This window comes from Triticum aestivum, chromosome 2D (assembly GCF_018294505.1).
Source record: "Triticum aestivum cultivar Chinese Spring chromosome 2D, IWGSC CS RefSeq v2.1, whole genome shotgun sequence".
NCBI classification, from domain to species: domain Eukaryota; kingdom Viridiplantae; phylum Streptophyta; class Magnoliopsida; order Poales; family Poaceae; genus Triticum; species Triticum aestivum.
Window position 1 is genome coordinate 126,102,088 of NC_057799.1, and position 71,839 is coordinate 126,173,926.

General features: G+C 44.7%; 3 protein-coding genes across 7 annotated transcripts; 1 reads left to right on the top strand and 2 right to left on the bottom strand.

The window, feature by feature from the left end:
• Positions 1-39,166: 39,166 nt before the first annotated feature.
• Positions 39,167-43,496, top strand: LOC123052125 (nuclear transcription factor Y subunit A-7). 5 transcript variants are annotated; one of them, XM_044475223.1, is made up of 7 exons: positions 39,167-39,363; positions 40,714-40,807; positions 40,899-41,061; positions 41,478-41,590; positions 41,669-41,734; positions 42,247-42,414; positions 42,766-43,496. In XM_044475223.1, the coding sequence occupies exons 2-7, from the start codon at positions 40,772-40,774 to the stop codon at positions 43,114-43,116; spliced, it is 897 nt and encodes a 298-aa protein (XP_044331158.1). In that variant the 5' UTR covers positions 39,167-39,363; positions 40,714-40,771; the 3' UTR covers positions 43,117-43,496. The 5 variants fall into 5 exon arrangements, with proteins under 5 accessions (XP_044331158.1, XP_044331163.1, XP_044331162.1 ...); XM_044475228.1 differs by having other exon boundaries at positions 42,519-43,049; XM_044475227.1 differs by having other exon boundaries at positions 39,200-39,560.
• A 265-nt stretch (positions 43,497-43,761) lies between these two features.
• Positions 43,762-46,192, bottom strand: LOC123052126 (uncharacterized). Its single transcript, XM_044475229.1, has 4 exons — positions 45,789-46,192; positions 45,605-45,685; positions 44,344-44,519; positions 43,762-44,198 (listed from the first exon to the last, which is right to left on the bottom strand). Exons 1-4 carry the CDS (start codon positions 46,072-46,074, stop codon positions 44,004-44,006), a joined length of 738 nt encoding a protein of 245 aa, XP_044331164.1. The 5' UTR covers positions 46,075-46,192; the 3' UTR covers positions 43,762-44,003.
• Positions 46,193-46,950: 758 nt separating this feature from the next.
• LOC123052127 (uncharacterized) lies at positions 46,951-48,645 on the bottom strand. The gene is made up of 4 exons (XM_044475230.1): positions 48,267-48,645; positions 47,892-48,103; positions 47,537-47,609; positions 46,951-47,261 (listed from the first exon to the last, which is right to left on the bottom strand). Exons 1-4 carry the CDS (start codon positions 48,607-48,609, stop codon positions 47,080-47,082), a joined length of 810 nt encoding a protein of 269 aa, XP_044331165.1. The 5' UTR covers positions 48,610-48,645; the 3' UTR covers positions 46,951-47,079.
• Positions 48,646-71,839: the final 23,194 nt, after the last annotated feature.

Sequence of the window (71,839 nt, forward strand, 5' to 3'; positions counted from 1 at the left end):
TTTTGACGATTTTTCTTGGAACAAAAGACACCTAGGAAGCTTCAGGAGGAGGCTAGAAGAGCCACGGATGGCCACAAGCTCACTAGGCGCGCCCTAGGGGGGCGCGCCCCCCGAGCTTGTGGGCCTACCGTGGCACCTCTAACCCTAATCTCAGCTCTATAAATACCCAAATATTCCCCGTAGACCAGGGGGCACACCAAAAAAATACCTTTTTTGCCGCTGCAAGCTTCTATCCTCGTGAGATCCATCTTGGGGCCTTTTCCGGTACTCCGCCGGAGGGGGATTTGATCATGGAGGGCTTCTACATCAACCTTGTTGCCCTTTTGATGATCTGTGAGTAGTTTACCACAGACCTACGGGTCCATGGTAGTAGCTATATGTCTTCTTCTCTCTCTTTGATCTTCAATACAATGTTCTCCTCGATGTTCTTGGAGATCTATTCAATGTAATCTCCTTTTGCGGTGCGTTTGTTGAGATACGATGAATTGTGGATTTATGATCAGATTATCTACGAATATTTAGTCTTCTCTGAACTCTTGTATGCATGATTAAGATAGCTTTGTATTTCTCTTTGATCTATTGATTTGGTTTGGCCAACTAGATTGATTTTTCTTGCAATGGGAGAGGTGCTTTGTAATGGGTTCAATCTTGCGGTGTCCTCAACCAGTGACAGAAAGGGTAGCGAGGCATGTATTTGTATTGTTGCCATTAAGGATAAAAAGGTGGGGTTTATTCATATTGATTGGATCTATCCCTCTACATCATGTCATCTTTGCTTAAGGCGTTACTTTATTCTTGTTAACTTAATACACTATGCATGCTGGATAGCGGTCGATGTGTGGAGTAATAGTAGTAGATGCATGCAGGAGTCGGTCTACTTGTCATGGACATGATGCCTATATTCATGATCATTGCCTTAGATATCGTCATAACTTTGCGCTTTTCTATCAATTGCTCAACAGTAATTTGTTTACCCGTCGTATGTGTTCTTTCAAGCGAGAAGCCTCTATTGAAAACTATGGCCCCGGGGTCTATTCTTATCATATTATTTTCAGATCTATAAAATAAAAAACCCAAAAATACCTTGCTGCAATTTATTTACCTTTACTTTATTTTGCACCTTTATTTATCTTTTATACCTATCTCTATCAGATCTCATCCTTGCAAGTAACAGTGAACGGATTGACAACCCCTTTATCGCATTGGGTGTAAGTATTTGTTTGTTTGTGTAGGTGCTATAATTGGAGATTTGTGTGTTCCTCCTATTGGATTGATACCTTAGTTCTCAAACGGAGGGAAATACTTATCTCTACTTTGCTGCATCACCCTTTCCTCTTCAAGGGAAAAACCAATGCAAGCTCAAGAAGTAGCAGATGCGGAGAAGCACTAGAGTGCTCGACTGGAGAAGGAGAACAAGACCTTGGGAGGTAAGTTGTTTCTTTCGGCTGGTTGTTGCACACTGTTTTTCTCATTTGATCCGAGTCATTCCTCTCCGACAGATGTTCGTAGCAAGAACACCCAACTCGTAAAGAGGCTCTGGACTTTTATTTCTTTAAAACCATGAAGCAGGCCCTGGAGAACAAGGACAAGGAGCTGGCGCTAGCCCAGAAGGATCTTTTGCTAGAGGTTATATTGTTATGGATCTTTCAACATGTGGTGCTTTCTTAGGATCTTTTGCTAGCCTTCACCTGTACTAAGCGGGAATACGGCTTGTGCATCCACTTCCTTAAACCTAAAGTTATTCCATATGAGTCCACCATACCTACCGATATGCGGTATTTACCTACCGTTCCAAGTAAATTTGCATGTGCCAAACTCTAAATCTTCAAATAATAATCTATTTTGTATGCCCAAATCGCTCATGAAGCGACAGGGGGCGGTCAGTATCTTCCATGCTAGGTGGGTTATTCTCACGATGAGTGTTTATTCGCTTGCCATTCACGAGAAAGTGGCTGGTAATTGGGATGCCTAGTCCTATGACCAAAATCAAAATCAAAATATAATAATGAAACAAAACTCCCCTGGATTGTTGTTGGCATGGAGGGCACCCAAGGATTCGACTAGCCATGGCTTGTGTTTGTTGGTGGAGGGAGAGTAAAAACTTTACCTTTCTGTTTGGGAACCGCCTATAATGTGTCTAGCATGGAAGATATTGTGAACTCACGGTCGTTACGTTGACAATGAAAGCATACCTCTCAAAATTATATTCATCTCTATTTTAAAAGCTTCGAGCTCTAACACCTATGCAAATCCCTGCTTCCCTCTATGAAGGGCCTATCTTTTACTTTTATGCAAGAGTCGGTAGTATTCCTTCTCATTTCAACCTTAATTATTCTCTAGTTGGCAAGTATCATGTGGTGGGGAAATATCCAAACATATATGGCCATTCAAATATATTTGATCATGAAATATTATTGTTGACAATTATCTATATGATAAATAAGTTGGGAGGCGAAACATTAAGCCCATATCTTTCTCTGTGTTCGATGGATGCTATTTGTTCTAAAAATATGCTTTGAGTGTCAGCAATCATGGAAGACTATAGGATAGCTGAGTATGTGAACGTTGCTAAATCAAAGCTCTTACATAGACCCTTCCCAAAATAAGATGAATTGCAATTGTTTGACGATTGAGAACATAGTTTGTTAGTTTTCAAGAAAGTTTATGGTCTATACTTTAACATGTGAATAGCTTGTTACTTGATCATGAAAAGTTTTATGAGATGAGCTACTATTTTATGATTTATATTGATGCTAGAAAAAGTGATTGAAATTATCATTGATCAAACTTGTGCACTTTCTAGCATTCACACTTCATAAATTATTTCTTTTATCATTTACCAACTCGAGGACGAGCAGGAATTAAGCTTGGGGATGCTGATACATATCCAACGTATCTATAATTTATGAAGCATTCATGCCATGTTCACAACAATTTTATATGGTTTTGGTATGATTTGATTAGAACTAACCTGGACTGACGTTGTTTTCAGCAAAACTACCGTGGTGTCGTTTTTTGTGCAGAAATAAAAGTTCTCGGAATGGGCTGAAAATTTATGGTGATTTTTTATGGACCAAAAGAGACCCCCGAAGCACCGGAGCTGGGCCAGGAAGTGGACGAGGAGGCCACTAGCTCGCTAGGCGCGCCCTACCCCCAGGGTGCTAGCTCCGAGCTTGTGGGCCCCTCGGGCACCCCCTTGACGTGAGACCGATGGCAAAAATTCCTATAAATACCCAAACCCCCAGAAAGAACCCTAGATTGGAAGTTCAGCCGCCGCAAGCCTCTGTAGCCACGAAACACCAACCGGCACCCTGCCAGAGGGAGAAATCATCACCGGAGGCCATCTTCATCATCCCGGCGGTCTCCATGATGAGGAGGGAGTAGTTCACCTTCGGGGCTGAGGGTATGTACCAGTAGCTATCTGTTTGATCTCTCTCTCAAGTTCATGATTTGGCATGATCTTGATGTACCGCGAGCTTTGTTACTATAGTTGGATCATATGGTGTTTCTCCCTCTCTATCTTCTTGTGACAAATTGAGTTTTACCTTTGAGGTTTCACTATTGTCAGATTGAATACTTTTATAGATTTGAGAACACTTGATGTATGTCTTGCGTGGGATACCTGTGGTGACAATGGGGTGTTCTATTGATTCACTTGATGTATGTTTTGGTACTCAACTCGCGAATTCCTGAGGTAACATTGCGGTAATCTATGCATAGGGGTTGATGCACGTTTTCATCCTTGTTTCTCCGGTAGAAATCTTGGGGCACTCTTTCAGGTTCTTTGCGTTGGCTTGGATATTATGAATCTAAAGTTGTTTGATGCATATTGTATAATTGACCCATGAATACTGAATATCTAGGTGACATTAGGGTTGATTGATGTGTATCATATGGTGTTATTTTAGTACGAACTCTAGGGCTATTTGTTACACGTATAGGAATAGCTCAAAAGATTGCTCAGAAAGAATAACTTTGGGGTGGTTTCGTACCCTACAAGCAATTTCATCTTATGTTCTCCGCGATAGGAACTTTGGAGTGACTCTTTGTCGCACGTTGAGGGATTGCCATATGATTTAATTATGTTATCATTGTTGAGTGACTTTGCACTAGTGAAAGTATGAACCCTAGGCCTTGTTTCGAGCGTTGCAATACCGTTTTTGCTCAATTTCGTTACTAGTTACCTTGCTGTTTTTATATTTTCATATTACAAAAACCTATATCTACTATCCATATTACACTTGTATCACCATCTCTTCGCCGAACTAGTGCACCTATACAATTTACCATTGTATTAGGTGTGTTCGGGACACATATACTCTTTGTTATTTGGTTGCAGGGTTGTTTGAGAGAGACCATCTTCATCCTATGCCTCCCACGGATTGATAGACCTTAGGTCATCCACTTGAGGGAAAATTGCTAGTGTCCTACAAAACTCTGCGCTTGGAGGCCCAACACGAGTCTACAAGAATAAGTTGCGTAGTAGACACCAGCTCCTTGAGAAGAAGAATGCTATGGAGTAGTACATCGATGACTTCTGCACTGAGATGAACGGGAAGCTTGTCCGTAAGTTTGTCATCCGGATGTGGTCTATTTGCTTTCGGTTCTACTCAATCACTGATTTTTGATGTTGTTTCCTTGCGATAGAATATTACCTTGACGAGGAGCTAGGGATGGAGAGGATCGAGCGGGAGCTAAACCCTACCAGGTAGATCATCAACGATAAGGATGCCCTTGCCATCCTTTGACTCGACGAGCGCCTTGATGATGCCTTGGGCTACATCACACACCTGCGTGGCACCATGGGGTGGATCGATAAGGAACTGCGGCCCGGCGAGTCCATTCAGATGGATCTGGAGTCCATGATGACTTGACTAAACGAAATCCCGTCTGAGTGCAGGCGTGGAAGAAGTCGGCGGCCCGGAGCGGTGCAGACGTGGCCTTGTCACTCATCTGTGTCCATTGCAAGGACGTGGACGAGGAGAAGCTGAAGAACCTCCGAGTGGCCAACAAGAAGAAACTCAAGTTCGAGGACTTCATGGAGACATTTGCCGAGGCCGGCACGCACATCACAGACGGGATCAATCTGGAGACCTTCGTCAATCCAACGAGCCCCCAGCCTGATACCTGAAAAACTTGATTAAATTTGCCCCGGAATGCCAGGTGGTTGATGTAGCCATATACTTTGATGAGCCTTGGGCCCGTTTTACTTTTGCTCTCACCTTTGAACACTCGAGCCGGTTGGAGCTTTTGATCGGGAACTTTGAGCTTTCATTCGTTTTCTTGCTTTTTCAACTTAGGCGAAGGTTGGCTCGCAGCTAAGCCTCCGACTGTGGATCTTGTTCTCACTCGGATCGGTTCAAGACTTAGGCGAAAACTGGTTCACAGCTAAGCCCCCGAGTGTGGAGCTTGTTCTCACTCGGATTAGCTTAGAACTTAGGCGAAAACTGCTTCATGGCTAAGCCCCCGAGTGTGGAGATTCTCCTCACTCGGTTTGGTTTAGAACTTAGGCGAAAACTGGTTCACAGCTAAGCCCCGAAGTGTGGAGCTTGTCCTCACTCGGTTTGGTTTAGAGCTTAAGTGAAAACTGGTTCGTAGCTAAGCCCCCGAGTGTGGGGCTTGTCCTCACTCAGATTAGTTTAGAAATTAGGAGAAAATTGGTCCGCAACTAAGCCCCCCGAGAGTGGAGCTTATCCTCACTCAGATTGGTTTATAAATTAGGCAAAAACTGGTTCGCACCTAAGCCCCCGAGTGTGGAGCTTGTCCTCACTCGGATTGGTTTAGAACTTAGGCGAAAATTGCTTCGCAGCTAGGCCCATTCACCCACTAATAGTGTGTTAGTTTCCGAATGCAGTTAGTCACCTGAGTGAAAAATGCGGCTCTAGGCCGAACTAGACGATATACAGGAAAATCAAGACTTTTATTCATCTAAGTTCATTTTGGAAACCATTACAACGGAGAACTTTTGTTCTAAGTGTAAAACTTGCGAAGCAGGTCCGCGTTCCAAGCTCTAGGATCTTTTATTTCTTTGCTAAAGTTGTAGAGTTTGTAAGCTCCATTATGTAGGACCTTCGATATGGCGAAAGGCCCCTCCCACGGGGGCGCCAGTTTGTGAGGCTTCTGCTGATCCACTCGGAGGACCAGATACCCTTCCTGAAAGGCTCGACCTCTGACGTGTCTATCGTAGTAATGCGCGGCCCGGGTCTTGTTGGTACAACGTTGACCTTATGAGTGCCAACTCACGCTTGATGTCGCTTGAAACTGCATCGATATTTCCCCAAAGAGGAAGGATGATACAGTACAACTACGGTAGGCATTTCCCTCAGTTGTGAAACCAAGGTATCAATCTAGTAGGAGAACCAAGAAACACTATGTAAACGGTACCTGCACACAAAGAACAAATACTTGCAACCCGACACGTATGAGAGGTTGGCAATCCCTCTTTGGGTAACGGCGCCAGAAATTGTCAAGTTGACGGGATAAAATTTGGGTAGATTGGATAAATAGATCTCGATAAAATGCAAAATAAAATAAGTAATAAAAAAGTGCAGCAAGGTATTTTTGGGTTTTTGGAATAATAGATCTGAAAACAAAAGCGAATAAAAATAGATCTCAAAGCAAATATGATAAAGAAAAGACCCGGGGGCCATAGATTTCACTAATGGCTTCTCTCGAGAAATAGCACACGGTGGGTAAACAAATTACTGTTGGGAAATTGATAGAAGATCAAATAATTATGACGATATCCAAGGCAATGATCAATATATATGCATCACGTCCAAGATTAGTAGACCGACTCCTGCCTGCATCTACTACTATTACTCCACACATCGACCGCTATCCAGCATGCATCTAGTGTATTAAGTTCATGGAGAAAAGAAGTAATGCAATAAGAACAATGACATGATGTAGACAAGATCTATTCATGTAGGAATAGACACCATCTTGTTATCCTTAATGGCAACGATCAATACGTGTCTTGTTGCCCCTTCTGTCACTCTGAAAGAACAACGCACGACCGAACCTATCACAAAGCACCTCTTCCCATGGCAAGAAAATTCGATCTTGTTGGCCTAACTAAACCAAAGATTCGAAGAAGAAATATGAGGCTATAAGTAATCATGCATATAAGAAATCAAAAGAAGACTCAAATAACTTTCATGGATAAAATAGATCTGATCATAAACTCAAATTTCATCGGATCCCAACAAACACACCTCAAAAAAGAGTTACATCAAATAGATCTCCAAGAGACCATTGTATTGAGAATCAAAAGAGAGAAAGGAAGCCATCTAGCTACTAACTATGGGCTTGTAGGTCTACAATGAACTACTCACGCATCATCAGAGGGGCACCAATGAGGATGATGAACCCCTCCGTGATGGTGTCTAGATTGGATCTGGTTGTTCTGGAACTTGCGGTGGCTGGAATTGTGTTTCATTGACTCCCCTAGGGTTTTTGTATTTTCGAGGTATTTATAGAGCAAAAAGGCGGTGCGGGAGGCCACCGTGGTGGGCACAACCCACCAGGGCGCGCCGGGGGGTTGTGCCCCCCTCAGGGCACCCTCTGGTACTTCTTTCGCCCATCTTGTGTCCTCTGGTCCAGAAAAAATCTCCAAAAAGTTTTGTTGTGTTTGGACTCCGTCTGGTATTGATTTTCTACGAAGTAAAAAACAAGCAAAAAACAGCAACTGGCACTAGGCACTATGTCAATAGGCTAGTCCCAAAAAATGATATAAAGTTGCTATAAAATGATTGTAAAACATCCAAGAATGATAATATAACAACATGGAACAAGCAAAAATTATAGATACGTTGGAGACATTTCAGTGCCCACCTCGGGCCTCCCCTCTGGTACTTCTTTGGCCCACTGGGTGTCTTCTGGTCCAAAAATATCTCCAAAAAGTTTCGCTGCGTTTGGACTCCGTTTGGTACTGATATTCTGCAAAGTAAAAAACAAGCAAAAATAGCAACTGGCACTGGGCACTATGTCAATAGGTTTGTCCCAAAAAATATATAAAGTTGCTATAAAATGATTGTAAAACATCCAAGAATGGTAATATAACAGCATCGAACAATCAAAAATTATAGATACGTTAGAGATGTATCAACGCTCCTCCTCCAAGAGGTCGAGGTTGTCCTATCTTGCTTCTTTAGCTTCGGCTTTCGATTACAGGTCTACTCGGGGGGAGTTGTGAAGTAGATCACTCGATAGGACTGCTTCCGACCTATACACCACAAAGAATGGAGTGTGATTGGTGGACAGGTTCGGGGTCGTTCGCAGGCCCTAGAGGACCGATGGTAGTTCGGTGACCCAAGCCCCCACTACGTGCTTTAGGTCGCGCATGAGGCGGGGCTTTAGTCCTTGGAGTATTATTCCATTCGCCCGTTCCGCCTGCCCGTTCGACTGCGGGTGTTCCACAGAGGCATAATCAACCCGAGTGCCCTGGGAATAATAGAACTCACGGGACACATCTGAGTCGAAGTTAGACCCATTGTCGGTGATGATGCTGTGAGGGACTCCGAATCTAAAGATTATTTCCTTGATGAATTGAATGGCAGTTGTCGAGTCTAGCTTCTTTATTGGATTCGCTTCATTCCACTTGGTGAACTTGTCGACTGCCACCAACAGGTGTGTAAAACCACTCGCCCCAGTTTGGAGAGGGCCAACCATGTCGATCCCCCAGACGGTGAACGACCAAGTGAGGGGGATTGTCTTCAGAGCGTACGTCGGCTTGTGTGACTGATTCGCGTAGAATTGACATCCAATGCATTGATCCACTATGTCTTAGGCGGCCTCATTAGCACGGGGCCAATAGAACCCAGCCCTGAACACCTTGGCAACCAACGTTCGAGAGGACGCATGGTGCCCACAAATGAATCTCCTATAGAATCTGTTGTCCTTCTTCTAGTCATATGCAGCGCTAAGTGACTCGAGTAGTGCTTTTCTTATAGAGATGATCTCCCATGACGGTGAAGGCTTTAGATCGAAGAACGACCTGACAAGCATCAGCTTCACCCTCTGGAAGTTCTTGCCTTAGCAAATAAGCCAGATATGGTTCGGTCCACTCAGGAGTGATTACAAGGATTTCTTGGACTAGATCGATCACTGCGGGAATGTCCAACTTGGTCGGATTCGCCGGACCGACTGGTTGTGGGGGCTCCTCCACGAAAGGGTTTTCCTTTGTCATGGGTGAGTGTAAGTGCTCTAGGAACACATTTTTAGGGACTGTCTTCCGAGTGGAACCTATCTTGGCCAAATTGTTAGGTGTTTGATTCTTGAGTCGTGGTATATGATGGAGTTTCAGTCCTTCAAAGTGCTTTTTCTAGCTTTCTGATGGCGTTGCAGTAGCATCTCACTGCCGGACTACGGATATCCCATTATTTCATGACTTGGTTGACCACAAGGTCCGACTCACCGTAGACCGTCAATCGGCAAATCCCAAGAGAGATTGCCATCCGCAACCCGTGTAGGAGAGCTTCATACTCGGCTTCATTGTTGGAGGAGTCGAAGTGAATCTGAAGCACATAGCTGAGTCGTTCGCCTTTGGGGGACACCAAGAAAACTCCACTCCGGAGCCGTGGAGCATCTTGGAGCCGTCGAAGAACAACATCTAGTGCTCGGGGAGACTCGGGACAGGCTGCTCCTGCTCCACCCACTTGGCGAGGAAATCCACTAGGGCTTGCGACTTGATGGCTTTCTTAGCTTCGAACTTGATATCCAATGGAAGGAGCTCAATGCCCCACTTCACCACTCGGCCTGTAGCATCTCTGTTGTTCATGATCTCAGACAAAGGGGCGTCACTTATCACTATGACCAAGTGCTCTTGGAAGTAATGTGTCACCTTCTTTGCAGTCAGATAGATCCCGTACACTAACTTCTGGTAATGTGGGTACCTTTGCTTGGAAGGAGTAAGAACTTCGGAGATGTAGTAGACTGGTCGTTGAAGCTTGAAGGCTTTGCCTTGTTCTTCCCTCTCCATAGTGAGCATAGTGCTAACAACTTGGCTCGTGGCCGCTATGTATAAGAGCAAGGGCTCTTTGCTGCTCAGAGTAGCTAGCACCGGCTGGGTGGAAAGCAGAGCTTTGAGTTCTTGGAATGCGGCCTATGCTTCGGGAGTCCACTCGAACCTGTCAGACTTCTTCATCAAGCGGCAGGGCTTTTTCACCGAGTTTTGAGATGAACCTACTTAGGGCTGCCAGACAGCCCGTGAGGTGTTGTACATCATGGAGACGCTTTGGTTGTTTCATTTGGACAACCGCTCTAATCTTCTCAGGATTTGCATCGATCCCGCGTTCGGAAACGAGGAAACCGAGTAACTTGCCGGCAGGGACCCCGAAGGTACACTTAGCCGGATTGTGTTTTATGCCAAAAAGGAGCAAGTTTGCAAAGGTCTTGTGAGGTCGGTCAGGAGGTCGGAACCTTTCCTAGACTTGACCACGATGTCATCCATATAGCATAGAAGCCTCCACATTTCGAGTGATCTGCTTTTGCAAGCACTTCCGAATCATTTGCTGGGACGTAACCCCAGCATTTTTCAATCCAAATGGCATAGTGATATAGCAAAAATACCCGAATGGGGTGATGAACGTTGTTTTTATTTCATCGGGATCATACATTCGGATCTGGTGGTACCCGGAGTACGCATCCATAAATGATAACCTCACACACCTGGAAGTAGAGTCTACTATTTGTTCTATGCGAGGGAGAGGGAAATGGTCCTTCGGGCAGACCCAATTGATGTGCTTGAAGTCCATGCACATTCGGAGAGAGTTATTCTTCTTTGGCACCATGACAACATTGGCCAGCCAGTCGGAGTGGTACACCTCTCGGATGAACTCGATGGCTAAGACTCGCGTGATTTCCTTGCCAATCGCCTTGCGCTTCTATGTGGAAGATTGTTGAAGGTGCTCTTTGACAGGCTTCATCTTCGGGTCGACACAGAATCTATGCTCAGACAGTCCCCTAGGCACACTCAGCATGTCAGGGGGTTTCCATGCGAAGATGTCTCAATTATCATGAAGGAATTGGATGAGCTCGCCTTCCTATTTGCTGTCAAGGGTGGTAGAGATGTTGGTCGCGGCGGCATTCAGATCTTTTGGATGAACGTTTACTGGCTTCATCTCCCCGGCCGACTGGAAAGCGGATTCCACAGTCAGCTTTTTAGACTTCAACAGATCACTCGAATTGACCACTTTCCTGTACTCATCCAATTCAGCCATTGCCATCTGCCCATCAGCAATCTAGGAGCCCTTATGGAGACACTCTTCGGCTAACTTCCGATTGCCTGTGATAGTGATCACACCACTCGGCCCTGGCATCTTAAGCTTAAGATACACGTAACATGGATGGGTCATGAAACATGCGCAGGCTGGCCTACCCAAGATGGCGTGGTAAGCGCTCTGGAAGTCAACCACTTTGAAAGTCAGTTGCTCCTTCCTGAAGTTCCGCTCTTTGCCGAATACGACGCCAAGGGAAATTTGTCCGAGTGACTTGGCCTTCTTCCCGAGGATTACTCCGTGGAACTGCATATTGCTCTTGCTGAGTCGGGACATCAGAATGCCCATCGCCTCCAAAGTGTCAGTGTAAATGATGTTAAGCCTGCTACCGCCGTCCATCAGGACTTTGCGCAGTCGAACCACTCCAACAACCGGGTGTACCACCAAAGCATGCCGCCCAGGGGTCAGTATCTGGGCAGGGTGATCCAACTGATCGAAGGTCACGGGCGTCTTGCCCCAGTCGAGGTATTTGGTGACAGTCGAAACTGCCATGTTGACCTCTCAGTTTATGACCTTGAGGCGGCTCTTGATCTCGACATCGGCAAAGATCATCAAGACTTTTTCGACGTTGGGATACCCGGAAGTACCCTTGTTTCCATCATCATCATCGTCCTCATCTTTGTCCCTAGAGGGATCTTGCCGCATCTCCTGCTTCAGGAGCCAACACTCCGTATGCTTGGGCAAAATCAAATTGCCCTCCTCATCTCTCTTTGTGTGGTTCTGGCAGGGTTGATCGAGGATGTCACTCTTCTGGGTGACTTGCTTCTTCCCTTTCCAATCCTTCTTCTGCTTCTGTGAGCCCTTGCTTTTGCCTTGGCTGGCCAGAGCCGCAGCCTCAGCATTCCCTACGGCTTCACCTTTCCGCTTGTGCTTCTTGACCTTTTTGTTATCCGACTAATTAGTGTAGCCCGCTCGGCTCTTACCGCTTCTCAGTCGGTCTCCCTCCTCGCCGTTGGCATACCGATTGGCTATCTCCATAGCCCGACTGAGAGTCGGGGTCTCAATATGGCTAAGATTCATGTTCAGCTCTCGGTATCTGACCCCGTCCTTGAAAGCGCAGATCGCTTGGCGCTCGGTGATGTTCTCCACCATGTTGTGCAAGGTGGTCCACCGCTGAATGTACTCCCGGAGAGTCTCATTTTGCCTCTGCACTCAATGTTGCAGCTCGATCAAACCACCTATCCGCTTGTATGTACCCTCAAATGTCTTGACGAACACTCGCGCCAAGTCGTCCTAGCAGAATATGCTACATGGCGGGAGCTGAGTGAGCTAGACCCGGGCGGAACCTTCGAGCATCAACGACAGATGCTTCATGGCTATGTCATTGCCGCCGCCGATCTGGACAGCCACTTGGTAGTCCTCTAACCAGATTTCCGGCTTGGACTCGCCGATGAACTTGCTGATCCCCGTGGCCAACCTGAAGTTGTTGGGAATCTCGGTCGACCGAATTTACCAACTGAAGCACTCGGGTCCCGAGGGTGCAGAACCACTTGGCGCGTCGACATCTAGGCCTTCTCGAAAATCACGACCCCTACCAACCAGGTTCTAAGCGAGAACGGATCTCGCGTTGAACTGCGGGTCTCAGGTGTCCCTCGTGTGACGAGGAGGACTTGGCCTTCGATCGCCGTCACGCATCTGCCCGTCGCCGCAGGGCCGGCGTTCGTATGCACAATCTTGCGGTGGGGCATCAGGGCGCGATCGTAATCGTCGTGCCGCCGGGGCGATGCAACCCGATCACGCCTCCTATCTTCATAGTGATCTCTCGAGGAAGATGTGGCTCGACGCCTTCCGTAGCCGAGCGGGCTATGAGCCAACTGAACGGTCTCCGCTCACACCGACGCGCTATGGATGCGATCCCTGGACTAGGATACCGCCACATTCTGAGACAGCGCCGTTTTCAGGAGCACCTGGATCTGTCGAATCCCTTTGATGACCCACAAGTATAGGGGATCTATCGTAGTCCTTTCGATAAGTAAGAGTGTCGAACCCAACAAGGAGCAGAAGGAAATGACAAGCGGTTTTTAGCAAGGTATTCTCTGCAAGCACTGGAATTATCGATAACAGATAGTTGTGTGATAAGATAATTCGTAACAGGTAACAAGTAAGAAAGATAAACAAGGTGCAGCAAGGTGTCCCAATCCTTTTTGTAGCAAAGGACAAGCCTGGGCGAACTCTTATATAAAGCAAAGCGCTCCCGAGGATACATGGGAATTGTTGTCTAGTTAGTTTTCATCATGCTCAAATGATTCGCGTTCGTTACTTTGATAATTTGATATGTTGGTGGACCAGTGCTTGGGTTCTTCCCTTCCTTGGACAAGCCTCCCACTTATGATTAACCCCTCTCGCAAGCATCCGCAACTACGAAATAAGAATTAAGGTAAACCTAACCATAGCATGAAACATATGGATCCAAAACAGCCCCTTACGAGGCAACGCATAAACTAGGGTTTAAGCTTCTGTCACTCTAGCAACCCATCATCTACTTATTACTTCCCAATGCCTTCCCCTAGGCCCAAATAATGGTGAAGTTTCATGTAGTCGACGTTCACATAACACCACTAGAGGAGAGACAACATACATCTCATCAAAATATCGAACGAATACCAAATTCACATGATTACTTATAACAAGACTTCTCCCATGTCCTCGGGAACAAACGTAACTACTCACAAAGCATATTCATAATCAAGTCAGAGTAGTATTAATTATCATTAAGGATCTGAAAATATAATCTTCCACCGGGTAAACCAACTAGAATCAACTACAAGGTGTAATCAACACTACTAGCAACCCACAGGTACCAATCTGAGGTTTTAGGACCAAGATCGAATACAAGAGATGAACTAGGGTTTGAGAGGAGATGGTGCTGGTGAAGATGTTGATGGAGATTGACCCCTCTCGGCGAGAGGATCGTTGGTGATGACGATGGCTTCGATTTCCCCCTCCCGGAGGGATGTTTCCCCGGCAGAATAGCTCCGCCGGAGCCCTAGATTGTTTCTGCCCAGGTTCCGCCTCGAGATGGCGGCGCTTTGTCCCGAAAGCTTCCTTCTGATTTTTTCCACGTCAAAACACACCATATAGCAAAAGATGGGCATCAGAGGCCTGCCAAGGGGCCCACAAGGATGGGGGTGAGCCCAGGGTGGTAGGGCGCACCCTCCACCCTTGTGGCTGGCTGGTGGCCCCCCTCTGGTATTTTCTTCGCCCAATATTTTTTTTAATATTCCAAAAACATTCTCCGTGAAGTTTCAAGACTTTTGGAGTTGTGCGGAATAGGTCTCTAATATTTGCTCCTTTTCCAGTCCAGAATTCCAGCTGTCGGCATTCTCCCTCTTCATGTAAACCTTGTAAAATAAGAGAGAAAAGGCATAAGTATTGTGATATAACATGTAATAACAGCCCATAATGCAATAAATATCAATATAAAAGAATGATGCAAAATGGACGTATCAACTCCGCCAAGCTTAGACCTCGCTTGTTCTCAAGCGAAAGCCGAAATCGAAAATATGTCCACATGTTTAGAGATAGAGGTGTCGATAAAATAAAATACGGACATGAGGGCATCATGATCATCTTTAGAACAAAAACATATAATGCCATATAACTTCTTATGCTAAAGTAACAATTCATTCTCAAGGTAAAGTATGAATCAGAAACTTTATTGAAAACTAACAAACTATGATCTCAGTCATTGAAGCAATTGCAATTTATCATAACATCGGAAAGAGTCAATATAAGAGCTTTTCAGCAAGTCCACATACTCAACTATCATTTAATCTTTCACAATTGCTGACACTCATGCGATACTTATGGGTTCAAAGTTTCAATCGGACACAGAGAAAGATAGGGGCTTATAGTTTTGCCTCCCAACCTTTTACCTCAAGGGTAATGTCAACGATAATACTTTATGATAACCTACATCCGAGTGGATATATATAACCGGATCTCTCCAACACATAGTGCTTGCCAAAGGAAAAAGTGTAAAAAGGAAAGGTGATGATCACCATGACTCTTGTATAAGGATAGAAGATAAAAGTAAAAGATAGGCCCTTCGCAGAGGGAAGCAAAGGTTGTCATGTGCTTTTATGGTTGGATGCAATAAATCTTAATGCAAAAGAACGTCACTTTATATTGCCGCTTGTGATAAGGACCTTTATTATGCAGTCCGTCGCTTTTATTTCTTCCATATCACAAGTTCGTATAAAGCTTATTTTCTTCACACTAATAGATCATACATATTTAGAGAGCAGTTTTCATTGCGTGCACTGATGACAACTTACTTGAAGGATCTTACTCAATCCATAGGTAGGTATGGTAGACTTTCATGGCAAAACTGGTTTAAAGGATGTTTGGAAGCACAAGTAGTATCTCTACTTGGTGCAAAGAATTTGGCTAGCATGAGAGGGAAAGGCAAGCTCAACATGTTGGATGATCCATGACAATATAACTTCTATTCGGATATAAGAAAACATAACCTATTATGTTGTCTTCCTTGTCCAACATCAACTTTTAGCATGTCATATTTTAGTGAGTGCTCACAATTACAAAAGATGTCCTAGATAGTATATTTATATGTGAAGTCTCTATTTCTTTATTACTTCCTATTAATTGCAACAATGACCAAAACTATGTTTGTCAACTCTCAACAACTTTTATTCATCATACTCCTTATATGTGAAGTCATTACTCTCCATAAGATCAATATATGATCTTTTTTTTCTTTCTTTTATTTTATTCCCTCAAGATCATAGCAAGAAAGCAAAGCCCTCAACTCAAAACTACACATTATAATATATAACTCACGGACTCGATTACATAGATAGAGATTGAAACAAAACTCAAAGCTAGATCATACCAAAAACTTTACTCTACTAGATCAAGATATAACCAAAAGGATCGAACTAAGAAAACAATAAAGATAGAGATGTGATGATGATACGATAGGGCACCTCCCCCAAGCTTGGCAGTTGCCAAGGGGAGTGCCCATGCCCATGTATTTATGTCTCTTTCTTCGAAGGTGGTGATGATGGAGTTGTTGATGATGCAGGCTTGTCATCCATCTTCCAAGGCATAGGCTCACCATCATAGAAAGATGAACGAGACTCCAGGATCCTCGAATCTGCAGCCAAACTCATCCTCTTAAATCTGTATTCATACTCACAGTTTTGGTTTTGCAGGTCATAGATCTAGGCTTGGAGATGCTCGATTTTCTCATGAACCAAGATGGCCTCCCCAATGGTCTTGGCATCCAGCTTGTGATTGTTGGCGAATTCCATGATCATCATGTGATTGGCGTCGTGTCCACGTTCCACCATCCCTTGGCACTTGAAAACTTGTTGCTCCGTTGCTTTGAGTCTTGTCTCCACGCTTCCGGTCTTCTTCGGCCCCTCAACATCGCGGATGTGCAGCACCCCCTCATGCATCTCAATGGTTTGAGGGTGTCGCAGCACCTTCGCGAGGTAAGGATTGATGACCTTCTCAAAAAACTTGTCCTTGGGGCGCTTGGAGACGTCATGGTGATATAGATCTGTCAGAAAAACAGCTCGAAACAACAATAGGAGATATTGCCGTCGTACGGTGGTCAAAACCTCCGGGATATTATATAATGAATTTTTACCAACCATATGAAGTATTGTGCAAGAAAACAGAGTCTGGAGGGCACACAAGGTGGGCACAAGGACGGGAGGCGCGCCCTCCACCCTTGTGGTAGCCTCGTGTCTCTTTCGGACTACTTTTAATTTTCCTAATTTTTAAAGTATTCCAAAACGGAGAAAAATTGCTACTGGAAACGTTTTGGAGTCGGTTTACTTATCGTACCACATACCTATTCCTTTTTGGAGTCTGAAACATTCTGGAAAGTGTCCCTTATGTACTCCTCCGGTGTTACGGTATTAATTATATTGGTCTCAACATTTATGGGAGTACCTGAGATATAATGTTTGATTCTTTGACCGTTTACCAGCTTCAGATTTGTGCCTTCGGTGTTGTTGATTTTTATGGCACCGGAATGATAGACCTCCTCGATAATGTAATGACCTTCCCATTTAGAGAGAAGCTTTCCTGCAAAAAATCTTAAACGAGTTGTATAGCAAAACATGATCACCTACATTAAACTCACGCTTTTGTATCCTTTTATCATGCTATCTTTTAACTTTTTCTTTAAATAACTTGGCATTCTCATAGACTTGGGTTCTCCATTCATCAAGTGAGCTAATGTCAAATAACCTCTTCTCACCGGCAAGTTTGAAATCATAATTGAGCTCTTTAATAGCCTAATATGCCTTATGTTCTAGCTCAAGAGGTAAGTGACAAGCCTTTCCATAAACCATTTTATACGGAGACATACCCATAGGATTCGTATAAGCAGTTCTATAGGCCCATAATGCATCATCAAGTTTCTTAGACCAATTCTTTCTAGATCTATTAACAGTCTTTTGCAAAATCAATTTAATCCCTCTATTTCTCAATTCTACTTGACCACTAGACTGAGGATGATATGGAGATGCAATTCTATGGTTAACATCATACTTAGTAAGCATTTTACGGAAAGCGCCATGAATAAAATGTGAACCACCATCAGTCATTAAATATCTAGGGACTCCAAACCTCAAAAAAATAACTTATTTAAGCATCTTAATAGAAGTGTTATGATCAGCACTACTAGTTGGAATAGCTTCTACCCACTTAGTAACGTAATCAACAACAACTAAAATATGTGTATACCCATTAGAGGAAGGAAAAGGTCCCATATAGTCAAAGCCCCAAACATCAAATGGTTCAATAACAAGTGAATAATTCATAGGAATTTCCTGACGTCTACTAATATTACCAATTCTCTTGCATTCATCACAAGACAAGACAAACTTACGAGCATCCTTAAAGAGAGTGGGCCAATAGAAACCGGATTGCAATACCTTATGTGCAGTTCTGTCTCTAGCGTGGTGCCCTCCGTAAGCCTCGGAGTGGCACTTGCATAGGACTTTTTCCTGTTCATGCTTAGGTACACAACATCTAATAACACCATCTAGTCCTTCTTTATAAAGGTGTGGGTCATCCCAAAAGTAATGTATTAAATCATAGAAAAACTTTTTCTTTTGCTGGCATGTGAAACTAGGTGGTATAAATTTAGCAACAATGTAATTAGCATAATCAAGATACCATGGAGCATTATGAGAAGCATTTATGATAGCTAATTGTTCATCAGGAAAGTTGTCATCAATAGGCAGTGGGCCATCAAGAACATTCTCTAACCTAGACAAGTTGTCTGCAGCGGGGTTCTCAGCTCCCTTTCTATCAATAATATGCAAATCAAATTCTTGTAGCAAGAGAACCTGTCGTGGTTTTATCACGACAGATACCCTAGTGAAAGGACTTAGGTGTGGAGCCATCGCACTAGGTTAGCTTGAAGGGGTTGAACGGGACAAAGGACACATACAGTAATACCGAGGTTCGGCCCCTCTCAACAAGGTAAAAGCCTACGTCCTGCTTCTAGTTGTATTGCTTGAGTTTCGATTACAAGGGAGCGAATACGCTTGGCCTAGTTCTCGATTGACTGTTTCTTGAGTTAACCCGTTGTTGCTGATTACCCTGATTGGGCTGCTGATTAAAACCGCCTTGATTGCCTTGGCCTTGAAAGCCATAGTTTGAGGTGCCACCTCCAAAACCGGGCCTGTGAGATCCGGATCCTGACCCGCCACCCGGGCCATGATGATCTCGATAAAAGCCGGAATTTCTATACTCCTTCATTGTGAAGCAATCTTTCCATAGATGAGTGGCCGGCTTGTCTTGAGAACCGTGCTTTGGGCAAGGCTGATTCATTATCGCCTCAAGGTTGAAGTTTGGCCCGCCAAATCAGGGCATTGATGATTTCCCCTTATGACACTGATTATTATTCTGCGTGTTTGGTATTAGCCACAAAGTCTGAACCGCCGTCAGTTTGCTTGCGCTTACTGTTATTACCTTGACCCGCCGCATTGTGTCGTTGTCCCTTTGCATTGCCGTTCTTCTTCCCCTTGTAAGCCTTCACTTCATCAGACTCAGGGTCTTTAGTGTTATCAGAGTCGGCGTATTTGATGAGAGCCGCCATGAGCTCTCCCATATCATTGTAGTGGCGCTTAAGCCACCCCAGCTTTCTGTTTGAGGGGAAGGAACCGGCAATTTTTCTCCAAAATCAGGATGGCTGAGCCAGCGTTAATGCTTTCCGATGAGTGGATAATAGCCGAGATCCGGCGTACCCAATGGGCGGTTGACTCGCCCTCGATCTAGATACAAGTGTCTAGATCAAGAATTGACAGGGGCTGCTTGCATGTGTCCTTGAAATTCTGAATAAAGCGCGTCTTCAATTCAGTCCATGATCTGATGGAGTTAGGGGGTAGTCCCTTCAACCAAGTGCGAGCCGTCCCATCCAACATCATGGTGAAATACTTAGCGCAGACAGCGTCATTGACATCCAACATCTCCATGGCCAGCTCATATCTCTCAATCCAAGCCTCCGGGGGTTGATCCGCTGTGTAATTGGGCACTTTGCGAGGGCCCTAAAAATCCTTGGGCAAATGCTCATTACGTAAAGCTGGTACTAAACACGGCACACCCACGGTCCTCGAAGTCATCCCAGCTTCTATGGACACCGACATGTTACACTGAGGTTGTTGATGAGACGCTAACTGAGCCGTTAGCTCGGCCTCCCAACGTGCCCTGGCCTGATCCACCAAAACCTGAGCATTGTTATCAGCACGTGGCGGTTCATGCCCATAGGGCTAGTTACGGTGCCGCTCACTGCTCGAAACCGCCGGCGACTCAATGCGCCGGCTATAACTTCGGCTATGGCGTGGGGTTGAATGAATGCGCTCACGGCTATATGAGTACGCCGCTTGTTGAGCTACCGCGGTTTGAAGAAGTTCCACGACCTTCCGTGCCTCAACCGCCGCGGGAGACTCGCCTTGCACGGGGAGAGCTGCCAGCGCGACGCCGCAGCAATCCTGTTATCCAGAGGGTTAGAATAATGACCCGGTGGTGCCGGCACCTGCTGAGGCGGGGTTAAGTTTAAACGAGGCGGTTCTGCAACACGTGGTTGAGCCGTCTCCCCGGTCATGGGCGCCTCAACAGCCCGGGTTACCTCAGGCGGATTACTTGGTCTAGCCCCAGGCGTGTTGAAAAGATTCCTCGCAACATACTCCAAAGGCAGACGACTCGGGTGCCTCCTTCGCAGAACGGCGTTGGACGCATTCTGATCCAAGCTTAAGCGGAAACTTTCTGCTTGAATCCGTTCTGACTCAGCATCCAAGGCGGCTCGTTCTATAGCCATCCTAGCATTCTCAGCATTAAGCTCCTCCTTGGCCTGAGCTATCTCATCTCGCAGCTTCGCGACGTCCACCTTATGTTTTGCTTGAGTTTCTGGGGTTACCTCTGCAGCTAATAAGGTCGCCAAAGCATCCAAGAGCTCGGACAAGACTTGAGCCAGCGGGCGCACGGAGCTGCTCGCCGAGGCTGTCGCCGCGGCTGTCGAGCTGGAAGTCATAGCCGTAGCCGTTGATGAATTCTGCACTGGTTACGTTCCTGCCATGAAGATCGCGACTCTATTCGGCGGTTCATAGGGGTCCGGAATACCGTTGCCATCAGAATAGCCCCCAAGCCCGCCGTCTTGCAGTTGATACATTGAATCGGTCTCGCCGGTTGAGGACTTATCATCAGAATAGATGGTTGTCTCTCCCTCGGACACAAATCCTTCCTCAAGATCCGCCCCGTGAATGAAACCAACAAAGGCGCGCTTCACGGCGGTTTGAACCTCGGCGGGTCGTGCGCGCCGAGCCGTTTTGATGATGTCGGTGCAGGTGTCCGGCTCAGGCTCCGACTCATCGATCTTGCCGATGAAAACATGGATTCCGCCGAAGGGGACCCGGTACCCGTATTCGATTGAATCGGCCTCGGGACCCCAGCCTGCGTCGTCGATGTAGATTTTTCCGCGGCGACTCTTGGTCATCCGGCCCATGGTGTATCCCTTGAGCCCTAAGAAGCTGCCCTTCAAGAACTCGAAACCACCGTGCGTGGGCCCCACGGTGGGCGCCAACTGTCGTGATTTTATCACCACAGATGCCCTAGTGAAAGGACTTAGGTGTGGAGCCATCGCACTAGGTTAGATTGAAGGGGTTGAACGAGACAAAGGACACAGAGAGTTTACCCAGGTTCGGCCCCTCTCAACGAGGTAAAAGCCTACGTCATGCTTCTAGTTGTATTGCTTGAGTTTCGATTACAAGGGAGCGAATACGCTTGACCTAGTTCTCGATTGACTGTTTCTTGAGTTAACCCGCCGCCGGGTCACCCCTTTATATACAGGTTGATGCCCGGCGGCTTACAGAGTCCCGGCCGTCTCACACAGACGTGGCCGGCTTGGTTTCTAACTAAGCTTGCCTTCTAGGACAAGTCATCGCCTGGCGGGTCACACCTCTGGGCCATTGAGTCGCCTCCGGGTCTTGGGCCTTCAATAGGCTTGCTCTATGAACTGCCATCTTCATATCTTCTTGTACCTTATCGGGCTTCTTCATCTTTAAGTTGCCAACGGTATGACCCGGCCCCTTCTGGGCGGGTCATACCTAGTAGTTATATCCCAACCCATCTAATAAGTCTAGGTTTAGCATCTTTCTTTTCCATAAGATATTTAATAGCAGCATGATCAGTGTGAAAAGTTACCTTGGAATCAACAATATATGATCTAAACTTATCACAAGCAAAAACAACTGCTAAAAATTCTTTTTCAGCAGTAGCATAATTTCTCTAGGCACTGTCTAGAGTTTTACTAGCATAATGAATAACATTTAATTTCTTATCAACTCTTTGTCCTAGAACAACACCAACAACATCATCACTAGCATCGCACATAATTTCAAAGGGTAAATTCCAATCAGGTGGCTGAATGATAGGAGCAGAAATCAAGGCTTTATTAACTATTTCAAATGCTTCTACACAATCATCATAAAAAAATAAAAGGAACATCTTTTTGCAAGAGATTGTGAGAGGCCTAGAAATTTTAGAGAAGTCTTTAATAAACCTCCTATAGAAACCAGCATGACCAAGAAAGCTTCTTATACCTTTGATATCTTTAGGACATGAAATCTTTTCAATAGCATCTACTTTAGCTTTATCAACTTCAATACCTCTTTCAGAAATTTTATGCCCCGGGACAATACCTTCATTAACCATAAAGTGGCACTTTTCCCAATTCAAGACAAGATTAGTTTCTTCACATCTCTGCAAAACTCGATCAAGGTTGATTAAGCAATCATCAAAGGAGGTTCCGTAAACAGAGAAATCATCCATGAAAATCTCAACAATCTTTTCACAAAAATCAGAGAATATAGCTGTCATACATCTTTGAACGGTAGCAGGTGCATTACATAAACCAAAAGGCATATGTCTATAAGCAAAGGTACCGAAAGGGCAATTAAAAGTGGTCTTCTCCTGATCATCTTTTGACATAGGTATTTGAGAAAAACCAGAATAACCATCTAGAAAGCAAAAAATGTCTATGTTTGGATAGTCTTTCTAGCATTTGATCAATAAAAGGTAGAGGGTGTAATGATCTTTCCTAGTAACTTTATTTAATTTGCGAAAATCAATTACCATTCTATAACCTGTAACAATTCTTTGTGGAATCAATTCATTCTTATCATTAGGAACAACAGTAATACCTCCTTTCTTAGGGACATGATGAACAAGACTTACCCATTGACTATCAGCAATAGGATAAATTATACCTGCTTCCAGAAGCTTTAGTATTTCATTTCTTTCCACTTCTTTCATCTTAGGATTTAACCATTGTTGATGATCAATAACTGGTTTAGCATCTTTCTCCAATTTAAGTTTATGCTGACATAGAGTGGGACTAATGCCCTTAAGATCATCAAGAGTATATCCAATAGCAGCACTGTGCTTCTTCAGAGTTTTCAATAATTTCTTTTCTTCATGCTCTGAAAAGTTAGCACTAATAATAACAGGATATATCTTCTTTTCATCAAGATAAGCATATTTCAAAGTATCAAGTAATTGTTTAAGCTCAAATACGGGATCGCCCTTGGGTGGAGGAGGATCTCCGAGGATTTCAATAGGCAACTTTTGTTTCAAAATAGGCCCTGATTAAATAATACTTCATCAATTTCCATTCTTTCATTCATAAACATATCATTTTCATGGTCTAGCAAGTATAATTCTAAACGATCAGTAGGAGGCACGGCAATAGAAGCAAGACCAATAATTTCATCCTTGCTAGGCAATTCTTTATCATGGGGTTGTCTACAAATTTAGAGAAATTAAAATCATGAGACATATCCCCTAAACCAACAGTGACAATATATTTCTCGCAGTCTATCTTAGCATTAACAGTGTTCAAGAAAGGTCTGCCAAATATAATGGGACAAAAGTTATCTTGTGGGGAACCAAGAATAAGAAAATCAGTAGGGTATTTAATATTTCCACACAAGACTTCAACATCTCTAACAATCCCAATTGGTGATATAGTATCTCTATTGGCAAGCTTAATAGTAACATCAATATCTTCTATCTCGGCAGGTGCAATATCATTCATAATTTCTTTATATAACGAGTAAGGAATTGCACTCACACTAGCACCCACATCACATAAGCCATGATAACAATGATCTCTAATTTTAACGGAAACAACAGGCATGCCAACAATGGGTCTATGTTTATCTTTCATATCGGGTTTAGCAATTCTAGCAGCTTCATCACAGAAATAAATAACATGCCCATCAATATTATCGACCAAGAGATCTTTAACCATAGAAATACTAGGTTCAAATTTAATTTGTTCAAAGGGTGTAGGTGTTCTAGTATAACTCTTACGAACCACGGTTGAAGCTTTAGCATGATCCTTTATTCTAAGAGGAAAAGGTGGTTTCTCAATATAAGCAGTAGGAACAATAGGATCAACATTGTAATTAATAGTTTCTTCTTCAACTTTAATAGGTTCTACTACTTTAACTTCAATGGGAGGATGATATTAAAACCACTTCTCCTTAGGGAGATCAACATGAGTAGCAAAAGATTCACAAAAAGAAGCTACTATCTCAGAGTCAAGTCCATATTTAGTGCTAAAATCACGAAAAGCATCGGTGTCTATAAAATATTTAACAAAATCAAACTTAAGGTTTATACCTGACTCCTTACCTTCGTCGAGTTCCCAATCTTCAGAGTTGCATTTAATTCTTTCCAATAAATCCCATTTGAATTCAACATCCTTCTTCATATAGGAACCAGTACAAGAAGTATCGAGCATGGATCGATCATTATGAGAAAGCCGAGCATAAATTTTTTGAATAATAATTTCTCTTGAGAGCTCATGATTGGGGCATGAATATAACATTGAATTAAGCCTCCCCCAAGCTTGAGCGATACTTTCTCCTTCATGAGGCCAAAAATTATATATATAATTCCGATCACGATGAACCAGATGCATAGGATAAAACTTCTGATGAAGTTCCAATTTCAATCGGTTGTAGTTCCATGATCCAATATCATCCAATAGCCTATACCATGTCAATGCCTTTCCCTTCAAACATAAAGGGAAGACCTTCTTCTTGACAACATCCTCGGGCATACCTGCAAGCTTAAATAATGCACAAACTTCAACCACATAGATTAGGTGCATATCCGGATGTAATGTTCCATCTCATGCATAAGGATTAGCTAGTGATAATCCAAAAGTATAGGCGATCGCATCAGTTTTTGAGGGTAGAATATTCAACCCAAATTTATAGATTCGACCCAAGGGGAGCCAAATAATATTTGAAGGTATTAGTAGCTGAGTTGTCAATTCAACCACACCTGGAGCTTAATTATCTGCAGCAAAGTGATCAGTAGCAAAGTAGTATGATAGTTTTGATAATAGTGGCAGCAGCAACGGTAACGATAACAGTGATAGCAGTAATTTTGTAGCAAGTGCAACAGTAACAGTAGCAGTAGTAACTTAGCAGAAACAATATAAGATAAATTCGTAGGCATTGGAGCGGTAATTTGTTGGATGATATTCATCATGTGACAGTCATAACCTAGGGCGGTACGGCACTAGCTCCAGTTCATAAATATAACGTAGGCATGTATTCCGTAATTAAATAGTCATACGTGCTTATGGAAAGAACTTGCATGACATCTTTTGTCCTACCATCCCGCGGCAGCGGGGTCCAATTGCAAACCAAGGGATATTAAGGCCTCCTTTTAATAGAGAACCGGGACAAAGCATTAACACACGATGAATACATGGACTCCTCAAACTACGATCATCACCGGGAGTGGTCCCAACTATTGTCACCCCGGAGTTGCCGGATCATAACACGTAGTAGGTGACTATAACTTGCAAAATCGGATCTAGAACATAGATATAACAATGATAACATAAATGGTACAGATCTGAAATCATGGCACCTGGGCCCAAAGTGACAAGCATTAAGCATGGCAAAGGCATAGCAACATCAATCTCAAAACATAGTGGATACTAGGGATCAAGCCCTAACAAAACTAACTCGATTACATGATGAATCTCATCCAACTCCTCACCGACCAACGAGCCTACGAAGGAATTACTCACTCCCGGTGGGGAGCATCATGGAATTGGCGATGGAGAAGGATTGGTGATGACGAAGAACGAAGATCCCCCTCTACGGAGCCCCAAACGGACTCCAGATCTGGCCTCCCAATGAAGAACAGGAGGTGACGGCGGATCCATCTCATGGATCGCGATAATTCTTTCTCCTTGATTTTTGTCTGGAAAAATAGGATTTTAAAGCATCGGTTTCAGGGTCTGCGGGGCCACCAAGTGGGGACAACCCACCTGGGCGCTCCTGGGAGGGCAGGCGCGCCCTCGTGGGTTGTGCCCACCCAGGTGCCCCCCTTCGGTGGCTCTTGGCTCCAGAAATTCTCTTTTATTGTATAAAAAATCCTCACAAAGTTTTGTTCCATTCCGAGAACTTTTATTTCTGTACAAAAACAACACCATGGTAGTTCTGCTGAAAACAGCGTCAGTCCGGGGTTAGTTTCATTCAAATCATGCAAATTAGAGTCCAAAACAAGAGGAAAAGCGTTAGGAAAAGTAGATACGTTGGAGACGTATCAACTCCCCAAAGCTTAAACCTTTGCTTGTCCTCAAGCAATTCAGTTGATAGACTGAAAGTGAAAAAGAAAAAAACTTTTACGAACTCTTTTGCTCTTGTTTGCATAAATAAGCTTAAACAGCACCTAGATTTTCAGCCAACGTTATAACTAACCATGCCGACAATAACTCTTAAAAATTATATTGATTCATATCAATGACATAATCAGCTAGCGAGCAATAATAAGATATCTCAAACAGCAACACATTATCAAAACAACCATGCTATAATATGACAATAGTGGTATCTCGCTAGCCCTTTCTGAGACCGTAAAACATAAATGCAGAGCACGTCCAAAGTTCGAGCAGCGACTAAACATTGTAATTCATGGTAGAAAAGATCCAGTCATGATGCACCCAACATTAGCTACACACAATGCATAAGCATGACAGCAGTGCTCTCAGGTCTTGGTGCTTATTTTAGAAGGTGATGACACAACATAAAAGTAAATAGATAGTCCCTTCACAGAGGGAAGCAGTGATTTGCAGAGGTGCCAGAGCTCAAATTTTTAAACAGAGGTAAATGATATTTTGAGACATGCACCCTTCTCATTTACTTCACGACCATCAGTTATCAACATCTTCCATGCTAAGCACGCTAGTGGTGGTTCCCAAGCGATAAAAAGTAAAGGTTTTGACTCCATTGGGAGTTTTTGTTTGACTATTTATAAGCTTTTTCTGTTTACAGTTTGGGACTGGGCATCCCTATTACCGCCCTTTTCTCGTGCGATGGCAAGTGAATAAACACTCGACCTGAGAATAACCCGCTTAGCATGGATGATACCGACCACCTCCTGTCGTTCCATGAACGAGCCAGGCACACAAAAATGATATTTATTAGAAGTTTTTAGAGGTGGCACATGCAAATTTACGTAGGGCGGCAGGGTAATACTGCATATAGGTAGGTATGGTGGACTCATTTGGAATAACTTTGGGTTCATGGTTTCTGATGTACAAGCAGAATTCCCATTTAGTACAGGCGAAGGCTAGCAATTAGGTTGAGAAGCAGCCAGCTAGAGAGCAACAACGGTCATGAACATGCATTGTGCATAAGTAACATTGGACACTAGCATGAGTAGGATATGAACACCATGAACATAAATATCATAGAGGTTATGTTGGTTTTGATTCAACTACATGCATGAACATGTGCCAAGTCAAGCCACTCAAACATTCAGAGGAGGATACCATATCATCATACCACATCACAATCATTTTAACACAATGTTGATATCCAAGATAAATCATTATCCACTCCTAGCTACTTATGCATGGCATGAGAAACTATAATCTCTAATTGTCATTGCAAACATGTTTAATCATAATGGGCTGACTCATGGATACTAGGTTAAACATATTTACACAAACAGAACAAGTCGAGTTCATACCCGTTCTCTCTACCACGACCAGTTCATCGAATATCGTCATTATTGGCTTTCACTTGCACGACCGAACGATGTGAAAATAATAATTGTGCGAGAGTGCCGTGGACTAAGCTGGAATCTGCAAACATTTTATTCAACAGGAGAAGACAAGGTAATATGAGCTCTTTATTAGATCAACAATTATTCATATGAGAGTCACTCAACATTTTCATCATGGTCTTCTCCTTGGTACAACTCGAATAAAAAGAAAAACAAATTCAGAGAAACACACTGAAATATTTTTGGAGTTTTTGGTTTTTTTGAGCAAGCAAATAAAAGGGAAAAGCAAAAACGAGAAAAACTATTTACATGGGAAAGCTCCCAACAAGAAAAAGAAGAACAAGGAAATCTTTTTGGGTTTTCTTTTAAGTATTACAACTAAGCATGCATAGAAAGTAAACTAACTACAACTTTTTTTTTGGTTTTTCTAAGGTTTTTCAAACACACAAGAAGAAAAAGAGAAAATAAATTTAACATGGATAATACAATGAAAAAGTGTGGACACCGACAACTGGAATGAAATATGTGAACATGAATGTAATGTCGGTGAGAAACACGTACTCCCCCAAGCTTAGGCTTTTGGCCTAACTTGGTAATCGATCAGTAGCCTGGATAGTAGTTGGGGTGCTAAGGAGTGGGCATCCACGCATCCCACTGCTGAGGCTCCTCCTCTGCTGCAGCCTGGTCGTTCCGGTAGGCGATGATATCCGCAGGCATAATCCTATATCCGCCCCTGGCAAGAGGATCAAACAAAGTAGGAGCAGGCAATGGAATAATATCATGAGTTTCAATGCTAAAAACCAGGTTATAAGGAATAGGAATGTCAGGGTAATCTCGTGCAATAAAATGGTGGTGTTCCATGGCTGCGTGGTCTAGGTAAACCTTGGTCAGAGGGTAATCATGAGGGCGTATCTCAACATTAAAGTGAGCTGCCAAACGAGTAGCGAAAATCCCACCATGTATTTTACCCTTGGACTTATTAATGTGGAGGCGACGTGCCACAATAGCTCCCAAGCTATAAGTGTTGTCGCCCTCTAGTGCATGATGTAAAACTGCAAGGTCTGGTGAACTGAGTGCACCCACCTTCTCTCTAGCAAGCAAGCATTTTGCAATGAAAAGAGCAAAATAATGAACAACAGGAAAAATGCAAGCCAGCGGCAGTGATAGCCGACACCCCTCTCTCATCTCCCACTATCAAGGTACGATAAAAGGCCACAAACTCTGCCGGCCTAGGCTCTACTAAGCTCCCGTCAGAAGGGATCATGCATATGTTACAAAATTCAGTAAGTGGTATCTGACGGGTTTCAGCATATAAGTTCAACTGCACCTCAGGAGGATTATTCCTAGGAAGGAAATTAAAACTTTGAACAAAGATGTTTGTGAGGAGATGATATTGTTCACATTTAGCTGCGATGAAGTCGGTGAGGCCGGCATTAGTAGCATATTGTGTGAACTCCTGAAGGATTCCAGCCTCTTCCATGAACTGGGTATGCGGCCATTCGCACGACCGTACCTCTGCCAACCTCCGGGGATGGAGATCACTGTCAGACGACTCCCCAATAACTCCCTTGGATTTCTTCTTAGAAGCAAACTTCCTAAAGATATTCATCCTTTTCCTATGAAAAAAAATTCTGAAATTTTTAGTCCATAAATTTTTCCAAGAAAGCTTCACAAAATTGATAGCAACTACTCATAGGGGTACATAGAGGCCATAGCAAGCATTCAAACTACTTATAACTCTAAGAGTTCAACAAGCAAGCTCATCTACAGCAGCACCAAGAGTAGCTAATTATTCAAAATATAAACCACTAAAACAAAAACTAATTGGACAAACGGTGGAGTCACATACCAAACAACAATCCCCCGAAACAGTTTCGGAAACGGAGCTTCGAGCAAAGAGATCGAAATCCACGGGTTTGAGAGCAAGAATACAGGAGAGAGAGCAATGGAGAATTCTTTTTCTGGAGGTAAGTGATGATGTGGTGTGAAGGGATAAGTGAGGGGGCCCACGTGGGGACCACAACCCACCAGGGCGCGCCTGGGGGTCCTGTCGCGCCCTGGTGGGTTGTGCCCACCTGGTGCACCTCCCTCTAATATTATTTGCACCAGCAATTCTTAAATATTCAGAAGAAAAAAATCATATTAATTTTTCAGAGCATTCTGAGAACTTTTATTTTTGGGTCATTTTTTTATTGCACGGGAAATTCAGAAAACTGACAAAACATGGCATTTTATTTTATTTAACTAATAAAAACAGAAAACAGGGATAGAATGTAGTGCTTACTAAATTCATCAACTTCATACCTCTCAAAAATGATCCATTAATAAGGTTGATCAGGTCCTATTAACAACCACTTTCGATTAGCATGAAACCGAAGAACTTTCGTAAATCACTAAGTTACCTCAACGGGGATGTGAATATCCCCAACAATAGGCATTTCATATTTCTTTTTGGCCGTAGGTAGAGGTAGTTGAAAACTTCCAATAGTGATTGTCAAAAAAATTTCAATAACATTAATACCATTCACTTGGAATTGTTTCTTCGGAAAGTGCACCGTATGCTCATTACCATTGATATGAAAAGTGACCTTGCTTTTATTGCAATCAATAATAGCCCCTACAGTATTCAAGAAGGGTCTACCAAGGATAATCGACATATTGTCATCCTCAGGCATCTCAAGTATAACAAAGTCAGTCAAAATAGTAACATTAGCAACAACAACGGGCACGTCCTCACAAATGCCGATAGGTATGGCAGTTGATTTGCAAAGATATTTCAGTAGGTGTGAGCTTATTCAAATCAAGTCTTTTATATAAAGAGAAAGGCATAACACTAACACCAGCTCCTAAATCACATAGAGCGGTTTTCACATAATTCTTTTTGATAGAGCAAGGTATAGTTGGTATCCCCGGATCTCCAAGTTTTTTAGGTACTTCGTCTTTAAAAGTATAATTAGCAGGCATAGTGGAGATTTCAGCTTCCCGGTTTTTTCTCTTATTGGTGATGATGTCTTTCATGTACGTACTTTGCATAAGGGGGCATTTTAAGGATATCAGTCAAGCGAGTATGCAAAAAGACTGGCCTCAGCATTTCAGGAAAGCGTTCAAATTCTTCATCATCTTTCTTTTTAGTTGACTTGGGTGGAAAAGGCATAGGTTTTTGAACCCACGGTTCTCTTTCTTTACCGTGTTTTCTAGCAACAAAGTCTCTTTTATCATATCTTGTATTCTTAGGTTGTGGGTTATCAAGATCAACTGGAGGTTCTATCTCAACATCATTATCTGGTTCTTTTTCATTGTTTGGTTGAGTATCTTCATGAACATCAGCATTATCTTTTTCATTATCACTAGGTGAGTGTTCATCGCCAGATAGAGTTTCAGCATCAGAGATAGAAACTTCATTATCATTACCAGGAGGTTTGTCTACTTCAGGTTCACTAGGGGCATGCAAAGTCCTATCATTTTTCTGTTTCTTATTCTTTTTAGAAGAACTAGGTGCAGTGGTGTTGTTCCTTTGTGAATCCTGTTCAATTCTTTTTGGGTGTCCCTCAGGATAAAGTGGTTCATGAGTCATTTTACCTCCTCTAGTTGCAACTCTAACAACAAAGTCATGTACATTATTATTCATTTCATCAAGCAACTCTCTTTGAGATTTAGCAACTTGTTCTAACTGGGTTTGAACCATAGAAGCATGTTTTCCAACACCTCTAACATCATTTGAGATTCTGAATAACAAGTCACTCAAGCAAGCAATCATATCAGAATTGTCTTTCAATTGTTTCATAACATTTGCATTGAAGTGATCTTGTTTTGTAATGTAATTTTCAAACTCATAAAGGCATTGGCTAGGGTGCATATTGTGAGGATTGTCATTATCATTGAAATTCATTAGAGAATTTACCTCTACCACCTTAGGCAGTGGTGGTGTATTAAGCCCATGTATTTCTTCAATAGGAGGTCAATTTTTAACATCCTCAACTTTAATACCCTTTTTCCTTCATAGATTTCTTTGCCTCTTGCATATCTTGGGGACTGAGATATAATATACCCCTCTTCTTCGGAGTGGGTTTAAGTGGTGGTTCAGGAAGAGTCCAATCATCATAATTTTTCAATATGTTATTCAATAATTCTTCAGCTTGCCCAATAGTTTGTTCCCTGAAAACAGAACCAGCACAACTATCTAGGAAATCCCTAGAAGCATCGGTTAGTCCACTGTAGAAGATATCAAGTATTTCATTTTTCTTAAGAGGATGATCAGGCAAAGCATTAAGTAATTGGCAAAGCCTCCCCCAAGCTTGTGGGAGACTCTCTTCTTTAGTTTGCACAAAGTTAAATATTTCCTGTAAAGCAGCTTGTTTCTTATGAGCAGGAAAATATTTTTCAGAGAAGTAATAAATCATATCATGGGGACTATGCACACAAGCAGGAGGAAGAGTATTGTACCAAGCTTTAGCATCACCCTTTAATGAGAACGGAAATAATTCGAGAATAAAGTAATAGCGAGTTTTCTCATCATGAGTAAAAGGGGTGGCTATGTCATTCAACTTAGCAAGATGTGCCACAACAGCTTCAGTTTCATAACCATGGAAAGGATTAGATTCAACCAAAGTAATTAACTCTGGGTCGACAGAGAATTCATAATTCTTGTCAGCAATAAAGATAGGTGAAGTAGCAAACTTAGGATCATATTTCATTCTAGCATTCAGAGATTTTTCTTTATACTTGCATAATAATTTCTCTAGATCATCTCTATCCTTACAAGCAAGAATATCTCTAGTTGTCTCCTCATTCATAACATAACCTTCCGGTACCTTAGGCAATTCATATCTAGGAAGGCTAGTTCTAGTAGGTGTTTCAGGAGTTTCAGTTTCAAGCTCATCATCAGATTCAACAACATCATGTTGTATTACTCTAGCAATTTATTCATCAACAAAATCACCAAGTGGCACATCATCATCAAGCAAGGTGCTAGCATCATCATAAGCATCATTCATAGTAGAAATAGCATAATCAATAACTTGCGACATATCAGAATTAATAGCATGTGGTGGTGTTGCAAGTTTACTTATAACAGAAGGTGAATCTAAAGCAGAATTGGATGGCAGTTCCTTACCTCCCCTCGTCTTAGAGGGATAAATCTTAGTCTTAGCGTCCTTCAGATTCTTCATAGTGATAAATTGATAATAATCCCAAGTGACTCAACAAATATAACTACGCTCCCCGGCAACGACGCCAGAAAAAGGTCTTGATAACCCACAAGTATAGGGGATTGCAATAGTTTTCGAGGGTAGAGTATTCAACCCAAATTTATAGATTCGACACAAGGGGAGCCAAAGAATATTTGAAGGTATTAGCAGCTGAGTTGTCAATTCAACCACACCTGGAGATTAATTATCTGCAGCAAAGTGATCAGTAGCAAAGTAGTATGATAGTTTTGATAATAGTGGCAGCAGCAACGGTAACGGTAACAGTGATAGCAGTAATTTTGTAGCAAGTGCAACAGTAATAGTAGCAGTAGTAACTTAACAGAAACAATATAAGATAAATTCATAGGCATTGGATCGATAATTTGTTGGATGATATTCATCATGTGACAGTCATGCCCTAGGGCGATACGGCACTAGCTCCAGTTCATAAATATAATGTAGGCACGTATTTTGTAAATAGTCATACGTGCTTATGGAAAGAACTTGCATGGCATCTTTTGTCCTACCCTCCCGTGGCAGCGGGGTCCAATTGGAAACTAAGGGATATTAAGGCCTCCTTTTAATAGAGAACCGGAACAAAGCATTAACACATGGTGAATACATGAACTCCTCAAACTACGGTCATCACCGGGAGTGGTCCTGACTATTGTCACTCCGGGGTTGCCAGATCATAACACGTAGTAGGTGACTATAACTTGCAAGATCGGATCTAGAACATAGATATAATGGTGATAACATAAACGCTTCAGATCTGAAATCATGGCACCCGGGCCCAAAGTGACAAGCATTAAGCATGGCAAAGGCATAGCAACATCAATCTCAGAACATAGTGGATACTAGGGATCAAGCCCTAACAAAACTAACTCGATTACATGATGAATCTCATCCAAATCCTCACCGACCAGCGAGCCTACGAAGGAATTACTCACTCCCGGTGGGGAGCATCATGGAATTGGCGATGGAGAAGGGTTGGTGATGACGAAGAACGAAGATCCCCCTCTCTGGAGCCCCAAACGGACTCTAGATCTGGCCTCCCGATGAAGAACAGGAGGTGACGGCGGCTTCGTCTCGTGGATCGTGATAATTCTTTCTCCCTGATTTTTTTCTAGAAAAATAGGATTTTATAGCGTCGGTTTTAGGGTCTGCGGGGCCACCAGGTGGGGACAACCCACCTGGGCGCGCGTGGGAGGGCAGGCGCGCCCTGGTGGGTTGTGCCCACCCAGGTGCCCCCTCCGGTGGCTCTTGGCTCCAGAAATTCTCTTTTATTGTATAAAAAAATCCTCGCAAAGTTTCGTTCCATTTCGAGAACTTTTTTTCTGCACAAAAACAACACTATGGTAGTTCTGCTGAAAGTAGCGTCAGTCCGGGGTTAGTTTCATTCAAATCATGCAAATTAGAGTCCAAAACAAGAGAAAAAGCGTGAGGAAAAGTAGATACGTTGGAGACGTATCAGCTGTTTCTCTATCATACCCGAAGGGATTTCATAATAAATATTTCCAGTAGGTGCAGTAGGTTGAGGATCAACTCTTTGCTCTTCCAGTCGAGGTGAAGATACCCCAAACAAGCCCCTCAAAGGATTATTTTCCATAGTAACAAGTGACAGTAAATTTTAGCACACTATATAAATGTTTCCTTACCAAATTCCACTTACCAAAGGCGCTTCACTCCCCGACAACGGCGCCAGAAAAGAGTCTTGATGACCCACAAGTATAGGGGATATATTGTAGTCTTTTCGATAAGTAAGAGTGTCAAACCCAACGAGGAGCAGAAGGAAATGACAAGCGGTTTTCAGCAAGGTATTCTCTGCAAGCACTAAAATTATCGGTAACAGATAATTGTGTGATAAGATAATTCGTAACAGGTAACAAGTAACAAAAGTAAACAAGGTGCAGCAAGGTGTCCCAATCCTTTTTGTAGCAAAGGACAAGCCTAGACGAACTCTTATATAAAGCAAATCACTCCCGAGGACACATGGGAATTGTTATTTAGTTAGTTTTCATCGTGCTAATATGATTCGCGTTCGTTACTTTGATAATTTGATATGTGGGTGGACCGGTGCTTGGGTCCTGCCCTTCCTTGGACAAGCCTTCCACTTATGATTAACCCCTCTCGCAAGCATTCGCAACTACGAAAGAAGAATTAAGGTAAACCTAACCACAGCATGAAACATATGGATCCAAATCAGCCCCTTACAAAGCAACGCATAAACTAGGGTTTAAGCTTCTGTCACTCTAGCAACCCATCATCTACTTATTACTTCCCAATGCCTTCCCCTAGGCCCAAATAATGGTGAAGTGTCATGTAGTCGACGTTCACATAACACCACTAGAGGAGAGACAACATACATTTCATCAAAATATAGAACGAATACCAAATTCACATGATTACTTATAACAAGACTTCTACCATGTCCTCAGGACAAACGTAACTACTCACAAAGCATATTCATATCAAGATCAGAGGAGTATTAATTATCATTAAGGATCTGAAAATATAATCTTCCACCGGATAAACCAACTAGCATCAACTACAAGGTGTAATCAACACTACTAGCAACCCACAGGTACCAATCTGAGGTTTTAAGACCAAGATCGAATACAGGAGATGAACTAGGGTTTGAGAGGAGATGGTGCTGGTGAAGGTGTCGATGGAGATTGACCCCCTCTCGATGAGAGGATCGTTGGTGATGACGATGGCTTCGATTTCCCCCTCCCGGAGGGATATTTCCCTGGCAGAACAGCTCCGCCAGAGCCCTAGATTGGTTCTGCCCAGGTTACGCCTCGAGACGGCAGCGCTTCGTCCTGAAAGCTTCCTTCTGGTTTTTTCCAAGTCAAAACACACCATATAGCAGAAGATGGGCGTCGGAGGCCTGCCAGGGGGCCCACAAGGACGGGGGCGCGCCCAGGGGGGTAGGGCGCTCCCTCCACCCTTGTGGCTGGCTGGTGGGCCCCTCTGGTATTTTCTTCGCCCAATATTTTTTATATATTCCAAAAACATTCTCCATGAAGTTTCAAGACTTTTGGAGTTGTGCAGAATAGGTCTCTAATATTTGCTCCTTTTCCAGTCCAGAATTTCAGCTGACGGCATTCTCCCTCTTCATGTAAACCTTGTAAAATAAGAGAGAAAAGGCATAAGTATTGTGATATAACGTGTAATAACATCCCATAATGCAATACATATCAATACAAAAGCATGATGCAAAATGGACGTATCACCCTTCTCCGGCGGTGGAGCCGGAGGGCTGTATGGAATCAGCGATCCAAGTAGCAGCCGCCAAATTTTGCAACGAAATACTAAGGACTTAATACTTTCGAGGCTGGTCAGTCGGGAAAAGCCGGCGCTTGTGCTGACTGGAGCTGGGCTGGCGGTGAGCGCGATCATCCAGCTCCTTCTGAATCCGCTCGAGGCGATCGCGGTCGACCAGGGTGGCCAAGCGCGTCGACCAGGGTGGCCAGGGCCTCAAGTGTTGTCCCAGTGATGGGGGTTTTCAAGAAATGCTCGTTTCTACGGTGAAGCTCCCCACGCTGCTCCCGAGTGAGAGCTTGTGGGACGAACGACTCATGAGCGGAGAGCCATTATCCGTGTCGTCGCCGTTGGTGTTCCTGTGTGAAGTGCTCGCACGACCGTCCCGGGGATCTGTGTGCCTCAGGGGTGCACGATGCTTGGAGTTGTCCGCCATGAGAACTTTAGCCATCGATTCGACGTTCTCGCACTCGGACTCCTCGGAGGAGTCGTCGAGTAACCCGTCAGAGAGGTCGAGGGTGGGCTAGTCGGACTCGAGAGCCGCCACATGCTCCCCCGTGGCCTGAAGGGCCACAACGTGCTTGATCCAGCGCTGCAGCCGCGAGAGCCCGGAGCGCTTGCGGCAGCGCGTGGTAGGAGGGTGAGCAGCCACTCGGTACGGAACCGAGGGCTGCCGGAGAAGGACTCATACGAGGATGTGCGGAAATGCGCCGTGACGCGGGCAGGCGGCGCCTCCACGTCCAGCGGGGCCTCACGAAGCCACGCTAAGTCACCGACGATGAAGGAAAGCGTCCCGAAACGGATTTCACCGCCGACCAACATGATGATGAAAGATCCACCTACGCCGTGAAACTTTGCTAGACGCCTAGCCCCACAGTGGGCGCCAATTGTTGGGGTTACGATCCTGACAAGGAGTACTAGGGGTACGAAAGAGGGGCAGGGCCTAGCTACGGAGAGGTGTAACACTCGGTGTTTAACAAGTTTAGACCCCTCTCGACGGAGGTAACAACGCTACGTCTCATTCCTTGAGGCTTGGTTTTTCTTGATGGGGATGGTTACAGAGTTTTCTTAACTCCAGCTCAGGAGGAGGAGTGCAACTTATGAGTGTGATGCAGCTCCAGGCTCTCCACGTCGCCAGGGCACTTAATGCCATTAAATACATCAGTTACAGGTGTAAAGAGCCTCAACTACACAGTTACAGGTAATGGTGGCCTTGACTCTACTTTAAGGATGACTTAGGATCCCTCTACCGTTGCAGCTCCATGCCGTCCCTTCATCTCTCTAGTCCGAGTGGTGGTAGTCCAGCCGAGTGACGGGTGGTCGTCTGAGTGCGTCGAGGTGTCCGAGTGAACCTCCTATTATACGCATCCGAGTGCTAGTATGGTCCACAGACCTACTAAAGATGGTGTGGGGCCCTGGGTGGGCCCCATATGATGGGCCCTTGACCCTGCCTGTAGTAGGTGACCTCATTAGCCACTAAGGATAAAACGACGGGGTTTGGTCATATTGATTGACTTATTTTGTCACATTATGTCATCATGCTTATTGCGATACTCTGTTTATAATGAACTTAATACTTTGAGATGCATGCTGGATAGCGGCCTTGAAGTGGAGTAATAGTAGTAGATGCAACTGGATTAACGGTCTACTTGTCACGGACGTAATGCCTATGTGAGATTATGCCTTGAATGATCACAATTATAACTATGCTCAGTTCTGTCAATTGCCCAATAATAATTTTTCTACCACACCGTCGCTATTCTTCCGACAGAGCTGCCACTAGTGAACCTATGTTCACTAGGTCTATTTTCCATCATACAAAAGCTTCTACCATTGCGGCTCTACATTTGCTCTTTTACTTTTTGTTACTTTGCATATCACTATCTGCTTTTAATCTTGTGGCTAGCAAGAACAAGGGGAGTGACGACCCCCTTGTCTTTGTTGGGTGCAAGCAATGTTTTGTTTGTGTGCAGGTGCTGCTAAAAATGTTAGTGTGGTGCCTCCTACTGGTTCGATAAACATTGGTTCTTAACTGAGGGAAATACTTTCTGTTGCTATGCTCCATCTCCTTTCCTTTTCGGGGAATCCAACAACTCATACGGGACTAGCACACCAGGGTTTTGTTGTGCTGGAACCAGTGCACGACGGAGCGGTGGAGTCGCGACCAGTCGCCGGCGTTCCGCATATGTCATGGCCACCACGGTCAGGGGAGGAGAGGGAGGGGCGTCCCTGCTGCTACATGAGGGCGCTCGGCGTGCTGGCGATGGGAGGAGAGGGAGGGAGCGGTTCTATTGCTAGACGAGGCGTGTGCGGCGTGCTGCTAGGCTGCCAGGACGACAATTTTTTTTGTCAGACGTGAGTAAGAAGGACTGAAGAAGAGAGATAGACGATTGAGTAGGTCACACCCTGTGTCTAGCAGGCGACTGGTCGAACCTTGCGTCGGTCGACCGGGGCCTAGCACGTCCCTAGAGATATTGCAATGGTTAGCTGTTATCCGAATTCAAGATCTTTTGTTTGCATATTTAGTAATTGTAACAATTAAAATCTTATATGTTAGCTTGAAAATATACCCATAAAACCACATAGACGTGCTACATAAAAGATGTGTCAACCTAATGATTATGCGAATCTTGGTGTACCCATCAATATTTAAGGAGACGTTCTCGTCGACTAGGTATATGTGACGATTTCGTCTCAATCTTAAAATGATGTGTCGGCTCGGTCTCTCGAAGATGTTCATAGGTTAGGATGCGTGCATGCATTTATAGAGATGAGTGTATATGTGTATACTGTGTTAAGAAAATTATTTAAGGTTGGTGACGTGACACTAGTGGACAGAAGGCCATTTATTCCCAGAAAGAAAGAAAGAAAAAGAAAAGGAAATGGTAGGTCGCATATTTGGCAGCTAGAGGAGAGTGACAGTCCCCTCCTCTTCTTGATCCTTCGTGCTCCCCCCTCCCCTTCTCGCCTTCTCCGCCCATAATCTTTCTCGGTCTAAGAAGGATTCCACGGGACAAGGCACAGCGGGAGGATCTCGAAGGGAGAATACGGGGGAGGTGGCTGCCTGACTGCTCTCCCGCCCCCCTCCGAGAAATCCCCAATCGTGTTCTTGCATGCACCGCCCTGGCAAAATCGTTCTCATCTATTTCCATTTCCTGGAGTGGCTTCTTGGTTCTTGATTACGGCATGCCGTACTCTCACTCCGCGGCTGGTTTGGTTCGATTCATACCCCTCGTGATTTCCCCCCCGTTGGGTTGGTCTCGTGGCCTGTCTCTCGGAAATTTGGGCCCTTTTGTAGGATTCTTGGTTGGCGTTGCATAATTTTGGTTTCTGACAGTACACTTGCTTGTTGGGGGGAGCGTTGGTCTGCTTACTCTGGCCACTGTATTATTCGCGTTTCATAGGAAGTCCAAGCTCTCGTGTAGGTGTTTTAGGAAAGTGGAGTAGATGGAAATCGGACTCCCCTTTTGCAGGATTTGTTGGCATGAAGCTAAATTCTGTGTGAATTGTGACGATTTCTGCTGATTGACAGCGACATGAAAACAGATGCTAGTTCATATGGACAGTGTCTGATTAGGCCTTTGTTGGGTTTGATTAGGTAAATTTCAAGAAAAATGCAGACACTTGAGGGAATTCTGGGGTTGGAACTTTGGGCCCAACATCCTCCACTAAAAGTAGTCTAGGATTTCTGTTGGTGTTCTGCATGCAATAGGTGCAAATCTAATGCTGAAGTAGAGCTAGTGCTAGGGAAGAAAACTGACATTTCTTGAAGGTAGGACTATTCAGCACAAATCTGAAAGAACCCGAATAGGAGATAACACGCCTTCCTTGACTGCAAGAGGAACTACTCTTTGTAGTATAAGCTAGGTAGGCCGTCTATTCTAATGTTGGATGATTCCATTGGAAATGGACGACTGTAAGTGTTTGTTTTTCATATGTGTTATACCTAAATTTGGAAATAAAGGGTACTGTGGTGTGTTGTGTCTTTCTTTTTATATTGGTTCTTGGGTGATGCTAATTGGGCTAGATATGTCCCATTTCTAGATATGCTGGCCATTCCTGCTTGCTCCCTTGGTTCAGACAGCTCTTGATTGTATGCATGGATACTTGTGGTAGGATGCCGCTTATTTGTTGGAATGTTTCTTTTTCTGGAGTGTTTATCACATTCGTGACTCCGATATTGCCAATTATCTATTCATGTGTTCATACATATATCTGTTCGTCTGGTGTGGTATAATATCGATTGCCTAATGAACTGCAAGTGATTATGCATAAATCAAATTCTTCTTTAATGATTATAAACAAAGCGATAGGGGTTGCCGCTGCAACTGTCTTTTTACCATGTTTAATTCAATGTTGGCAATATAAGGTGCCATTTCAACTAAGCTAATTAGAAATCCCTGCAGAAAAATGTTGCTTGGAGCTAAGTGATACCGTCGTATAACGCTAACACTTGTGCGTAAAATGGAGGATCATCCTGGCCATCCTATTTCCAACTATGTAAGTAGTTACTATTTATAGTCAAACCTGTGTTTTTTTGGCTTTTTACGCCACAAATAACAAGCTTATCAGCTGGCTTCTGCACGCGTAGGATTTCTTGTCAGGGAATGGTTGTCATACGAAGAAATTAGTTCATAAGAACTACGACCAGGACTCCTCATCAGCCAAGTCTGGCCGGTCACAACAAGAAGCATCTGCAACGAGTGACAGTAATCTAAATGAGCAACACACCTCAAGACCCCCATCACAATCTGGTAATGCTTTATCTTTAACCACATTGTCACACTAGTAATCTGAATGTCTCTGCAGTTTCAGCTCTTATGATGTAACAGTGTCAAAAAAAAAGTCTTATATTTTGAGGCAGAGGGAGTAACAATTTTCTTTTCTTTTCTTTTCTGAGTCTAGGTATGCATTATGTGTGCCTGTTTTTTAATTATTGGCCACTCCTATCCTATTACTATGCTTCTTACCAATGCCTAAACTCATCATTTGTGTTTTCTCAAAAGATGCAGAGAAGATTATCTCTGTAAACTATAAGTTCTGACAGGTATTTTGCTTTATTAGTGGCTCTTCTCTCTGATGATGTTCACATCGCCCAAGCCCCGTTTACAGTGAGGTGAATTGATGCGATCATATCTTCATGCTAACAGTAACACCCATTTTGTTTCAGACAATGACAATGATCATGGGAAGCCCGACCAGCACATGATAAAGCCGCTTTTATCTTTGGGGAACCCAGAGACTGTTGCTCCCCCGCCAATGATTGATTGTAGCCAATCATTTGTAAGTTCATGTCATCATGGCAATTGTTCTCTATCTCATATGCTGCCTTCAGTTGACCAGCTATTTTTTTTGTTATAGGCATATGTTCCTTATGCTGCTGATGCTTATGCTGGGATCTTTCCAGGATATGCCTCACACGCTATTGTAAGTTTACTCTATCCTTTTACTCTCCAAATCCTGTAAGATTTTTTACAGTTCAAGGTGATTACGTATCCCATTTATATCTCCATGGTTCATTTATGAGTTCTTTAAATTTGTTTACGATTTGTTGTGTTTTGGAGATCTTATTCATTCTGTTATGGCTTAGCCTAATCGAGAAGATAATCTTTCTACCTCCTTATTGCTGAGTTCAATTACTGTTGAGAAGCAACAGAGCACATTAAAAGTGTCCTCTTAAATGATAAAGAAGTGCATAAACAGATCTCTCATTGTTTTTGCATTAAGAAATTGAGCTTTATTGATCACTTCAGTAATAATAGAAACAAATGGATAGGATTAACTGAAATCATATTTTGATCCTGCCAATGCACATGATAGTGGTCATATTTATGGCATATAGTTTCATGTGATTGTTAAAAAATGTCCCCCCTTCTCGTCTTATTTATAAAAGAAAGACTAATGGTCCTGCATCAACGATTTGTGTATTATTTACCCAGGTTCATCCCCAATTAAATGCTGCAACAAACTCTCGTGTGCCGCTCCCTATTGAGCCTGCAGCAGAAGAGCCAATGTTTGTTAATGCAAAGCAATATCATGCAATTCTTAGGAGGAGGCAGATACGTGCTAAATTGGAGGCCCAAAATAAGCTCGTGAAAGCCCGGAAGGTAATACAATACTGAAGAATTTTGTATTTGTTCCTGATACTATTTTTTGTAAAGAGATGCTTCTGTTTTCTCTGGTATTTGCTGACTGCTGCACCAATGCATAGATTTCAGCTACAGATTTATTCGGCTGCCTTGGTAATATTCAGAGGACTAATCTGATCCGTGAGTACATTTTTGTACTAATGATGAAAACCTCTGGCAGAGGCATATTCCTAGTCAGTGCATACCATGTTGCAAGTTGCAACATTCATTTGTTCAGCATTTTAGTTCCTGAAGGCTTGTACCCATCTACCTAGAACTATAAGTTTTACCTAGCAAGTACCTGTTTCTAACATCGCCCCTTCCATCCAGCCATACCTTCATGAATCTCGGCACCGCCATGCCATGAAGCGAGCTCGTGGAACAGGAGGGCGGTTCCTCAACACAAAGCAACTCGAGGAGCAGAAGCAGGTTTCAGGTGGTGCAAGCTGTACAAAGGTCCATGGCAAGAATACACTCCTTCAGGGTAGCCCGGCCTTCGCACCTTCGGCATCAGCTCCCTCCAACATGTCAAGCTTTTCAACAACCGGCATGCTGGCTAATCAGGAGCGCACCTGCTTCCCCTTGGTTGGCTTCCGTCCCACGGTTAGCTTCAGTGCACTGAATGGCAACGGGAAGCTGGCCCCGAACGGCATGCACCAGCGCGCTTCCATGATGAGGTAAAGCAAAGCATCCTCTGGTGCGCTGCCGGTGGCAATTCATCCTTGGCTTATGAAGATGTTCCGGAAATGTGGTTGCTATATCAGTTGGACCAAGATATTGTTATGAGTTCTTTTGAGTTTCATCTAGTTGGAAGCACTGGTGTGCTGATGGCACTATGTGGAGACTGAAATCTTCATCACATTTCTTTTTGTGTGTACTTATTCAAATAAGGCACCCTGACTATCCCAGAGATTGGAGTTGGGCAAGGTTGCGAAACCATTGGCCTATCCTTCCTTACCTGTTGTGAATGTATCTGGTACTTAACTCAGAGATGGTTGAGCCTCAAGCTTTGACGAATGATGTTGCAGTTTGGTAACTTTGCAACCTGCTTTGCCTGATTACAGTACCTGCAACTTTGTAGAGTGTCACATTTTGCATTTGATTTGGTGACTTGCCACAAACACAAATCACATTGGGCTTCTGAAACATGAACTTCCAAACGAACCTGAAAGTGATCAATTATATGGTCCTAGTTTATGTTACATGAGTCAATGAGGAGCAATAAGATGAACAGCTTAATTGTACTTTCTATCTCACATTTCAATGCTCATCAGCACACACTAGCTTCTGCCACAAAAATGTTTCATTGGCAATACGAGTAAAATCTAGGAAAAAATTGCTTGCATATTAGTTACTGGCAAATGGAAATTCTGCCCTCAATATGGAAGGCCGGTGAGTACAAAAAACAAAAGAGTTCTGGCCTCAAATATCTCAAAATGCTGAGCAGAACTCAGGTTTAAAGGAGAGTTTCTAGCGACACAACATCAATTTACAGACCCAATGGTAGACAATTTACAATCTGGGCAAAAAGGAGTTATGAGGTGGAAGTGGAAAATGGCTCTTCTGGTTTAAAGGGAGGCACTCATCCTCAGCACCATTTCAAGCCTCTCGGCCTTGCGGTAGTCACTCTCAGTGAGGGTTCCAACAGGAAAAGGTGTAATCTCCAGAACTAGGTGAGGGCCAGGAAGCTCATCAAACAAGGCTCTTACATTGTAGCAACATACGCTCTCTCCATGCGCGCTTTCCCTCCTGATTTGACAACCCTGAGTGCAAGTCGAGGCAATCAGTTAAAAGGGCACAGATTTTAGAAGAATAACAAGATACATGACTAACATCTCAGTTTGTGAGATGCGAAGCATACAAAGCAGATAGAGAAATGTATTTGCCCTGGCTGAAGAATGAAATCACCTTGTGAGTGGAAGCATCCACAAAATTGTCATCTTCAGATAGAACCAAAGCAATTTCTTTAAGAATTCGGCGACCTTCTTCCTTTGAAGGAACTCGGTACATCCTCTTTAGTGTGCCTTTGGTTGTGGGTTTCCATTTGCTGACTAGCTTCCACTTATCCTGGCCTTCTTTGTCGCCTGAATAACAAGAGCATACATCAGCTTCATGCATGAAACCATATGGGCAATGAACTAGAACTACGCGTGTTCTGCAATATTTTCACGACTTTTCAATCTTTTAATAGCTAAATGTGTTCTCTATCACAAAATAGAAGCAAAAATATTGGAACCAAAATTACTACAGCTTCAGAAAAGTATTTTTACAGAGATATGAACACTGAAATTCAGATAGGTCCACCGTGAAGAAGAAAAGAAGCAAGCGATGGTCAGTATCCCCCACATCACACAAAAGATACCTAGAAAATTCATAAAGTGATAAAAATAAAAAGTATCTAGATTACACAAATCCTCCATGTAAAACTCTTCCCAATTTGAGAGGTTCCTTGCACAGTACTCCCTCTGTTCGGATAAATAAGGCATATTTGACTGTTAAAAATTCAAGTTATAGCTGTAAATTTTCTTGTAACGATGTTTTGCAAGTAGCTACAAAATCACAATCATAAGAAAAATACTTCTGAATAAGAATCCAATGAAATCAGTTTTAGGATCAATTGTTGGTCAAAGCTTGAATTTGACAACCAAAATACACCTTACAGCCACCCATCTAAGTACTACAAACAATCCACAAACAGGTGAAATATTCTCATTCTTTCTCATGTCAACAGCAAACAAACCCTGATGAGCATGTATCTGTTCCATTAGTAGCAATCCACAACATGAGGCATGGCAGCGTTGCCTTTTTCTACATCTCAAACAAAATTTCCCCACAAACTCCTCATGACAAAACCCTTGGGAGCACCCACACACAAAATGCTTCCACCTTATCAGTCCCAGTTTGACCAACCCTCATCCAAAGATGAAAAGGTGATTATCACCATGTGCTTTGCTCCGTGGTAGCAAGCAGAAAGCTTACTCCGACAGATTCTAGAAAGAATATATTCTTCCTTATCCACAATCCAGCCAGCCCAGACCCACGACCCAGGATATACCAAACTGTACAGTTCGCGGCTCACAGCATTCACATTCCACTCCACTAAACACAGCAAGAGCAGCGGTGCACAAAAGATCATTATCGATAACATTTGAATCCACACCACAGATACCTGGTGCGCCGCCACGGAGCTTGTCGGCCCACTTGGAGAACCCTAGGTCGCTCTCCCCGGCGCCGTCCTCGCCTCGAATCTCTGCACACACCACACGGAGATCAGAAACCCATTTCCCTTTCCGAACCAAACCGCGCGAATCATCGCATCATTCGCGGCGCGGGCACGCGCGCGATGCTATTACCGTGGGAGAGGAAGGGGCTGCGCGGGGATCCCGCGAGGCCGATGTGGATGAGCGCGTAGTAGACGCAGAGGCGGCCGGCCCAGAGCAGCACGGGGCCCTCGAGCAGCGAGGCCGCGATGGGGCCGACGGCGGCGGCGGAGAAGGCGCCCGCCGCGGCGGCGCGCCTGTGCGGGCGGGCGACGGAGGGCGGGAGGAAGGGGGTCTTGGACGCGGCGGTCGGCGGCCCGCGGAGGGCGAGCGGGCTGGGCGCGGCGGCGGCGGGCGCGTGGAGGAGGTAGGCGAGCATGGCGATTGGCAGAGATGCGATGGCTAACTGTAAACCGTGGGGCGCGCGTGTGTTCTGTACCTCACTCCTTCAGGTTTGCCACCTTCGTCAGTGCTGCTGCGTGGTGCGGAAGGAAAAAGGAGAAGCGAGAAAAAATAGATTGGTCCATAGAAACACTACGTAGATCTTTTAATCAGAATACACTAATTTTTGAACTATCATCCAAATTCAACATCTAATCAACCATGCGGATAGAGTTGTCGTGTTCCGCTTTGGATAAGAGCTGTGTATCACAAGTGTGCGTGACATGTCACTGGATTTTTACGAGGCGGGCCTAGGAAGGTTCATCGTGGTGCACGGTTTCTTGCTTTCTTTTCGATGGAATGAACCCAGGTAATATCTCAAACTATCCGAAATCACTTTCAACCGAGGTTTATTATCACTGGATTCGGTAACTCGGTATATTCAAATCATTATCGTTCTTGATCTTCAGATTGCTCGACTTGCATATATATTCAGTTTTAACGATTACTAAAACATCTAGCACTACGCGGCGACTCAGGCTATCATGTGGTGGCTTCAGATAATGGCGAAATGCTGAATGGGATGGAGTGCGACTGGAAGGACTTTGGGATAGGTACAATACAGCTTTCGGATGACAAACGGCGATGCTCTACTGGCTGCTTCCTTGCCGTGGAAACATACTGGGTTTTGGATTTTACAAGCTGATCGTCAGGAACCTTCCGGGCGGTCTGGCCCATGGAGGCCCAGCCAAGCACAATTTGCCCTTTTTCATTTCAACAACAACTCATTTCTTTGCTCACAATATATGGTTTGTTGAGGCGACCATCTCAGGGCAACAGTTATCATCAAAGTTGGACTTCAGAAGAAAAAGAATCATATGAACCTTTTGCAGCATCTTTACTCAATTCACAATTAGAAATGGACATCTTATACACAGAGTAGCTTGTGCCCCCGTATGATCACCCTGTATGTCGTGTATCTTGCATGTGTTACTACTACTGACTACTCTGCAGGAGCAGGACTCAGGTCCTCTGCCCTCCAGACAGGGAGGACCCCCTGGCCGGCCAGCCTCTTATACACCCAGAACACCACGTACTGTGGAGTGATCCTCTTCTCGTCGATCAGGAACGGCTCGATGGTGCTCACCTCCATGGAGTAGGACGTCATCGCAAAGCCCTTGGGTCCTGCGGTTGTTAGCCCATCGAAGTGAGAATTCAGATTAGTTGAGACTAGAAATGATTTTATTGTGTAGTTTTTGGGCTATGAAGTGATTGATTACAGTAATGCGCGCCGAGAATTTCAAGAACAGCAAACTAGGTCAAGAAGGATTGTCTTGTCAACAGTACTCTCAGCAAGTCAACCAACATTGCATTGCACGCAATTTCAAAAAAGAAAGAAAGCATTGCATTGCACGGGAAGAAACGGCATTGGACAGAAGGGTTTCAAAGTAAGTTTGTACCTGTGAGGTCTCCCTGTGGAAAGAAGGCCCAGAAGTAGTAGGGTATGTCTTCCTTCACGAAGGAACCTTCCAACTGCAAACCATCGACACCCAAAGGATCGATCAGAATGACACCAAAAGTGCATTGAAGTTGCTAGCATTGCGTGATGGCTGGAGAGTGAGGAAGCAAGTGCCAAAACGTACTAATACCTGTCCTGTGGCATGCAAATATGCAATGAGCCAATGCCATGCCTAGTACTAGATCCTAGTTACTCATAGCTTGCACGGTAATAGTGCAGTAGAGATGCCAAATCACGAGTATGTTGGGCCTGTGACTGTGGCGCAATCGCTTGTTGGTATGAATCACTGGTCTCACCGTGTTGTTCTGGAAAGTCAGCACGACTTGGGACACGTCCTCCTCGGCCTCCAGCGCGGTCTTGAGAGGAGGGATGATCTCTTCCTCCATCATCTCCGGCAGTGGCTTCGGCGGGGCCTTCTTCGGCTTGGCCGCTGCTGGCTTGGCTGCCGGCTTCGCCTCCGCGGCGGCGGCTTCCTTCTTGTCACCGCCCGCATCCTTCGTCTCGCTAACTGCATCAGAAGATTCAGAACAGGCAAAATTCAGTTACATCGATGCATGCATCCGAAGCGTCTAAAGCTTCATGCACAAGAACAGCGCGGATGATCATCACTGCGTACAACACTCCTAATGGCATGGCATGGTGAATTAATCTGAGTGATCGAATGGGGGTACCAGTGGTTGCGGCGGCGGCGGCGGCGCCGGCGGATGACTCCTGCACGGCGCAGCAGGAGGCGACGGAGCGAGGGAAGGCGACGACGAGCGGAAGTCGCTTCGCGAAGAGCGGCGCGGCGGAGCACTTGCACCTCGCCGCCGCATGCCGGCCCGTGAGCGGCGGGCTCGTGAGCCTCGGCGAGTGCAGAGCCCGGGTCGCCATGGGACGAGTCTGTCGCGCAGCCGATCGACGCCTTCCGGTGGATGGGTCGCTGCTGTCCACTGGTTGGGTTGGGTGGCGCTGCGCCGACGCCGCTCTATCTGCAGCCTCTGCAGCCCGATGGAGAAGAGACCGGTGCAGCATGGCTGCCCGCCTCTGAGCCAGCCGTTTCCTCGTCTGCTGCTGTGGCTGACGACCTGCAACAAACGTGAGCCGCCCGATTAAAAACCGATGTTTCAGATCAACCCACAAGTTTGGATCGTCTGATTTCTGGAGAAGATAGACCACGTGTCATTTCATTTTATTCGCTAAAAAGCATTGCTATCTTCGGAATGGTTTAGATGATCCTTTACCGCTGATAAAAAAAATTGCGATGCTTTATCGCTGATAAATTGAAATAATACTAGTTTCATACTTGTTTTCGGTAAGGCAGACGTCAAGTGTGAACTTGAAGGAATATTTGTTCTACCTTTAGCTCCACGTTGAGTTCGACACTCGTATTTATCAAAAAAGGATACAAACGATCCCCTATACTTGTGGGTTATCTGTTGGAAATATGCCCTTGAGGCAATAATAAAATGGTTATTATTGTATTTCCTTGTTCATGCTATAATTGTATTAACTGGAAACCGCAATACATGTGTGAATACATAGACCACAACATGTCCCTAGTAAGCCTCTAGTTGACTAGCTCGTTGATCAATAGATGGTTATGGTTTCCTGACCATGGACATTGGATGTCATTGATAACGGGATCACATCATTAGGAGAATGATGTGATGGACAAGACCCAATCCTAAGCATAGCACAAGATCGTGTAGTTCGTTTGCTAAGAGCTTTTCTAATGTCAAGTATCATTTCCTTAGACCATGAGGTTGTGCAACTCCCGGATACCGTAGGAATGCTTTGGGTGTACCAAACGTCACAACGTAACTGGGTGGCTATAAAGGTACACTACAGGTATCTCCGAAAGTGTCTGTTGGGTTGACACGAATCGAGACTGGGATTTGTCACTCCGTATGACGGAGAGGTATCTCTGGGCCCACTCGGTAATGCATCATCATAATGAGCTCAATGTGACTAAGTAGTTAGTCACGGGATCATGCATTATGGAACGAGTAAAGTGACTTGCCGGTAACGAGATTGAACGAGGTATTGGGATACCGACGATCGAATCTCGGGCAAGTAACATACCGATAGACAAAGGGAATTGTATACGGGATTGATTGAATCCTCGACATCGTGGTTCATCCGATGAGATCATCGAGGAGCATGTGGGAGCCAACATGGGTATCCAGATCACGCTGTTGGTTATTGACCAGAGAGTCGCCTCGGTCATGTCTGCGTGTCTCCCGAACCCGTAGGGTCTACACACTTAAGGTTCGGTGACGCTAGGGTTGTAGAGATATTAGTATGCGGTAACCCGAAAGTTGTTCGGAGTCCCGGATGAGATCCCGGACATCACGAGGAGTTCCGGAATGGTCCGGAGGTAAAGATTTGTATATAGGAAGTCCAGTTTCGGCCACCGGGAAAGTTTCGGGGGTCACTGGTATTGTACCGGGACCACCGGAAGGGTCCCGGGGGTCCACCGGGTGGGGCCACCTATCCCGGAGGGCCCCATGGACTGAAGCGGGAAGGGAACCAGCCCCTGGTGGGCTGGTGCGCCCCCCATGGGCCTCCCCCTGCGCCTAGGGTTGGAAACCCTGGGGGTGGGGGGCGCCCCACCTGACTTGGGGGGCAAGTTTCCCCCCTTGGCCGCCGCCCCCCTTGAGATTGGATCTCTAGGGCCGGCGCCCCCGCCCACAGGGCCCCTATATAAAGAGGGGGGGAGGGAGGGCTGCGCACCCAAGCCCCTGGCGCCTCCCTCTCCCCCCGTAACACCCCTCCCTCTCGCTGAGCTTGGCGAAGCCCTGCCGAGATCCCCGCTGCTTCCACCACCACGCCGTCGTGCTGCTGGATCTCCATCAACCTCTCCTTCCCCCTTGCTGGATCAATAAGGAGGAGACGTCTCTCCCAACCGTACGTGTGTTGAACGCGGAGGTGCCGTCCGTTCGGCGCTAGGATCATCGGTGATTTGGATCACGACGAGTACGACTCCATCAACCCCGTTCTCTCGAACGCTTCCGCTCGCGATCTACAAGGGTATGTAGATGCACTCCTTCCCTCTCGTTGCTAGTAAACTCCATAGATTGATCTTGGTGATGCGTAGAAAATTTTGAATTTCTGCTACGTTCCCCAACAGTGGCATCATGAGCTAGGTCTATGCGTAGATTCTATGCACGAGTAGAACACAAAGTAGTTGTGGGCGATGATTTGTTCAATTTGCTTACCGTTACTAGTCTTATCTTGATTCGGCGGCATTGTGGGATGAAGCGGCCCGGACCGACCTTACACGTACTCTTACGTGAGACAGGTTCCACCGACTGACATGCACTTGATGCATAAGGTGGCTAGCGGGTGTTTGTCTCTCCCACTTTAGTCGGATCAGATTCGATGAAGAGGGTCCTTACGAAGGGTAAATAGCAATTGGCATATCACCGTTGTGGCTTTTGCGTAGGTAAGAAACGTTCTTGCTAGAAACCCATAGCAGCCACGTAAAACATGCAACAACAATTAGAGGACGTCTAACTTGTTTTTGCAGGGTATGCTATGTGATGTGATATGGCCAAAAGGATGTGATGAATTATATATATGTGATGTATGAGATTGATCATGTTCTTGTAATAGGAATCACGACTTGCATGTCGATGAGTATGACAACCGGCAGGAGCCATAGGAGTTGTCTTAATTTATTGTATGACCTGCGTGTCAATGAAAAACGCCATGTAATTACTTTACTTTATTGCTAACTGTTAGCCATAGTAGTAGAAGTAATAGTTGGCGAGACAACTTCATGAAGACACGATGATGGAGATCATGATGATGGAGATCATGGTGTCATGCCGGTGACGAAGGTGATCATGCCGCGCCTCGAAGATGGAGATCAAAAGGCGCAAGATGATATTGGCCATATCATGTCACTTTATGATTTGCATGTGATGTTTGTCATGTTTACATCTTATTTGCTTAGAACGACGGTAGCATAAATAAGATGATCCCTCACTAAAATTTCAAGAGATGTGTTCCCCCTAACTATGCACCGTTGCGAAGGTTCGTTGTTTCGAAGCACCACGTGATGATCGGGTGTGATAGATTCTAACGTTCGCATACAACGGGTGTAAGCCAGATTTACACATGCGAAACACTTAGGTTGACTTGACGAGCCTAGCATGTACAGACATGGCCTCGGAACACAAGAGACCGAAAGATCGAACATGAGTCGTATAGTAGATACGATCAACATGGAGATGTTCACCGATGATGACTAGTCCGTCTCACGTGATGATCGGACACGGCCTAGTTGACTCGGATCATGTATCACTTAGATGACTAGAGGGATGTCTATCTGAGTGGGAGTTCATTAAATAATCAGATGAACTTAATTATCATCAACATAGTCAAAAGGTCTTTGCAAATTATGTCGTAGCTTACGCTTTAGTTCTACTAAGATATGTTCCTAGAGAAAATTTAGTTGAAAGTTGATAGTAGCAATTATGCGGACTGGGTCCGTAAACTGAGGATTATCCTCATTGCTGCACAGAAGGCTTATGTCCTTAATGCACCGCTCGGTGTGCTGAACCTCGAGCGTCGTCTGTAGATGTTGCGAAACATCTGACATACACGTTTTGATGACTACGTGATAGTTCAGTGTGCAATGCTAACGGTTTAGAATTGAGGCGCCAAAGACGTTTTTGAAACGTCGTAGAACATATGAGATGTTCCAAAGACTGAAATTGGGATTTTAGACTAGTGCCCACGTCAAGAGGTATGAGACCTCTGACAAGTTTCTTAAGCCTGCAAACTAAGGGAGAAAAGATCAATCGTTGAGCATGTGCTCAGATTGTCTGAGTACTACAATCGCTTGAATCGAGTGGGAGTTAATCTTCCAGATGAGATAGTGATGGTTCTCCATAGTCACTGCCACCAAGCTATTAGAGCTTCGCGATGAACTATAACATATTAGGGATAGACATGATGATCCTTGAGCAACTCACGATGTTTGACACCGCGAAAGTAGAAATCAAGTAGGAGCATCAATTGTTGATGGTTAGTAAAACCACTAGTTTCAAGAAGGGCAAGGGAAAGAAGGGATACTTCATGAAACGGCAAATCAGTTGCTGCTCTAGTGAAGAAACCCAAGGTTGAACCCAAACCCGAGACTAAGTGCTTCTGTAATGAGGGGAACGGTCACTGAAGCAGAACTACCCTAGATACTTGGTAGATGAGAAGGCAGACAAGGTCGACAAAAGTATATTGGATATACATTATATTAATGTGTACTTTACTAGTACTCCTAGTAGCACCAGGGTATTAGATACCGGTTCGGTTGCTAAGTGTTGGTAACTCGAAATAAAAGGCTACGGAATAAACGGAGACTAGCTAAAGGTGAGATGACGATATGTGTTGGAAGTGTTTCCAAGGTTGATGTGATCAAACATCGCACGCTCCCTCTACCATCGAGATTGGTGTTAAACCTAAATAATCGTTATTTGGTGTTTGCGTTGAGCATAGACATGATTGGATTATGTTTATCGCAATACGGTAATTCATTTAAGGAGAATAATGGTTACTCTGTTATTTGAGTAATACCTTCAATGGTCTTGCACCTAAAATGAATGGTTCATTGAATCTCGGTCGTAGTGATACACATGTTCATGCCAAAAGATATAAAATAGTAATGATAGTACCACATACTTGTGGCACTGCCATTTGAGTCATATTGGTATAAAATGCATGAAGAAGCTCCATGTTGATGGATCTTTGGACTCACTCATTTTTGAAAAGATTGAGACATGCGAACCATGTCTATTGGTAGATATGCATGAAGAAACTCCATACAGATGGATCATTTGGACTCACTTGATTTTGAATCACTTGAGACATGCAAATCATAACACATGGGCAAGATGACTGAAAGGCCTCGTTTTCAGTAAGATGGAACAAGAAAGCAACTTGTTGGAAGTAATACATTTTGATGTGTGCAGTCCAATGAGTGCTGAGGCATGCAGTGGATATCGTTATGTTCTTACTTCACAGATGATTTGAATAGATGCTAAGTATATTTACTTGATGAAACACAAGTCTGAATTATTGAAAGGTTCAAGTAATTTCAGAGTGAAGTAGAAGATCGTCGTGACAAGAGGATAAAATGTCTATGATATGATCATAGAGATGAATATCTGAGTTACGAGTTTGGCACACAATTAAGACATTGTGGAAAGTGTTTCACAATTAATACCGCCTAGAACACCATAGTGTGATGGTGTGTCTGAACATCATAACTGCACCCTATTGGATATGGTGCATACCATGATGTCTCTTATAGAATTACACTATCATTTATGGGTTAGGCATTAGAGACAACCGCATTCACTTTAAATAGGGCACCAGGCAATTCCGTTGAGACGACACCATATGAACTATGGTTTAGAGAAACCTAAGCTGTCGTTTCTTAAAAGTTTGGGGCTGCGACGCTTATGTGAAAAAGTTTCAGGCTGATAAGCTCGAACCCAAAGCGGATAAATGCATCTTCATAGAATACCCAAAACAGTTGGGTATACCTCCTATTTCAGATCTGGAAGCAAAAGTGATTGTTTCTAGAAACGTGTCCTTTCTCGAGGAAAAGTTTCTCTCGAAAGAATTGAGTGGGAGGATGGTGGAGACTTGATGAGGTTATTGAACCGTCACTTCAACTAGTTTGTAGCGGGGCACAAGAAGTTGTTCCTGTGGAGCCTACACCAATTGAAGTGGAAGCTGATGATAGTGATCATGAAACTTCAGATCAAGTCACTACCAAACCTCGTAGGTCGACAAGGATGCGTACTACTTCATAGTGGTACGGTAATCCTGTCTTGGAAGTCATGTTGTTGGACAACGATGAACCTATGAGCTATGCAGAAGCGATGGTGGGCCCAGATTCCGACGAATGGCTCGAGGCCATAAAATCCGAGAGAGGATCCATGTATAAAAACAAAGTGTAGACTTTGGAAGAACTACTTGATGGTCGTAAGGCTGTTGGGTGTAGATGGATTTTAAAAGGAAGACGGACAATGATGGTAAGTGTCACCATTAAGAAAGCTCGACTTGTCGTTAAGATGTTTTCCGACAAGTTCAAGGAGTTGACTACGATGAGACTTTCTCACTCGTAGCGATGCTAAGAGTCTGTTGGAATTATATTAGCAGTTACTGCATTATTTATGAAATCTTGCAGATAGGATGTCAAAACATTGTTTCCTCAACGATTTTCTTGAGGAAAGGTTGTATGTGATACAACCAGAAGGTTTTGTCAATCCTGAAAGATGCTAACAAGTATTCAAAGCTCCAGCAATCCTTCTAAGGACTGGAGTAAGCATCTCGGAGTTGGAATATGCGCTTTGATGAGATGATCAAAGATTTTGGGTTTATACAAAGTTTATGAGAAACTTGTATTTCCAAAGAAGTGAGTGGGAGCACTATAGATTTTTGATGAGTATATGTTGTTAACATATTGTTGATCAGAAATGATGTAGAATTTCTGGAAAGCATACAGGGTTATTTGAAAAGTGTTTTTCAATTGAAAACCTGGATTAAGCTACTTGAACATTGAGCATCATGATCTATAAGGATAGATCAAAGCGCTTAATAGAACTTTCAGATGAATACATACCGTGATAAGATTTTGAAGGAGTTCAAAATAGATCAGCAAAGAAGGAGTTCTTGGCTGTGTTACAAGGTGTGAATATTGAGTAAGACTCAAGGCCTGACCATGGCAGAAGAGAGAGAAATGACGAAGGTCGTCCCCTATGCTTTAGACGTAGGCTCTACAGTATGCTATGCTGTGTACCGCACCTGAAGTGTGCCTTGCCATGAATTAGTCAAGGGGTACATGAGTGATCCAGGAATGGATCACATGACAGCGGTCGAACTTATCCTTAGTAACTACTGGACTAAGGAATTTTCTCGATTATGGAGGTGGTAAAAGAGTTCGTCGTAAAGGGTTACGTCGATGCAAACTTTGACATTAATCCGGATGACTCTGAGTAGTAAACCGGATTCGTATAGTAGAGCAGTTATTTGGAATAGCTCCAAGTAGCACGTGGTAGCTGCATCTACAAGATGACATAGAGATTTGTAAAGCACACACGGATCTGAAAGGTTCAGACCCGTTGACTAATAACCTTTCTCACAAGCGAGATATGAACAAACCCCATGGGTGTTGGATTCATTACAATCACATAGTAATGTGAACTAGATTATTGACTCTAGTGCAAGTGGGAGACTGTTGGAAATATGCCCTAGAGGCAATAATAAAATGGTTATTATTGTATTTCCTTGTTCATGATAATTGTCTATTGTTCATGCTATAATTGTATTAACTGGAAACCGCAATACATGTGTGAATACATAGACCACAACATGTCCCTAGTAAGCCTCTAGTTGACTAGCTCGTTGATCAATAGATGGTTATGGTTTCCTGACCATGGACATTGGATGTCATTGATAACGGGATCACATCATTAGGAGAATGATGTGATGGACAAGACCCAATCCTAAGCATAGCACAAGATCGTGTAGTTCGTTTGCTAAGAGCTTTTCTAATGTCAAGTATCATTTCCTTAGACCATGAGGTTGTGCAACTCCCGGATACCGTAGGAATGCTTTGGGTGTACCAAACGTCACAACGTAACTGGGTGGCTATAAAGGTACACTACAGGTATCTTCGAAAGTGTCTGTTGGGTTGGCACGAATCGAGACTGGGATTTGTCACTCCGTATGACGGAGAGGTATCTCTGGGCCCACTCGGTAATGCATCATCATAATGAGCTCAATGTGACTAAGTAGTTAGTCATGGGATCATGCATTACGGAACGAGTAAAGTGACTTGCCGGTAACGAGATTGAACGAGGTATTGGGATACCGACGATCGAATCTCGGGCAAGTAACATACCGATAGACAAAGGGAATTGTATACGGGATTGATTGAATCCTCGACATCGTGATTCATCCGATGAGATCATCGAGGAGCATGTGGGAGCCAACATGGGTATCCAGATCCCGCTGTTGGTTATTGACCAGAGAGTCATCTCGGTCATGTCTGCGTGTCTCCCGAACCCGTAGGGTCTACACACTTAAGGTTCGGTGACGCTAGGGTTGTAGAGATATTAGTATGCGGTAACCCGAAAGTTGTTCGGAGTCCCGGATGAGATCCCGGACATCACGAGGAGTTCCGGAATGGTCCGGAGGTAAAGATTTGTATATAGGAAGTCCAGTTTCGGCCATCAGGAAAGTTTCGGGGGTCACCGGTATTGTACCGGGACCACCGGAAGGGTCCCGGGGGTCCACCGGGTGGGGCCACCTATCCCGGAGGGCCCCATGGGCTGAAGTGGGAAGGGAACCAGCCCCTGGTGGGCTGGTGCGCCCCCATGGGCCTCCCCCTGCGCCTAGGGTTGGAAACCCTGGGGGTGAGGGGCGCCCCACCTGACTTGGGGGGCAAGTTTCCCCCCTTGGCCGCCGCCCCCCTTGAGATTGGATCTCTAGGGCCGCCCCCCATAGGCCCCCTATATAAAGAGGGGGGGAGGGAGGACTGCGCACCCAAGCCCCTGGCGCCTCCCTCTCCCCCCGTAACACCTCTCCCTCTCGCTGAGCTTGGCGAAGCCCTGCCGAGATCCCCGCTGCTTCCACCACCACGCCGTCGTGCTGCTGGATCTCCATCAACCTCTCCTTCCCCCTTGCTGGATCAATAAGGAGGAGACATCTCTCCCAGCCGTACGTGTGTTGAACGTGGAGGTGCCGTCCGTTCGCCGCTAGGATCATCGGTGATTTGGATCATGACGAGTACGACTCCATCAACCCCGTTCTCTTGAACGCTTCCGCTCGCGATCTACAAGGGTATGTAGATGCACTCCTTCCCTCTCGTTGCTAGTAAACTCCATAGATTGATCTTGGTGATGCGTAGAAAATTTTGAATTTCTGCTACGTTCCCCAACATTATCATGCTCCGATGGACGATGTTTTATTAGGGTCTGTCGGATGCACTTGAAATTTAACGATTTCATCTGCTGGCTTGAAAGAGGTGGATTTAGGTCTCTTATCGAGAATCACATCATCCTTGTCCACCGTGGATCGTAGGGTGGTTAGTTCTTCGATCGCGAAGGCTTCGGATAGTGCCTCTAGGGCCAAAGATGCGGTTTTGTTTTCAGCGCGGAGTGCTTTATCCGGATCGCTCGTAATTGTGATTATTCCATTGGGCCCTGACATTTTAAGCTTCATGTACCCATAATGGGGTACGGCTTGTAAGCGTGAAAAAGCGTCCCGCCCTAGAAGGGCGTGCTATCCGCTATTGAAGGGAACAATGTGAAAGAGCAACTCCTCCGACCTGTAATTTTCAGGCATGCCGAATACTACGTCAAGTTTAATTCTTCCCGAACATCGTGCTTCTCGACTGGGGATGATGCCTCGAAAGGTGGTACTACTTTGCTCGATGCGTGTTCGATCAATCTGCATTTTGTCGAGCATGTCCTCGTAGATGAGGTTAAGCCCACTGCCGCCGTTCATGAGCACTTTGGTAAGTCAAAAGCCGTCCACAATAAGGTTTAGTACTAAAGTGGCGGGTGCTCGGACTGATCGGGCCCTTGGTTCGTCGTCAGCGGTGAAGGTTATTGCCACGTCATTCCATAGGCTCACTGTGGTTACTTGGTGGACTTCGGTGAGGTCGCGACGTGCCCTCTTACGCCGATTGTTTGAAGAGAAAGTCTCGAAGACCGTAAGGACGTTAAAATCGTCATCCTCCGGAGAATGCTTCTCTGGAGTGGCGGTGGTGAGGATGACCTCGCCACTTTTAGCTACCTACCGGAGTACCCAACATGCTCGAAGGCTGTGAGTTGAGTCAGTGCTCGCCGTCGCATGTATCAGACAGGGTTTGTCGAGGAGTTCGTCAAGAACGGACCTATGTCCCGTAAAGGGTTTGTTTTTCTTGCCGACGGGCTTATGGTCGGATGCCTCGTAAGGGTGTATCCGTTTTGCCCGAGCAGTACATTGCTTGAAGGCAGCAGGTTCCAACCGGGTTTTCTGGGCCTTCCATGTGCTTTCCATCGCGCAGTACTTCCGCACTAAGTGCGATAATTTTGTGAAACTCTGTATGCGACGGCGGTTGAGGGCATTCAGAATTCCCTCATCCGTACAATTGTGATGAAAGACCGGAACTGCATCGGCGTCGCAGCAATCTTTAATCTTGTTTTTGACAAGTATGAACCTGGCCCAAAAGTGATGGACAGTTTCCTGAGGTTGTTGTCGTACATACATTAGGTCACATATGTCTGGAGGGCCAGAATTGCTTGGAGAGTATTGATTGTGGTGGGTGGGTGGGTTAAAACTCGAATCCCGACCCAAGATTGTACCCGGAGCCTGTAAAATCTCCGAGGTCACCAGTTCGGGTCCGGGAAGATCGAAGTGCTCCCCGGACCCTACGTCCGACCCTGTGTTCGGGGGACACGGAGTCTCATCCAAAGGAAGGGTATCCGACTCAAGGGGTTCGGAGATCCGAACATAGCTAGTTTTTAATTTAGGGGAAGAAGTGTTTTCGGCTCGTTCCTCGAGGACCGCTACCAAGTGAGTGATCGGCGGGAGATTGATTTCCCTCCGGTCAGGTTTAAGCCCGATCCGATCATAGTCAGTTGAAAGCCCTAGGGCGGCGATGCAATCTAGCAGCTCGTTTAAGGACGAGATGTCCGCCAGATCCATCTTTTTGGAGTATTCAAGACTCAGAACAATTATATGCTCACGATGTACACCGTCAAAATTATACGCTCCATGCTGAAGCGCATAGACAATTAGTAACTGCAATATTACATGGAAGCTCGGAAAGGTGTGTGCTTATTCAAAGGAACTCGGGCAAGATGTGCTTTATTACCAGCTGGCTGATACATGCAGATCCAAAATCAAGATAGCCGATTCGAAAACATACAGGAGTAGTTTAACTCATATCTTCTCTAGGCAGGAGAGCAGCAGGCACGAACGGCTTTCATGCGAGTTTGAATCCATGCACATGCAAAATATATTTTTTCCCCGGCCTATACCCCTTAAGTGGGCCGCCATTGGGCTGGCATGGCTGCGGCTAAAAAAACATACTGGCCGTCTCTTTTTCTAAAATATGGGCATGTTTCGTTCACAAAAAATAGTACCACCTTGGATAAAAAAACTTTAAAATATTATATGGGTGAACGGATGAAAAAATCAGCGAAACACAGCTTGCTTTATTAGTAGGTATAGATATTGACTCGATATGAATTTGATCCACAATTGGCTAGTGGCAACCCTCTGTAATTGATACAAAAATGCAGGAGCCTGTAGACCCACGTGTACGTGAAATGTGCCAAAATTGCAAGTCCGCGGTGGCATTTTTTTATAAAACTTTGTTGCTTGGATTTCATGAAAAAAATCCCCACATATTCAAGAGAAAACTCATTCGCTGCACTACTAAATATAGAACGTACACTCTTTAAAAGTGTGCAACTTCAGTAAAATGAGGGTCAACCTTTTGGCTTTCATGTAGAACGACTTCGGTACGAGCATGTCAAATGTTAACTTATGAATCTAACAACCCAGTATATATTGTTCTAGAAGAACAGGGAGGCCTCTCCCCAGTTCCATTGCCAGAATAAAACCACATACATTATTCAGCGTTTCCATTACAAACCTAAAAGAGGGAACCCACACCTAACATGTGGGGTTCTGCAAATTAACTAGGTACAAACAAACTTAGAGAGAAAACTAAAACCCCTTTTTTCACGACACAAGCGTCAGGAGGGGGTGGGACGAAAAGGCAGCGAGTAACCACATCAACACTCATCTTCTGAGAGCTCCATCCCATCATGACCACGGCCCAGATCTCATGAACTTGAAGGGCGGCGCCAAGGCAGCTTGAGGCGACCAGCAAGGCATGAGAGTTGACACTGGGCTGCTTGTGGCGTCCTTGTCCGTCGGGTCTCTTTTCTTGGCAGGGAATTGGAAGCCTTTGTCCTCTCCCGAGATTCTGAGCTTACTCCAGCGGGCATCGACCTCATTCTTCCTCATTGTCAGCCACTCCGGATCCGCAGGGGTTGCCGGACGAAGCTTGTTAGAGAGCTCAAAAATTCCTCCAGTTTTGTTCTCCCTGCTTCTGGAGACAGGACAACCCAGAATTTGAGCATTCTAATAATCAAGCCCCAAACGCGGGTAATAGAAGTCCAAATTATATTGTTAAAAATCATAGAGTTCCCATATTTTCACAAACACCACAAGACAACAGAACTAATGGTATTTAATGTAGAGTTTTTCTTGTTGGAAACCTAGAAACATGCTACAGATTCAAAATCTGTGCCTATCTCTGTTCGGAAGAATTCACCAACAAAAGACCAAATTTTCCTAGCTACTATAAACTCAAAGAATAAGTGGAAGTTGGTTTCATTCTCTGCACAATATACATAGTCTAGAGGCTTTATGATATGCCTCTTCCTAACGTTATCTCTAGTCATCAGTTTGTTTCATGAGCTAACTTAAGAGTGTTTAGTTCTTTAGTTAGACGCTCAATCTCCTTCTTATCATCGTCATTCGTTTTATCTTGATTAGCATGATTAATAGCAAGTTCATCATAGTTTTCATAACTAGAGTTGTCAACAAGTAAATCATCATCTCCTAGCAAATCTTCTTCATCACTATTGAAATCAACATACTAGGGGTGTGATACCTTTGGGCCTTTAGCCATGAAGCATCTTCCAATTCCTTCATTTGGTGAGTCAAATATGTCATAGGAGTTGGTTGACACAAGTGCTAGACCGGCAACACCTTCATCTTGAGTATATTCGGAGTCAGAGTGATAACTTCTTTCGGAGCGATGGTTGGAGTCGGAGCCGGATATCCATTCACCAACATGAGCTTGATGTCTTCGTTTTGTGTAGCTCTTTGATGACTTGTCCTTCCTTTCCGAATCCTTGCTTCTCCGAGAGGGTCTTCGTTCATAATGATCATCTCTACTCCTTCTCTCTCTTGGTGGTGATTCTTCTCTCCTACTCCTTCTTTTGGGAGAATCTTCTCTTCTTTTGTAGGGAGCCGTACACTCATTGGAGTAGTGTCCGGGTCTTCCACAATTGTAGCAATTTCGTTCACGACTTGAAGATCTTTTGTCATTGTAGGACCTTGACTTGGAACTTCTATCCTTGCTTCTACTCTTGTAGAACTTGTTGAAGTTCTTCACCATTAGGCTCAATTCTTCATTGAAGGTTTGTTTCTCACTTGATGATGTGGGAGCATCACATGAGGCTTTGTAAGCACCGCTTGACTTGTTGTGGAGCTCTTCCTTATCCTTAAGTGACATCTGATGAGCAACAATTCTTCCAACCGTTGGCTTGAGATCTTTGTAATTGGGCATCATTTGGATCAATGTGCACACGGTATCATATTTTCCATCCAAGGCTCTTAGCATTTTCTTGATGATGAATTTGTCGGTCATCTCTTTACTTCCTAATCCGGCAATCTCATTTGTGATGAGAGCAAGCCTAGAGTACATTTCAGCGACACCTTCACCATCCTTCATTTTGAACTTCTCAAGCTGACTTTGAAGCACATCCAATTTGGATTCCTTGACGGAGTCGGTACCTTCATGCATATCAATCAAAGTATCCCAAATTTCCTTTGCATTCTCAAGACGACTAATTTTGTTGAATTCTTCGGGGCACAATCCGTTGAAGAGAATATCACAAGCTTGAGCATTGTATTGCAGCATCTTCAACTCTTCCACGGTAGCTTCGCGGTTCCGTTCTCTCCCATCAAAGAATTCACCTTGCAAGCCAATACACACAATAGCCCAAACGGCGGGGTTATGTCCAAGAATATGCATTTTCATCTTATGCTTCCAACTAGCAAAATTAGTACCATCAAAGTAAGGACCTCTACGGTGGTAATTTCCCTCGCTAGACGCCATACTCTCCTAGGTTGTGAAACCAAGGCTGTGATCACCAAAAGCTATGGAAATCAAGGAAAATGGAGACCAAAGCTCTGATACCACTTGTAGGAGTGAAAGTATGTCTAGAGGGGGGGTGATTAGACTACTTGACTAAATAAAATTCTAGCCTTTTCCCAATTTTAAGTCTTGGCAGATTTTAACAACTTAGCACAAGTCAAGTAATCAACCTACACATGTAAGTCTAAGAGTATAGCAGCGGAATGTAAAACAATTGCATATGAAGGTAAAGAGAGGAGTTTGAGGGAGCAAACGCAATGTAGACATGGAGATTTTTGGCGTGGTTCCGATAGGTGGTGCTATCATACATCCACGTTGATGGAGACTTCAACCCACGAAGGGTAACGGTTGCGCGAGTCCACGGAGGGCTCCACCCACGAAGGGTCCACGAAGAAGCAACCTTGTCTATCCCACCATGGCCATCGCCCACGAAGGACTTGCCTCACTAGGATAGATCTTCACGACGTAGGCGATCTCCTTGCCCATACAAACTCCTTGGTTCAACTCCACAATCATGACGGAGGCTCCCAAGTAACACCTAACCAATCTAGGAGACACCACTCTCCAAAAGGTAATAGATGGTGTGTTGATGATGAACTCCTTGCTCTTGTGCTTCAAATGATAGTCTCCCAAACACTCAACTCTCTCTCACAGATTTGGATATGGTGGAAAGATGATTCGAGTGGAAAGCAACTTGGGGAAGGCTAGAGATCAAGATCTTGTGGTTGGATTGGAATATCTTGGTCTCAACACATGAGTAGGTGGTTCTCTCTCATAAAATGAATGTTGGAAGTGTAGGCACGTTCTGATTGCTCTCTCCCAGAATGGAGGAAAGGGTGGAGGGGTATATATAGCCTCCACATAAAATCTAACCGTTACACACAATTTACCAAACTCGGTGGGACCGAATAGTGAAACTCGGTCAGACCGATTCAGTTTAAAATGTGAATGTTAGGCTTTTCGGTGGGACCGACATGATCAACTCGGTAGGATCGATGTGCTAGGGTTAGGGCATAACTTGATCTCGGTGAGACTGATCACATGAACTCGGTGAGACCGATTTTAGTAATAGGCAAACAGAGAGTTGGTCAGGCAAACTCGGTGCGACCGATCGCTCATTTCGGTGAGACCGAAACATTACGAAGAGGAAACAAAGAGTTTTCATTGCGAACTCGATGGGACCGATCGCTCATTTTGTTTAGACCGAAACGTTATGAAGGGAAATAGAGAGTTTGCAATCCCATCTCGGTGAGACCGAACTGATTAGGGTTTCTGGCTAAGGCTGTGTCAAATGAACTAGATGGCGCCGGATAGATCAAATCGGTGGGGCCGAGTTTGACTTTAGGTTTAGTACATATGTGGAATTGAGAATGTGGTTGAGGGCTTCTGGAGCATATCACTAAGCATTTTGAGCAAGTCAGCCATTAAGCAACACCTCGTCCCCTTTTAATAGTATTGGCTTTTCCTATGGACTCAATGTGATCTTGGATCACTAAAAGGAAAATGTAGAGTCTTGAGCTTTTGCCAATATGTGTCCTTTGCATTTTGAGGGGTGATACGTCTCCAACGTATCTATAATTTTTGATTGTTCCATGCTGTTTTATTATCAATCTTTGATGTTTTATAATCATTTTATAGTCATTTTATGTCATTTTTTGGTACTAACCTATTGACATAATGCCAAGTGCCAGTTGTTGTTTTTTTTTCATTTTTTTACATTGCAAGAAATCAATATCAGATGAAGTCCAAATGCCACGAAACTCCACGATGATTTTTTATGGGCCAGTGTCGGTGTTCTGGGAACGGGAGTCCCCAGACTTGCCTGCCTGCGGCCCATAGCGTGGCTCCACCAGCGGCCCTGTATGGCCCATCTTCATTAGCAAATGCTCAAGACCCTCGCGAGGGGCCAGGCCTCGCGAGGCTGACGACGCAAGACCTCCTCGAGGGCGGCCTCGCCAGGCTGGCTCGCGAGGGGCAGAGAGATCAAGGCAAGGGGCACCTCGTGAGGTTCCTGTGACGCAATCCATGACGACCAAGGCCAGGCAGGCGCCAGTGCGCGCGGTGTACTCGTTTCCTCTTTGGTGCTAAAGGGGAAGGCGCATGCGAGGAGTCCCGAGGCATCATGCAAAGGTTTCCATATCGGTGCAACAAGACCAAGACCAGCAGGACGGCAGACGGAGGTCACTGTGGAGCCCAGGACGGCGTCACCACCAGAGCCTTTGGCAGGCGAAGACCACCTTTAGTCAGGATAACTTGTACTGGTTGTCCCCCTTCAAATTTGGCCGTTGTTGGATCCCTTCCCGCCTACATTTGGGAAGAGGACCAGGGCCTCTATAAATAGGACTAGCCACCACAGTAGGAGGCAACTGATCTGGGATCGGATCCATTCCATCCTCACACACACAAGCTCACCGAGCTCAAGAACACCCCTCCTCAGGAGGCTGTTCTTCCCTTGTACTTGTTCATCCTCAACCCCAAGAGGCAATCCACCACACCACACTGGAGTAGGGTATTACACCACATCGGTGGCCCGAACCAGTATAAACCCTGTGTCCCTTGTTCTTCGAGTTCGACGTGCTGAGCCTTAAGATCGTGGTGAGTGGGTGAGCTAGGGAAGGGAGAGATCTTCATGCGCACCCCAGTGTTTGAACCTTGAGGGTTTTGCCGGAACCCGAAATCCGACATTTGGCATGCCAGGTAGGGTGCACCGAAGCCTCTCTTCCATCAGCAAACCCGCCAACACTCTGCAGCGCCGATGTCCGGTGACCCGAGGGCCAACGCTGACCACTGGGCAGCTTGGCCAGCCCGGGCGGCGTCGTCCACCCAAGAAGACCTCAACTCCACGCTCCAGGCGGCACGCGCACCGCCAAACGCCGCGGGGCACGGGCGACGCGGTCCGACGCCTTCCACCCTTACCACGCGGCGCCCGCGGGCCGCCGCAAGGACCTCGAGCTACGCCGCGGCGACGGCGCCGCACACCCGACGGGAGCAAGCAAACATGAGGACCACACTCATAGTGACACGGGAGCTCCTGCGGTGCCGACTAGCAGAGATCGGCCGCGATGCGTTGCTGGAACGCGTTGCTGAGCTGCTGGACGCTGCGACCAGGGGTACGCTGCCTTTCTGCTCCTTACCTATGCCTGAAGTTGTGGCCAGATCACACGACGGGCCTCGCCGTGCCCGCACGCTCCCAGGCGCACCAGGAGGGTTCATCAGCAACGATGCAGCCAATGGAGCCGGGCACCCAGCCGCACCTGTGCCTCCCCCGGTGGGTGCAGTCATGAGTGTTGCCCCCTACGGCCCCAACAGGATGCCGCCCTTCCGTCCTCGGGGCGGCGTGCTGGGCCCGTTGACGTGGAGCGTGGGGCACTTCGGCGGGGTTTCCAGGGCGACGGCTGCGGAGGCCTATGTGCCCCGCATGATGGACCAGGAGTACACGCCGGAAGATGACCCCGGCTCGTTCCTCAAGCCGGGTTGGGAAGAGGAGACGTTGGAAGTTGAGGCCTTCCAGGAGCCACCCGGGACCCTCGCCGATCCCGCCGGCGACAATAGCTGCAGGGTACCATTAAACTCTCAGGAGCAGGCTTTGAAAGTGCAACTATCCCTGGGTGGTTTTGGTAATTACTAACAACATATAGCTCATTGAGCTAATGCTATCTCAAGATAAATATTTCAGGAAAGCTCAATGATTGGCATGGCATGGATTAGGAATGTGGACCCCTCAAAATGCTAAGGACACATGTTGGCTCAAGCTCAAGACTCTACATTTTACTTTTAGTGACCCAAGATCACATTGAGTCTATAGGAAAAGCCAATACAATTAAAAGGGGATGAGGTGTTGCTTAATGGCTTGCTTGCTCAAAATGCTTAGTGATATGCTCCAAAACCCTCAACCACTTTCTCATATCCACATATGTCCCGAACCAAAAGTCAAACTCGGCCCTACCGAAACTTTCTATCCGGCGCCACCGAGTTCTGTTGACATAGCCATTGCCACAAACCCTAGTCACTTCGGTCTCACCGAGAGGGATCTCGGTCTCACCGAGATGGGATTGCAAACTCTCTATTTCCCTTCGTAAAGTTTCAGTCTAACCGAGATGAGCGATCGGTCCCACCGAGTTCGCAATGCAAACTCTCTGTTTCCCCTTCGTAACGTTTCGGTCCAACCAAAATGAGCGAATCGGTCCCACCGAGTTTGTGTAATCGGTCTCACCGAGATTACATTATGCCCTAACCCTAATGAAATCGGTCCCACCAAGTTGACATGTCTGTCCCACCGAAAATCCAAACGTTCACATTTTGAACTGAATCGGTCTGACCGAGTTTTCTGATTCGGTATCATCGAGTTTGGAAATTGTGTGTAAGTTAGATTTTGTGTGGAGGCTATATATATACCCCTCCACCCACTCTTCATTCGTGGAGAGATCCATCAGAACATGCCTACACTTCCATCATACATTTTCTGAGAGAGAACAACCTACACTTGTGTTGAGGTCAAGATATTCCATTCCAACCACATAAATCTTGATCTCTAGCCTTCCCCAAGTTGCTTTCTGCTCAAATCATCTTTCCACCAAATCCAATCCTATGAGAGAGAGTTGAGTGTTGGGGAGACTATCATTTGAAGCACAAGAGCAAGGAGTTCATCATCAACACACCGTCTATTACCTTTTGGAGAGTGGTGTCTCCTAGATTGGTTAGGTGTCCCTTGGGAGCCTCCGTCAAGATTGTGGAGTTGAACCAAGGAGTTTGTACGGGCAAGGAGATCGCCTACTTTGTGAAGATCTACCCTAGTGAGGCAAGTCTTTCGTGGGCGATGACCATGGTGGGATAGACAAGGTTGCTTCTTCATGGACCCTTCATGGGTGGAGCCCTCCGTGGACTCGCGCAACCGTTACCCTTCGTGGGTTGAAGTCTCCATCAACGTGGATGTATGATAGCACCACCTATCGGAACCACGCCAAAAATCTCCGTGTCTACATTGCGTTTGCTCCCTCAAACTCCTCCCTTTACCTTCATATGCAATTGTTTTACATTCCGCTGCTATACTCTTAGACTTGCATGTGTAGGTTGATTACTTGACTTGTGCTAAGTTGTTAAAATCTGCCAAGACTTAAAATTGGGAAAAGGCTAGATTTTATTTGGTCAAGTAGTCTAATCACCCCCCTCTAGACATACTTTCGATCCTACAAGTGGTATCAGAGCTTTGGTCTCCATTTGCCTTGATTTCCATAGCTTTTGGTGATCATAGCCTTGGTTTCACAACCTAGGAGAGTATGGCGTCTAGCGAGGGAAATTACCACCGTAGAGGTCCTTACTTTGATGGTACTAATTTTGCTAGTTGGAAGCATAAGATGAAAATGCATATTCTTGGACATAACCCCGCCGTTTGGGCTATTGTGTGTATTGGCTTGCAAGGTGAATTCTTTGATGGGAGAGAACCGAACCGTGAAGCTACCGCGGAGGAGTTGAAGATGCTGCAATACAATGCTCAAGCTTGTGATATTCTCTTCAACGGATTGTGCCCCGAAGAATTCAACAAAATCAGCCGTCTTGAGAATGCAAAGGAAATTTGGGATACTTTGATTGATATGCACGAAGGTACCGACTCCGTCAAGGAATCCAAATTGGATGTGCTTCAAAGTCAGCTTGACAAGTTCAAAATGAAGGATGGTGAAGGTGTCGCTGAAATGTACTCTAGGCTTGCTCTCATCACAAATGAGATTGCCGGCTTAGGAAGTGAAGAGATGACCGACAAATTCATCATCAAGAAGATCCTAAGAGCCTTGGATGGAAAATATGATACCGTGTGCACATTGATCCAAATGATGCCCAATTACAAAGATCTCAAGCCAACGGAAGTCATTGGAAGAATTGTTGCTCATGAGATGTCACTTAAGGATAAGGAAGAGCTCCACAACAAGTCAAGTGGTGCTTCAAAGCCTCATGTGATGCTCCCACATCATCAAGTGAGAAACAAACCTTCAATGAAGAATTGAGCCTAATGGTGAAGAACTTCAACAAGTTCTACAAGAGTAGAAGCAAGGAGAGAAGTTCCAAGTCAAGGTCCTACAATGACAAAAGATCTTCAAGTCGTGAACGAAATTGCTACAATTGTGGAAGACCCGGACACTACTCCAATGAGTGTACGGCTCCCTACAAAAGAAGAGAAGATTCTCCCAAAAGAAGGAGTAGGAGAGAAGAATCACCACCAAGAGAGAGAAGGAGTAGAGATGATCGTTATGAACGAAGACCCTCTCGGAGAAGCAAGGATTCGGAAAGGAAGGACAAGTCATCAAAGAGCTACACAAAACGAAGACATCAAGCTCATGTTGGTGAATGGATATCCGGCTCCGACTCCGACCATCACTCCGAAAGAAGTTATCACTCCGACTCCGAATATACTCAAGATGAAGGTGTTGCCGGTCTAGCACTTGTGTCAACCAACTCCTACGACATATTTGACTCACCAAATGAAGGAATTGGAAGATGCTTCATGGCTAAAGGCCCAAAGGTATCACACCCCGAGTATGTTGATTTCAATAGTGATGAAGATGATTTGCTAGGAGATGATGATTTACTTGTTGACAACTCTAGTTATGAAAACTATGATGAACTTGCTATTAATCATGCTAATCAAGATAAAACGAATGACGATGATAAGAAGGAGATTGAGCGTCTAACTAAAGAACTAAACACTCTTAAGTTAGCTCATGAAACTACCTTGGAAGATCATCGAGAACTTTTAAAGACGCATGAGAAGCTACGCTTGAAAAGCTCAACCTTGAGCAAGAGCATGAGTTCTTAAAGGCAATCAATGATGATCTTCGCAAGAAAAGTTCTTCTTACATTGCCAAGCGTTTACTCTTGTCTACTTACATGCCACAAGTTAAATCTAGCAACAAGAACAAGAAAGATTCTTCTTCTAGTAGTAACAATAATCATGCTAAAACCAATGTTGTTGCTTCTAGTAGTTCTCTTGATTCCACTAATGATTCTCTTAGCCAAGTTACACTTGAGCAAGAAAATAGCTTATTGAAGGGAATTATAGAGAAAGGTGTTTACAAGAGCCTTGCCGGAAGTAAGCAATTTGAGGAGATTGTACGCAAGCAAGGAAGACACCGGAAGAATCAAGGTGTTGGTTTTGAACGAAAGTTCAATGCCAATGGAGTTGAGTGGGAAGAAGATCAATACCCCAAGACGAAGTTTGTTCCTCAACAAGAGAAGTATGATCCTACTTCTTTCCAAGGAACACAAGCTCAAGATGATCTTCCACCACTAGACCACAAGCAAAAGGGCAAGGACAAGCTTCAAGAGGAGATTGATGCATTTGAAGAAGCCCCTAAGGCATTGGTCAAGTGGGTTCCCAAGACTACATCAAGTTCTACTTCATCAAGTACGACTACAACTCCAAGGATTCCCATCAAGATGGTGTGGATCCCGAAGAAGAAGAACTAGAGAGTTCTTGAGGGTGACTCCGCCAACATACTTCACTCATATCATTTTGGCAAGGACAAGTGCAAACAACTTCCATATCTTGCACTAGTTCAAGGAGTCACAAACCCTCTTGTTGGTAAGACAAGGGACAAGGTAACCTAATGCTTTCATGGACATCATCTATGTGAACATCACTCTATGTCTATGGATATCCTTGTTTGTTCCTTGTGGGACTAACCCGTGTAGGTATTGAAAGTGCAACTCACTCCAATGGATTGCTCCGAATGATCTACATCAACATTGAGCATCTACATCTTCAACACCTACATGAAGTCATCATCGACAAAACCCAAGGTTAGTTCATCCCTCTTAGGGGGGATATCACATCTAGGGGGAGCTTTACTCTAATCAATTGAGCTAAAGCAACTCTAACGATGTGAACACAACAATGCTTTATGTAAAAGTGGTAACCCCACTTGTGCTTAAACAATGAGTATGACCTATGATCAAATGTTCTCATTTGACTCCTAAGTCAATATACTCATATATAGATGACCTAGTCATCGCCAAATTGCTTGATAGATGCTAGAGTGATTGTGCATGCTTTGTCACATATTTCATTTGCCATCTTATTGTGTGAGCATGTTGGATGCATATTTTACTCATTCGAGGACATCCATTTGTTGCTTTGATTGTTTGGATTTCTTTTTTCTCTTTTGCCAAATGGATGGACAAGAATGCCTAAGAACTCCCTCTAGCTATCTATGCTTTTCTCGTCTCAAACTCTATTCATGCTACATCACAAAGTTTGATCAAGTCAGATTCGAACCACTCTGTGTGAGGAGCACTCGGAGTCCCCGATTCATCATAGACTTAAACTTCCAAAACCTCTTTATGCATTTCGGTATGACCGAGTCATCCACTTCGGTCACACCGAGTTCACTAAGTTGATCTAGGTTTTCAATCTCGGTGCAACCGATTTGAACTTTTCGGTCACACCGAGTTGCAGTATCCGCTTGTGATTCCGCATCTCGGTGCCACCGAGTTGTTCCACTCGGTCACACCGATAGGGTCGGGATATATATACCCACGGGTGAGATTTTGGAAATTTCTTCAAACTCCTCAGCCCACGCGTGTGTCCTGCTCTGCCTCCTCGGGTCTCCGGATCATCTTCTCGCCGCCAGCGACCTCCCGCCGCTGGTTTCCATCACCGTCAACGGAAATCTTCTCCACCATTGTCGCCGTAGCGAACTCCCGCCGAACTAGGGTATGGGTTCAACCTTTTGTGCTATTCTTTTACCTCTGATTCATGGCACATTGTTTTGCCATGATCCTTACCACGTATGCAAACACTCTATCCACTGAAAACATTCTTTAGGTTAGATTTGATTTGAAAATTTAGGGTTAGGTCTCCGCCGAACTCATCTCGGACCGACCGGGTTGTAGAAATCGGTCTCACAGATTTGGCTTAGGCCATAGCACTTGCGATTTTCGGTCTGACCGAAAACTGCAAATCGGTGTGACCAAGTTTGATTCTCTGTGAAACCCTAGCAATCTCGGTGCCACCAAACTGTGAATCGGTCTGACCGAGTTCACTAGTTTAGGTTCCAAATGTTGCTTCAGTATCACCGAGTTTACAAATTGGTAGCTCCGAAATGCTTTCTGTGGAGAACTAAAACTAAGTTTTTAAGTCATCTGTTTTGCAAAATCTCTGCACTTTGTGATACTCATCCACTCTACCTCATCTACATCTATTCACAGGGTTCCGCTTCAGTAAGTTTGCAAAGATGTCTGATCAGAGTGACAGTCAGAACAGATCTGAGGAACATGTGCAACTGAGTGAGGGTTCAGATCAAGCACTTC

Bases quoted from the DNA above. Each gene is read 5' to 3' on its own strand.
- LOC123052125 (XM_044475223.1), top strand. From the start codon at position 40,772: ATGGAGGATCATCCTGGCCATCCTATTTCCAACTAT. The intron at 40,808-40,898 runs GTAAGTAGTTAC...CTGCACGCGTAG, and splicing joins GCCATCCTATTTCCAACTAT to GATTTCTTGTCAGGGAATGG. The intron at 41,062-41,477 runs GTAATGCTTTAT...ATTTTGTTTCAG, and splicing joins AAGACCCCCATCACAATCTG to ACAATGACAATGATCATGGG.
- LOC123052126 (XM_044475229.1), bottom strand. From the start codon at position 46,074: ATGCTCGCCTACCTCCTCCACGCGCCCGCCGCCGCCGCGCCCAGCCCG. The intron at 45,686-45,788 runs GTAATAGCATCG...TGGTGTGTGCAG, and splicing joins CAGCCCCTTCCTCTCCCACG to AGATTCGAGGCGAGGACGGC. The intron at 44,199-44,343 runs GTGATTTCATTC...ACTTGCACTCAG, and splicing joins TGGATGCTTCCACTCACAAG to GGTTGTCAAATCAGGAGGGA.
- LOC123052127 (XM_044475230.1), bottom strand. From the start codon at position 48,609: ATGCTGCACCGGTCTCTTCTCCATCGGGCTGCAGAGGCTGCAGATAGA. The intron at 48,104-48,266 runs GTACCCCCATTC...CTTCTGATGCAG, and splicing joins CGCCGCCGCCGCAACCACTG to TTAGCGAGACGAAGGATGCG. The intron at 47,610-47,891 runs GTGAGACCAGTG...GATGGTTTGCAG, and splicing joins TGACTTTCCAGAACAACACG to TTGGAAGGTTCCTTCGTGAA.